The sequence below is a fragment of the Coregonus clupeaformis genome, chromosome 6 (genome assembly GCF_020615455.1).
Source record: "Coregonus clupeaformis isolate EN_2021a chromosome 6, ASM2061545v1, whole genome shotgun sequence".
Lineage (NCBI taxonomy): Eukaryota > Metazoa > Chordata > Actinopteri > Salmoniformes > Salmonidae > Coregonus > Coregonus clupeaformis.
In genome coordinates, this window is record NC_059197.1 from 20284746 (window position 1) to 20346235 (window position 61490).

Sequence of the window (61490 nt, forward strand, 5' to 3'; positions counted from 1 at the left end):
ACTATGAACACTTGAAAAGCCATGTTGACGGGCTGGGAAAACTAAGAGGAAAGACCATAGAAAAGTTTAAAGGACTCTTATGGAAATAGAAAGACACGTGATATTTGTTTTTATGTGATCATGTGAAAGCTTTTTCTTCTTTGTGTAGGTGTCAACATTGGATAGAATAGGTGTTGCCATCTATCGTGGTGGGGTTGGAATAGGGATTGGTGCAATATTATTCATTCATAGCAGGTGGCAGTAGAACACTATCGATGACAGCAAACTGTCACGGTTCTTGAAGAGAGGAAGCCGTGTACCCCGGTCTCTGGTTGTTCAGTGTATCTGTATGCGAATTTCGTAAAACAGCAACCATGGAGGAGACAAAAAATAAAGAGAAAAAGCAGTCCGAAAAGACAGAGGAAAAGGATAAGGAGACTAAGCCCACAGGGAAGGACAAGGATAAAAAAGAAGAGCAAGAACTGGTGAGTTGGGGCACTTTTCTCAACATCTTGAACAAGGGAAGCAGAGCAGCGTTTTTGCCTGAGTCACTCACTGCCTGTTTGAACAGGCCGAAAGCGTTGTCATTAAAAATAATAACGAACTGTTTGAGTCCTCTTTAATGAAAAGTATGACATGGCTGGCTGAGTACAAAGTGCCAACAATTACGATTATTGTGTCCGACTGAAAGCGAGCTATAAAACACGTATAAACCTAGCCAACGTTAGCATACCTAATGTTAACGTTAGCTTGCTAGCCTAGGGTGTAGTAGTAGTAGTAGTAGTAGCTGGCTGTGCTAGCCGGTGCTAGCTAACGTTAACTAACAATTGCTAATATAATATACCATTTAGCAGACGCTTTTATCCAAAGCGACATACAGTCATGCGTACATACATTTTTATTTGTGTATGGGTGGTCCCGGGGATGGAACCCACTACCTTGGCGTTACAAGCGCCGTGCACTACCAGCTGAGCTACAGAGGACCACACGCCACAAATGACACGCCAGAAAGTATCTACCGATATTTAAACTAAAAGTTAGCTAAGTAGCTAGCTAGCCAAGTGACAATAATGTAACGTTAACTAGCTAAAGAACGTTAGTGTTGCATTGTAAACAACCATAATCCAAATAGCTATCTCAGTTCGCTGATGTTGTTGCAGTGCCTTACAAAAGTATTCACCCCCCCTTGGCGTTTTTCCTATTTTGTTGCATTACAACCTGTAATTTAAATGGATTTTTATTTGGATTTCATGTAATGGACATACACAAAATAGTCCAAATTGGTGAGGTGAAATGAGAAAAATTAACTTGTTTCAAAAAAATAAAAAACGGGAAAAGTGGTGCATGCATATGTATTCACCCCCTTTGCTATGAAGCCCCTAAATAAGATCTGGTGCAACCAATTACCTTCACAAGTCACATAATTGGTTAGATAGCACACAGGTGGACTTTAAGTGTCACATGATCTGTCACATGATCTCAGTATATATACACCTGTTCTGAAAGGCCCCAGTCTGCAACACCACCAAGCAAGCACCACCATGAAGACCAAGGAGCTCTCCAAACAGGTCAGGGACAAAGTTGTGGAGAAGTACAGATCAGGGTTGGGTTATAAAAAAATATCAGAAACTTTGAACATCCCACGGAGCACCATTAAATCCATTATTAAAAAATTGAAAGAATATGGCACCACAACAAACCTGCCAAGAGAGGGCTGCCCACCAAAACTCACGGACCAGGCAAGGAAAACATTAATCAGAGGCAACAAAGAGACCAAAGATTTTTTTATTTTATTTAACCTTTATTTAACCAGGTAAGCCAGTTGAGAACAAGTTCTCATTTACAACTGCAACCTGGCCAAGATAAAGCAAAGCAGTGCGATTAAAAACAACAACACAGAGTTACATATGGGGTAAACAAAACAAAGTCAAAAATACAACAGAAAATATATATACAGTGTGTGCGAATGTATTAAGTTATGGAGATAAGGCAATAAATAGGCCATAGTGCAAAATAGTTACAATTTCGTATTAACACTGAAAGGATAGATGTGCGAAAGATGATGTGCAAATAGAGATACTGGGGTGCAAATTAGCAAAATAAATAACAATATGGGGATGAGGTAGTTGGGTGGGCTAATTTCAGAATGGCCGTCTACAGGTGCAGTGATCGGTAAGTTGATCTGACAACTGATGCTTAGATAAGATAACCCTGAAGGAGCTGCAAAGCTCCACAGAAGAGTGGCCAGAAAAAAGTTTGGTGTTAGCCAAAAGGCATGTGGGAGACTCCCCAAACATATGGAAGAAGGTACTCTGGTCAGATGAGACTAAAATTGAGCTTTTTGGCCATCAAGGAAAACACTATGTCTGGCGCAAACCCAACACCTCTCATCACCCCGAGAACACCATCCCCACAGTGAAGCATGGTGGTGGCAGCATCATGCTGTGGGGATGTTTTTCATCGGCAGGGACTGGGAAACTGGTCAGAATTGAAGGAATGATGGATGGCGCTAAATACAGGGAAATTCTTGAGGGAAACCTGTTTCAGTGTTCCAGAGATTTGAGACTGGGACGGAGGTTCACCTTCCAGCAGGACAATGACCCTAAGCATACTGCTAAAGCAACACTCGAGTGGTTTAAGGGGAAACATTTAAATGTCTTGGAATGGCCTAGTCAAAGCCCAGACCTCAATCCAATTGAGAATCTGTGGTATGACTTAAAGATTGCTGTACACCAGCGGAACCCATCCAACTTGAAGGAACTGGAGCAGTTTTGCCTTGAAGAATGGCCAAAAATCCCAGTGGCTAGATGTGCCAAGCTTATAGAGACATACCCTAAGAGACTTGCAGCTGTAATTGCTGCAAAAGGTGGCTCTACAAAGTATTTACTTTGGGGGGGGTGAATAGTTATGCACGCTCAAGTTTTCTGTTTTTTGTCTTATTTCTTGTTTGTTTCACCCCAAAAAATATTTTGCATCTTCAAAGTGGTAGGCATGTTGTGTAAATCAAATGATACAAACCCCCAAAAAATCAATTTTAATTCCAGGTTGTAAGGCAACAAAATAGGAAAAATGCCAAGGGGGGTGAATACTTTCGCAAGCCACTGTAGCTAACGGTTAGCTACAGTACTGTAACGTTAGCTAGCTAGTGACTTTGCAACTGCAACAACCTGCCTGTCGTTATCAGATTTTCTTGAGACAGCGTAGCTTGTTAGATTTGAAATTATCTTTGATTGCGAGGTGGCTATAGTTATTACGTGTTATTTGTTTAGTTAGCTAGCTATTTACATAGAGAGGTTTGTATGGCTTATTAGCGAGTACATTGACATTAGCCAATTTTAAGCACCATAACAATGGAGGCAAGGTTACAGACATAGTTATCAGGGTAACCCTACCATCAGTCGACAATGGTATAGGACCGGTGTATGACAAAATGCTCCAATATCTAGCAGTTAGCAAATTGCAGATCCTTTTATTGCATTAGTTCCCTGTTGGAAGACCTGTTATTTTTTACTGTTTACTGTGCAGGGTTCGGTTATTCAATTGCCCATATTGAATCTGTCATACTGTAATGTCAGTTCCTCTCTTCTCTCTCCAGTCTGATGAGGACAAACAGCTGCAAGAAGAACTGGAGATGATGGTGGAGAGACTTGGTGTGAGTACCACAAGAACTGCTAAACCTCTGCTAAAGTCTGGTTTGCTTTAGACACTCTGGGACTATAGCTTTTTACATTCTTATTTATTTTACTGTACATAAGGCGTTAGTATAGAGAGTCAGTAATTTACATGCGCTGCATTAAGTCTTTGGTAGCTATGCATATAAAACAACATTCTTTTTACTTATGCAATGTATATCCCCCTGCCCCTTTTCTCTCTCTCACCCACCCACAGGAGACGGACACGTCTCTGTACCGGCCTGCTCTAGAGGAGCTGCGCAGGCAGATCCGCTCCTCCACCACCTCCATGACCTCTGTGCCCAAGCCCCTGAAGTTCCTGCGGCCACATTATGGCAAGCTCAAAGAGATCTACGAGGGCATGGCGCCTGGCGAGAACAAGGTGGGAACACCGATGGCTATGTCCTTGCTAAATGGCTAACCGTGACAGTGGGGAAAACAAGAGGGAGGGATGGCTCCACTACTTTATCGCTTCCTTTCCCTGTCTGCTTTTACTTTATAACCACAGTGCAAAAGTCTGGATGGATTTCTTTTACAATGTTACTGGAGATACAGACAAGAAAACAAGGATAGATACCTAGTAAATTGGACATCGCAATTCTGGATGGAACTAGGGATTCATGTTCAGAAGGACCCATCATAACTGTGTCATTATGGAAACGTCTAACTACTGTCTGTTTTGTTTTTGCAGAGTTTCTGTGCAGATGTGGTGTCGGTCTTGGCCATGACAATGAGTGGGGAGCGGGAGTGTCTGAAGTACCGTCTGCTGGGCTCCCAGGAGGAGCTGGCGTCCTGGGGACATGAATATGTCAGGTAGGATACGTGAGGCCATTCCAAACGGCTAACAACACTCAAGGGTGAATCCTACCTTCTACTTAAGTAGAATTTCACTTAGTCATGCATTGATACCAATGGAAGACTAAGTACAAATTTGACTTAGAATTCGCCTCCATACCTTGCAGGAGTAGGCAGTTTGTGTGGTCTGACCTAGGCCTGTGACAATACCAGTATTGAGAGATTTTTTTCCATGGCAAAAATTAAAACATGAAGAAGACCAACTCTTTGGTCCTTTAAAAACCTGCTGTATGTAAATTATTGTGTGCTATAGCTTGGAAAATAAATAAATGTGACTCTGGATGTTTGTTTCCAACATTTGGTCAGTTTTCCTAAAGAAGTTCAATATTTCCTTTCCGCGATACTGGTATTGTTCCGGCCCTAGTCTTCTGACCCAAACTCTGTGTGTGTGTATAGGCACCTGGCGGGCGAGGTGGCCAAGGAGTGGCAGGAGGTTGAGGAGAGTGATAAGACGCAGCAGGAGACTCTGCTGAAGCTGGTGAAAGAGATTGTGCCCTACAACATGGCCCACAACGCTGAGCACGAGGCCTGTGACCTGCTGATGGAGATCGAGAGGCTGGAGATGCTGGAGCTCTACATAGATGATAATGCATACGCCAAGGTCTGCCTCTACCTCACCAGGTGAGTGGACAACACACACCTTACCACGTGAGGGGCAAACATATGTACCTTCACACAGACATGTTCAAACACCTGTACCACAGTTTGCCTCTGCCTCAACATACCTGTAGTGTGCCAACATCAGCCTGAAGAGACAAAAGGAAGTTCCTCTCATCAGTAATCCTAAACCCCTCTCTTCTCTCTCTCCTCTCTCTCCATGCCAGCTGTGTGAGCTATGTCCCTGAGCCAGAGAACTCTGCCCTGTTGAAGTGTTCCCTGAACATCTTCAGGAAGTTTAACCGTTACCCAGAGGCCCTGAGGCTGGCCCTGATGCTCAACGATGTGGAATTGGTGGAGAACATCTTCACCTCCTGCAAAGACATGTAAGGACTGACACAACACACTCACTGCACTCTCTCTCACACTTATCTCACAGCAACACTTTTGCAACAAGCGCTACCTACAGGTAACTGCCAAAATAAAGGAAACACTTGAGTAAATGAGGGAAACAAAGTATACTGAACAAAAATATAAATGCAATGATTTTACTGAGTTACAGTTCGTATAAGGAAATCAGTGAATTGAAATAAATTCATTAGGCCCTAATCTATGGATTTCACATGACTGGGCAGGGGAGCAGCCATGGGTGGGCCTGGGAGGGCATAGGCCCACCCACTGGGGAGCCAGGCCCAGCCAAATAATGAGTTTTTCCCCACAAAAGGGCTTTATTACAGACAAAAATACTCCTCAGTTTCATCAGCTGTCCGCGTGGCTGGTCTCAGACAATCCCGCAGGTGAAGAAGCCGGATGTGGAGAATACTGCCATATTCTCTAAAACAATGTTGGAGGTGGCTTATGGTAGAGAAATGAACACAAAATGATCTGGCAACAACTCTGGTGGACATTCCTGCAGTGAGCATGCTCCCTCAACTTGAGACACCTGTGGCATTGTTTTGTGTGACAAAACTGCACATTTTAGTGGCCTTTTATTGTCTCCAGCACAAGGTGCACCTGTGTAATGATCATGCTGTTTAATCAGCTTCTTGATATGCCACACTGGTCAGGTGGATGGATTGTCTTGACAACGGAGAAATGCTCACTAACAGGGAAGTAAACAAATTTGTGCACAACATTTTTGAGAAAATCTTTTTGTGCAAATGGAAAATCTTTTATTTCAGCTCATGAAACATGGGACCAACACTTTACATGTTGTGTTTATATTTTTGTTCAGTATATATTGAAAGCAGGTGCTTCCGCACAGGTGTGGTTCCTATGTTAATTAAGCAATTAAAACATCTCATCATGCTTAGGGTTTCCCATTATTTTGACGAACATGGCTAGAAGAGATCTCAGTGACTTTGAAAGAGGTATCTCAAAGGAGCATAGGGGGTTTAAAGGGGTGTGTGTCTCAGTCCCCAGATCTCAATCAATTGAACACTTATGGGAGATTCTGGAGCGGCGCCTGAGACTGCGTTTTCCACCACCATCAACAAAACACACCCTCCAGTAGAGTTCCAGACACTTGTCGAATCTCTGCCAAGGCGCATTGAAGCTGTTCTGGCTGCTAGTGGTGGCCCAACGCCCTATTAAGACACTATGTTGGTGTTTCCTTTATTTTGGTAGTTCCCTGTACAACCTATATTGGTAAACAGTATTTTCTTTCTAATCATTATTCACATTTTCAACTGACAGTCATTGGGAATGCAATCAGCAGTGTTTTCCATAGTTAATGACGTGCATGAAGAGCTTACCGTTTAGTGGGTGTTTTCCTGTAGCGTGATCCAGAAGGAGATGGCCTTCATGCTGGGCCGACACGGCATGTTCCTGGAGCTCAACGAGGACGTGGAGGACTACGAGGACCTGACGGAAATCATGTCCAACGTCCAGCTCAACAGCAACTTCCTGGCCTTGGCCCGAGAGGTGAGGAGAGAGGGTTTAGAGGAGAGAAAGAGGGAAGATGGGTAGACTACTAGAGAGAGGGGAGGGGGTTGGAAGAGTGAGACTGTTCAGAGCAGGACTGAGGAGTGGGTCACTGTTGAAGTCAGCGGATGGAGTGTGACTGTCTGACAGTGGGGGCTGAGTGTATGTTAGAGAAGAGAAGGTGTTTAGAGTAGGGCCAAGGAGAGATGAATATGACGTTTAGAGATGAGTCAGGACCGCGCTCCATTTGATATTGTGGAGAGGGGGAAATGGAGGAGGCTTGAAGAAGCTACTAAGAGAAGAGTGGGGTAGGGGTCAGGGGTCAGGGTGGGAGAATAATGGTGCAGAGAGTGAGAGAAGAGATGAGGCTGGAGGATAGTGAATAAACCAATTAGTGAAAGACATTAAGCCTGTTAGTGGCTATGACTCAGCACCAGGCAGCCAGTAACACACGGTTCCCTTTCTTTACAGTTGGACATCATGGAACCCAAAGTCCCAGATGACATCTACAAAACCCACCTGGAGAACAACCGTGAGTTCTCCTTCACTACAACAGCACACTGATTGTCCTGGTTGTTATATCACACTCCTCTTTCCTCATCCTCCCTCTCATCATGCCATTGTCTGTCTGTCAGGGTTTGGAGGAAGTGGTTCCCAGGTGGACTCTGCTCGTATGAACCTGGCCTCCTCGTTTGTCAACGGCTTCGTCAACGCAGGGTTCGGACAGGACAAGCTGCTCACAGACGATGGCAACAAATGGCTGTACAAGAACAAAGACCATGGTGAGAGAACCCCCCCACACACACAGCCTCACATCCCTGTCTTCAAATGGGGCTCATGGTTCACATTTGGGGGATTTGACTGAAAATTGGTTCATGTTTAGTGGTTCGACAGTGATCACCTTCATTGCTAATCCTTAATGGCAAGCACAGTAACAAAAATAACATATTGCTGTTGTGTAAATGTTGATGCTAATTCTGTGTTTCTCTCCAGGTATGCTGAGTGCTGCAGCCTCTCTGGGGATGATCCTGCTGTGGGATGTGGACGGTGGTTTGACACAGATAGACAAATACCTCTACTCCTCAGAGGACTACATTAAGGTCAGCACACACCCTGCATTAAAACCTCCTCACCACAACCTTCACAGCATCCAGAAAAGCCCTAAACATCCTATTAATGTAGATATGTCTCCCACACTCTCTCTTCCCTCCTCTCTCTCTCTCCCTGTAGTCGGGGGCCCTCCTGGCTTGTGGCATAGTGAACTCTGGGGTGAGGAACGAGTGTGACCCGGCCCTGGCCCTGCTGTCAGACTACGTCCTCCACAACAGCAACGTCATGCGGATAGGAGCCATCTTCGGGTAAGGAGAGAAGTAAATGGATGTTCTGTCCCAAATCAACCCCTAGCCCCAACTGCCTGACACCTCTTACACATTAAAGATTTTTATTGAGGTCTGTTTAGTCCATTCTTAGCACAGTGTAATCTCTGCCTGTGAAAAGTACTTGTTTAGGTGGGGTTTGTGCCTGACCTTTCCTCTCTATCCCCAGCCTGGGCCTAGCGTATGCTGGCTCGAACCGTGAGGACGTCCTCTCTCTGCTGCTGCCCGTCATGGTAGACTCTAAGTCCAGCATGGAGGTACTGTGTGTGTAGTTCCACAGTTTGTCTGGGTTTAAGTCAAGTACACATCCACACTCATTAAACCCAGCTCACTGTCCCATGTTACGTGTCTTGTCACACACACTCAGGTGGCAGGTGTGACGGCGCTGGCGTGCGGTATGATCGCGGTGGGCTCGTGTAACGGTGACGTCACCTCCACCATCGTCCAGACCATCATGGAGAAGAGTGAGCTGGAGCTGAAAGACACATATGCCCGCTGGTTGCCGCTGGGCCTGGGCCTCAACCACCTGGGTAAAGGGGAGGCCATTGAGACGACCCTGGCAGCGCTGCAGGTGGTGCCTGAGCCCTTCCGCAGCTTTGCCAACACACTGGTGGACGTCTGTGCCTACGCAGGTCACTCATCATAGCTCCAGCTTTAGCATTTTGTCTCCAATTGTCTTCTTTTTTATTTGCATATTTATTTATACAGGTGATCTCATTTGAGATTTACAAGAGGTGGCTTTCCTATATTTATCTCTGTTTCTCTCAATGCCAGGTTCTGGTAACGTACTGAAGGTGCAGCAGCTGCTCCACATCTGCAGTGAGCACTATGAAGCCAAGGAGAAGGAGGAGGAAAAAGACAAGAAGGACAAGAAGGACAAAGACAAGAAGGAGAGTGCAGCCGACATGGGCTCCCACCAGGTATGCCAGGCTTCTGTTAATCAAGGGGTGTCAGGTAGCCTAGCGTTTTAAGAGCGTTGGGCCAGTAACCGAAAGGTCGCTGGTTTGAATCTCCGAGCCGACTAGGTGAAAAATATGTCGGTACCCTTGAGCAAGGCACTTAACCCTAATTGCTCCTGTAATTCGCTCTGGTTAAGAGCGTCTGCTAAATGACTAAAAATGTAAAATACAATCTGAGTGGTTTGAATGAAGATTTGATATTGAACTAATCTGCTGTCTGCTTCCCCCTCCCAGGGTGTGGCTGTCCTGGGTATTGCACTCATTGCCATGGGAGAAGAGATTGGCTCAGAGATGGCATTACGGACGTTTGGACACCTGGTCAGTATAACCTCTGACCTGTTCACACCATTTGGCTTCAACACATTTTCAGGACATGTTAGGGGTTGATTTAGCCCCTGTCTCTTTCACTCGATCCGACCATCCCACGTCGAACTGTTTTTCTCTTTATCTCTCCATTGTCTTGCCTTCCTCCTCTCCACCTCACTCACTCTCCTAGTTGCGGTATGGAGAGCCTACTCTGAGGCGTGCGGTGCCTCTAGCCTTGGCCCTGATCTCTGTGTCGAATCCTCGCCTCAACATCCTGGACACACTCAGCAAGTTCTCCCACGATGCTGACCCAGAGGTCTCACACAACTCCATCTTTGCCATGGGCATGGTGGGCAGCGGTGAGTGGGCCCTGGCATTACTGGCCAATGGGCTCTATTGTGTGCCTACTGTCTGGAACCCAATCAGTCAGTGGCTTCATTATTATATTGAGATGTTCAAAGTTATTTCGATTTGATTCACTAAGTTATCACAATGTTCCCCTGTAATTATTCCTTGTCCATGAAAAAGTATCAACTCACTGACTCATGGCTCCAACCCTCTGTCCGCAGGAACAAACAATGCCCGCCTGGCTGCCATGCTGAGGCAGCTGGCTCAGTACCATGCCAAAGACCCCAACAACCTCTTTATGGTCCGATTGGCACAGGTGGGTAGCAAAAAGAGGTGCCACTTTGGCACTCTAAGCTGTGTGTTTGAGAGAGAGGGAGAGTATGTGTCTCTGTCTCCTAACCCTTGCTCTGTGCCATGTCCACAGGGTCTGACTCACCTGGGTAAAGGGACATTGACGCTGTGTCCGTACCACAGTGACAGGCAGCTGATGAGTCAGGTGGCCGTGGCAGGACTACTCACTGTCCTCGTCTCCTTCCTTGACGTCAAGAACAGTGAGTCCCTCTCCTTTTCCTCATTACTCCACTCTTCACCACTCATTTTATTTGCCTCTCCCTCCCCTCCCTTTTTCCACATCCTTGTGTTTAGGGTTGGGGGTGAAGTCCATTTCTTTTGAGTAATTTGAGGAAGTGAACTGAATTTCAATGTACGGATGGAAAATTCCACATAAACAATTAGCAATTGTTCAACTCCTGAATGGCATTGGCCCTTACCCAGCTAGTTCCACTGTCTTTCTTTTAGGGTAGTAAGTCTTCTAAATGCCTTGACCTGGGTCTGAGTATTTGGCTGTTTGTGTTGACATCGCCCCATGCTGTTTCCTGTGTGTGCTGCAGTAATCCTGGGGAAGTCTCACTACGTTCTCTATGGCCTGGTGGCTGCCATGCAGCCCCGTATGCTGGTCACCTTCGACGAGGAGCTGAGGCCGCTGCCCGTGTCCGTCAGGGTGGGACAGGTAAGGACTGCTGCTCCCACTATGCTCTTAATAAGAGCCTGGAGGATTAGCTTCATATTCAAAATACAATGCTAGTTGAGGATGTAGCCTAGATGGTGTGACGAAGGCCAAAACGTCAGCACGATATGACGTGATGCTTTGCAAGTGAAATGTGCTGGAGATTTTCATTTTAACTATGGTTGAACATCTCCATTGCGAAGTAACGTCTAGATGTGCAAACGTTTTTCACTCAAGATTAGGATGAAATGCTATAAGATGATGGCAGAGTGGACTCGACCTCATGGTTCATGTATGTAATTGGTCCGTAGGCGGTGGACGTGGTTGGCCAGGCCGGTAAGCCCAAAGCCATCACAGGTTTCCAGACCCACACCACGCCGGTGCTCCTGGCCCACGGAGAGAGGGCAGAGTTGGCCACAGAGGAGTATCTCCCCGTCACCCCCATCCTGGAGGGCTTCGTCATCCTCCGCAAGAACCCCAACTACGATGCCTAGATTTCCCTCTATTGTCCTCCCCTGGTCCTCACCCTACTCTCCTTACCAGTCTCTCATTGGTAGCATGGATAGCCCTCCCTGGCTCTTTTAGACCTCACTACTTTATTCCATGTCTGAAAAGAGCCAGGAAGCCCTCTTTTTCTTGTCAACAGCTTCTCTCCATCTGTGAAAATATATGGTTGTGTTCTGGGTGGTCAAACTGACTGGAGCAGGGAGTGGAAACTGGGACCTCATTCACACTGTTTAGATTGGTTTCCTCTTTGTTCTGATCTAGGATCAGTTCCACATAAATGTATTAAACCATCTCTTTTTAGGCTCCACAAATATTTAACTGATCTAGGGTCAGCCATCAGGAGCGAACTTTGTTCAGCCTCTCCCGGTTTCTAGTTCAGCCTCCAAGTCTGCTTTTACACAGGCAGCCCAATTCTGATCTTTTTTTCCACTAATTGGTCTTTTGACCAATCACATCAGATCTTTTTCAGAGCTGATCTGATTGGTCAAAAGACCAATTAGTGAAAAAAGATCAGAATTGGACTGATGAACAACATAAGCTCAGTCCGCATCAATACTACAACTAGTTTCTCTTTCCCACCCATGACAACCTCCTTTTGTAATTAGAGCATGGAAAATGTGTCCTTCATCATCCAGTTTTTTCTTTTGTTTTGTAGGTTTTGTTACAGTACTGTAAAAGGTTAAAATAATAAAAGTTTCAGATCCACTTGGTGAAATTGTCTATCACCGGGTCTGTTCTTTGTCATGAGGGACACGTTTCTGAAAGATTAGTCATTTTTTATGAAGCTTCATAACAGCCTGCAGATCTGGATGGCTAATGATGAAACTGAGCAGTGGAGAGGAGGAACTGAGGTGACACTGGTCATGAACCCTCACTGCAGCAAAGGTCTGCATACTTGCTTAACGTTGAAGACAATGGATACATCTATGTATTTTATTGAACATTTGAAATACACATGTAATGAAAGAAAATGCATATTGAACACCGATACATTTTACATATCTTGATAAACCTTTCAGACTGCACACTGACATCACAGTCAAGACTTTGGCCACGCCCATGCAAGAAAAAACAACCATCTAGCCGACTAGTGATGAATTTGTTTTATTGTGTGTGTATGAATAAGTTTCATATTAAACGAATAATGTCCTGCACATTAGTTTGTGGTTCAGCAGTTAATCGTTTCAACTAAAACGTGTAGGTAAAATCACACCGGCGTCCCTGTCACATGACTGATTAAACCGGAATTTGGCTACCGCCTACCTACTGGCTTCCGGGACCGTCCATTCCGTCCGACTGCGGACTGAAGGAGTGAAAGGGAAAAGTTAAGGTTTCCAACTATATTCTTTGCTAATTCAGAACTGTGTGAGCAACCAAGTGACAATCCACATTCATCCGCGCTTTTAAATGGACTTTAAGCCCAGTATCTCGAGCTGTCGCTTCTTTCCCAGACTGATTTTTCCTAAGCTAGCCCGACCAACCCCCACCCCAAAAAGGGATAGGACACCCCCTTCCTAGGTGGTAAACGTTATCTTACGAAAGAAAATTGACGAAGGCAGACGATTTAGACAGAAGGAACCAGAACATTTTCATCCCTTTATTAGCTAGCTATTACCCTTCAACTTTTAGCACATTTCTGGTAAGCAATCTTCTATATGCAGCTAGCGGCCGTTAGCCGGCTAGTTAGCTGTCTTGACATTTTGGTATTGATTTGAAGTAGCTAGCTAACGTCCGTTGAATTTGTTAGTTTAGCTAGTTAACGTTATGAAAAACTGTCCTATAATTTTATTGGTTTGTGGGTGAATGATTGCTTATTTTCAGTAACAAATGTTATGCCATATCTGTTATTTTATTCTTGAGGAATGGACATTGAACCCAATCGTTCCTGGTAATGTTATATTTGAAGTACCGGTAGTTGGCTGGTGCTGGTTAAGGATGCATCATTTTGTCGCCTTCCCAGTCTGTACGGCTGTGTTGTAGCTAGCGAACACTATTTATGTGGTGTTTTCTAGACAACTGGGAACTCGGGGAAAAACGAGGTCAAATCATGACGCCAATGCTCTTCAGGTCTGAAAGTCTGAGCTCTGGAAAGTTTCCTACTTGGAATTCCGATTTAGATGACCGTTCAAAACGGGTTTTACCAAGTTCCCAGTTGTCTTGAACGCACTGAAGTCGGAGATTTCCGAGTTCCCAGTTGCGGCATATGGCCCACATATTTAACTGTGGCGTTTGTAATTTGACAGAGGGATGTGTTATAGTGGGATCTGTTTTTATTTTTTTATTTTTGTCATTTAGCAGACGCTCTTGTCCAGAGTGACTTACATGAGCAATTAGGGTTAAGTGCCTTGCTCAAGGGCACATAGACAGATGTTTCACCTAGTCAGCTCGGGGATTAGAACCTTTCGGTTACTGGCACAATGCTCTTAACCACTAAGCTACCTGCCGCCCCAGTTAACTGAGAATACATATTTCTTATGCATGAACAGTGTGGGAGGATTCACCTTAGCAAGTAAGTTTATCCTTGGATCCCATGCGTCATGTTCAGAGGATGACACAGCATGACGAGGATGCTACCCTGCGGTTGAAATGGCACTGATGCTGATCAGTTTCCGGCTAGTAGTTGCCACAGAGACGTTAGTTTCTATATTTTCATTCTTAATCTTTTCGGTATTTGGGAGACCGCTTGCTAGCTGAGTTGAGCGTTCATCAGCTACTTGCTTGGTAGCCTGCATAATCATATGCAGTTTAGGGTTTGATATAAGCGTTGGCAAACAAACAAAGCTGAAAACAGGCAAATTAGAAAATCTAAACCCGATAAGAGAGTAGAGGAGAAGCCGGCTGCTGCTTGTGCACTGTGCCACACTTACTGCGCGCGCTAAAGCGGGAGAACCAACCACGTGGTAACTCTAAAGTGGTTTTGGGGAAAAGCTGGTTGCCACTAGCTAGTTAACACAGCCACAAAGTCAGAATTGTCTATATCGTAAACATGTATGGATTTCGTTGTTGCTTTTAGTCATAATTTAAGTGTAGTCATAAGGTTAACAGTGTGGTTAGGGTAAATTGTAGAAATAGGCGGGGTAATGACTTTATGGCTGTCGTAACTAGTGACGACCGAAAAAGCTGTTTGAGCAACATGGCGCCGCACAGTGTAGCCATCCTACACGCCTTATCGTCTCACGTTATCGGAACTTGGCAGAACTGAGGGTTTGAAAGTTATCCACTATCCGCAGCCTGCATGCCTGTAGGTAGCAATATTACTGTGTGCATTGTGACAGTCGTCAGGTCTGCTTTTTTGTTGTCTCGTGAATGTGAAGCTATGTATGTTGTGCGTGAATGAAAACTGACCGGTGTGTGGCTTGTAATGCTAAGAGGCTAATGTAGTGTAGGAAATAATACAAATGTCTGGTTTGACTGCTCAGTTATTCGTTGTTGGCAGGGATGTCTGACAAGTTGCCTTTCTGTTGTAGTAACATCTGCATTAGAGAAGTGATTACCGATATACTGCGTTCACCGACACGTGAACCTCGGCTCAAAATGGATGCCGCTTCAGAGCCAGCTCGTGAACCTTGAGGAGGCAGGCGAGCCATGATCCCATATTTAACCCATTATTAGTCCTTTCTCTGAATATCTTTGGTTCTCATATTGAATTACAATCATTGTAAATAATAACAATAATAGTAGTGGAATTGTGATGACGATGATAATCACTAACCAATAACTGCTGTAGCCTGCCAAGTGTACCACCATTGTCATTGACTACAACGGGAGTGCACACCTGTCTGGTCCTGGATGAAAAGGTTTAGGAAGCCCTGGTGTAGAGAATGAGATCACTCAACTGCGATGTTCTGAATGTTGTTGATCATCCAAATCTAATGTACAGAGGACACTGTTTATCATTAACTTCTGCCCAACATATGTAAAGTTGTTCTTTATCACATTTCAATTTGAAATGCTCTCTGGGATGGGATCTGGCTGATGAGTAGTGATTGGAATGAGGTCATTGTAGCAAGAATTTTAGGACAAGACACACCACAATAATATAGAGCCAATTGGCCCCCAATGTCCCCCGTAAGGCTTGTTATTTCATTTACATTTTAGTCATTTAGCAGACGCTCTTATCCAGAGTGACTTACAGTTAGTGAGTGCATACATTTTATTTTATTTTACACTGGCCCCCCGTGGGAATCGTTCTACCAACTGAGCTACATCCCTGCCGGCCATTCCCTCCCCTACCCTGGACGACGCTGGGCCGATTGTGCTCCGCCCCATGGGTCTCCCGGTCGCGGCCGGCTACGACAGAGCCTGGATTCGAACCAGGATTTCTAGTGGCACAGCTAGCACTGCGATGTAGTGCCTTAGACCGCTGCGCCACTCTGGAGAGATGTATATATATTTTAAGCTATGGGTTACATAGAAAAATGATACTCATGTAGTCTTGACAGGAGTCTTGTTTCCTTCCATTACACCACAGACATGCATTTCTTTGTATGGCACTGCCATCGGCCCATTGACCTGGCTGTTACTGTTCAACTCTGAAACTTCTGTTGCTATGAGTTACCCTGCTTTAAAGGTCGTGCCAGCTAGTGTGTTTGTGCATGTCCATACAGGCAGTCCAGTGCATTTAATGCCGACTATCATGTAGGCTAAATTATATGTGAACAATGTCTGAGAATCAGAGGCTGGCAATTAAATCGTTAAACACGTCAATGCCACTGTTTAGTAATTGCCTGCAGCGCTCTTGGGGGTTGAGACTGCATAACAAAACATTTTGTAAACTTCCCATGATGCTACCATTCACACAGATGCACACCTAGAATTATCCGCTAGTGCATACTTACACACGCACACAAACACTTTTTCAGCCTTGTTAAGGCCACAGTTTTGGCCTTAGGCCTCTGTGCTCCCACCCTCACTAGGTCATATTGGGGTTATGCATCGGTTTCCGTTGCGCTGGTGGTTGAACATGAACGAACCCACACACACATTCATCCTGCTCTCTCTGCTGCCTGCCCTTGGCTGGGTTTCACATATCCCCCCTCCCTCCAACCCCTGGTCCCTTGGGCTACCCTGCCTAGTCAGTTCCTCACTGCGGGAGTAGGATACATACTGAGTTGGTGTAGTATGCACCTCCGGAATAGGAGGTGAATGCGCTATATGGTCATCGCTGTTCACTCATCAGGGAACTCAACTGTAGCCTTCATGAATGCCAAGTGCTCCCCCATCATCCCTTTCTGAGGGAACAGTTTTAGGTCTCTGCTATAGGGTGTGTCCCAGGGTCCCCTTTGGAAAACAGTCTTTCATTAGCTGTCTTGCTGTCAGTTTGAGTATGTCAGGGTGAGCACAGGGAGACCCTCTAAAGGGCTCTACACAAACATAGCCGAGGTAGGTCTGTTTGCATCACTCTATGTAGTTCTACGTACATTTGTGCAGCTGAATTTCTGGAACTTCAGGTCAACTGACCTCCGTCAGCTCCGTTTGCATAGACTGTGGAGAGCCCTTTATAGCCCCAGAGTGTCAACTCAATCTCACTCTCAGTTTCTGACCTTAATCAACCAGCACCTCCTTTTTAGAGACGTTGCCATTTTCCTTCCAACTCCCCCACCGTTCTGAGCTCTGAGGGTGTGGTAGCATCAGTGGAAAATGTCTATTTCAACGTTTCTCTTAAGTTTTCTATTCCACCTGTCCATTTTCCCCCTGTAGCTCAGTTGGTAAAGCATGGCGCTTGCAACACCAGGGTTGTGGGTTCGTTTCCCACGGGGGGCCAGTATGAAAAATGTATGCACTCACTCTGGATAAGAGCGTCTGCTAAATGACTAAAATGTAAATGTTTATGTCTAGTGTGCTTTTCTCCTCTGCCTTAGAGTCAGTGTTTGTGTTTTGGCTTCTTTCACCTGACAGAAGTGGTATTTCACTTCTTAGAAAAACACTGACTCAGCATGACTCTGGGCTTTTCCCCACTGCTCTTTGTGTGGCAGGACAGTCTGTTTACTGTTACTTTAAGAGTGAACGGCCAATAGGTGAAACCCAACATATTCTATCAGGACAATAGTAGGGATGGACGGGAAAACATTTAGTTACATATCGCAATATTATTTTGGACAATATTATATTGATACTTTGACTCTACATATCGATTTGTGTAAAAAAAAATAAAAAAAGAAGCTAGATAGCTTTAACTATCAATCAGGGTGTTTTCTGCATAGAAAAGTATTGGAGGGCCGCCTATGTCCAAACAGTAAAAAAAAAAAAAAAAAAAAGAAGCTATCGCCAAAATAAAAGCTTGACCGTCAGGGAGAATCTAAAAGTCAAAAAATGATGCATTCAGGAGTATTTTTGTCATGGCGCGGGGCCTCCATTGATTTTGTTATGTTAGTCACTCAGATGGCATAAGCCATGGCAAAATGTGTAGAATTGCAGGACATTTGCTTAAAAAAAAAAAAAACTACGTTTTGTCACTGCGGCCAAATGGGGGCCTTTAATTTTCAATCAGCGACTGCTCCATTGGCCACAGCTTCACCCCACCCACCACCTAAGCACCATTTTTTATCAAGAAAAAAACCAGTCTAACCCTAGTCGGCTGTACCTGTGCCAAAACTACAGTATTTTTCATCCTATAGCTTGTTCTCCATCTTTTTAAATAGTAAGCCAACATCTTTTCAACACTTTTTTTTTTTTTTCCATTACTGATCAAAACTAATTTTCTCTTGCTCTCGTCTGCAGCAGACATATTGTGAGCAATAGGTATGTTTGGAACATCAGCTCGCAATAAAATCGCAGTATCGAATCGCAATAGCCTACATATAGATAATAGTGAAGACATCAAAACTATGAAATAACACATGGAATCATGTAGTAACCAAAAAAGTGTTAAACAAATCAAAATATATTTTATATTTGAGATTCTTCAAAGTAGCCACCCTTTGCCTTGATGACAGCTTTGCACACTTGGCATTCTCTCAACCAGCTTCATGAGGTAGTCACCTGGAATTCATTTCAATTAACAGGTGTACCTTGTGGAATTTCTTTCCTTAATGCGTTTGAGCCAATCAGTTGTGTTGTGACAAGGTAGGGGTGGTATACAGAAGATAGCCCTATTTGGTAAAATACCAAGTCCATAATATGGCAAGAACAGCTCAAATAAGCTAAGAGAAACGACAGTCCATACGGAACATTTCAAGAACTTTGAAAGTTTCAAGTGCAGTCGCTAAAACCATCAAGCGCTATGATGAAACTGGCTCTCATGAGGACCGCAATAGGAAAGGAAGACCCAGAGTTACCTCTGCTGCAGAGGATAAGTTCATTATAGTTCACTGCACTTCAGATTGCAGCCCAAATAAATGCTTCACAGAGTTCAAGTAACAGACACATCTCAACATCAACTGTTCAGGGGAGACTGCGTGAATCAGGCCTTCATGGTTGAATTGCTGCAAAGAAACCACTACTAAAGGACACTAATAAGACGAAGAGACTTGCTTGGGCCAAGAAACACGAGCAATGGACTGTGTCTTTGTGACGCAGAGTAGGTGAACGGATGATCTCCGTGTGTGTGGTTCCCACCGTGAAGCATGGAGGTGTGGGGGTGCTTTGCTGGTGACAGTCTTTATTTAGAATTCAAGGCACACTTAACCAGCATGGCTACCACAGCATCCTGCAGCAATACGCCATCCCATCTGGTTTGCGCTTAGTGGGACTATCATTTGTTTTTCAACAGGACAATGACCCAACACACCTCCAGGCTGTGTAAGGGCTATTTGACCAAAAAGGATAGTGATGGAGTGCTGCATCAGATGACCTGGCCTCCACAATCCCCCGACCTCAACCCAATTGAGATGGTTTGGATGAGTCAGACGGCAGAGTGAAGGAAAAGCAGCCAACAAGTGCTAAGCATATGTGGGAACTCCTTCAAGACGGTTGGAAAAGCATTCCAGGTGAAGCTGGTTGAGAGAATGCCAAGAGTGTGCAAAGCTGTCAAGGCAAAGGGTGGCTATTTTGAAGAATCTAAAACATATTTTGATTGGTTTAACACTTTTTTGGTTACTACATGATTCTATATGTTATTTCATAGTTTTGATGTCTTCACTATTATTCTACAATGTAGAAGATAGTCAAAATAAAGAAAAACCCTTGAATGAGTATGTGAGTCCAAACTTTTGACTGTTGCTGTATAATCGCAATATCGTATCGGCACCTAAATATTGTGAGGTCCTGGCAATTCCCAGCCCTAGACAATATGCCTGTCTCCTGGGGAATAGGATTGTGTCCCCTGTGTACCAAACCATTGTCTCTGTCATCTCAGTTATGAGTCCAATCTTACCTTTTTCTTTCTCTCTCTTTCTGACAGGTTGATCAGAGGACAGACGACCACCACGTTGGCACACCACAGAGCCTTGCTCCCGTTCCTGGGACTAAACACAGTTCAAAGTGTGAGTGCTGATCAACAAAGCCTAAACACATTCTCTAGTCCATCGCTGATTCTCTCTTCACCTCCTCCACCCTGTTCTTCCTCCTCTCAGATTTCTGTACAGGTCCGAGTGCGCCCATGCAGAACCACATGAAATGAATAAAGCACCACAGCCTATAACAGGATCCCCCTCTGTCCCCCACCCAGCGTCCTCCCCCGGACTCCAACTAGTAAGGGGAATCTACTGTCTGTTTTGATTGGAGCTTCAATCTTCTCTCATGGTTTGTCCAATCAGTAACCATATTGTTGATCAGTCTCTCCCCTCATTTCCTCTCCCTTTCACAGCCCACTTTCCCTCCTGGACAGCCCCCATCTGTTGTCTTTGCCACCCCACCTCCACAAATGAACCCAGCGCCACAGCCCCGACAGGTACTCCCTCCGTCACCCCACAGCTTCAACTCTGACGTTACTTATTATTTCAACTGTCAGATGTTTGTCCCTAGTGAAGTATCTTAATCCATTGGTAGGAATATAGATCCTGCTACATGTCAACTCTCACTCTTTCCTACAAATAAGCTCTCCTGTTGATTCCATCTCATACTGTTTTAGCGCTCAGTGGGTGTACGTTCCACACTCCAACCTGTCAACGTTACTGCTGGAAGGAAAAATAATTCTGTCAGATCTCAGATGAGACCTGTATTGTGTTCTGAATCCTCTTGTTGATCCCAGCGCCATGCCTGCCTATCTGTGTGTGTGTGTCTATGGAGGAAGGTTGTATCCGCTGCTCTCCAGCTGGTGTCCTATGTGGGTTTAACCTCTGAACTGTCTTGCCCTCCTTTTCTAGTTGTGCCCCGTGCTTTACACCAACAGGTACTAACAGCCTAACCAGGGATTTGGGTATGCTCGGTTGGAATTATGGGCAGTGTAGAGTTCTCTCTTCACTTGCACTTCCTGTCTTACTAAACTGTTTCTGACCACTGAATGTTGTAAAACCTACAGTCATGTTTATTACGGGAGGCTAAGAGATTGAATCTGCTGTAGAATCCTATTCAGAAAGTATTCTGGGATGTCTTGACTCTGAGATCCGCCTTCATTGGGAACTTGTCATGTTCACACACACACACACCAGGGTTTCCGTTAGCTGGTAATGGCAGGCTTTTGTCCGATTTTATAAAAATAAAAAATAGTAGAAAAGCTGATAAATGAAATTGGCTCTGGTCAGTTGTCCAGGAGTAGAATGTAAAAATAAAAACAACGCGAGAATCATTGCTACATATTGCTTTTTAGCCTATTGATTGATGTAAATACTGTACCAGTCAATGGGAAATACATTTGACTGGTCATGCTTATCGTCTACAGGTTATTTTCCATAATTTAGTGGAATTCAGTTACAGTTCATTTAAGGAAATCGGTCAATTAAAATTCATTACGCCCTAATCTATGGATTTCACATGACTGGTGAGCATTTGCCTACTGAAGTCTGTTACGATGCCGAACTGCAGTCAGGCCAAGACCCTGGTGAGGACGACGAGCAGGCAGATGGAGTTTCCCTGAGACGTTTTCTGACCGTATGTGCAGAAATTCTTCGGTTGTGCAAACCCACAGTTTCACCAGCTGTCCGGGTGGCTGGTCTCAGACGATCCCGCAGGTGAAGAAGCCGGATGTGGAAGTCCTGGGCTGGCGTGGTTACACATGGTCTGCGGTTGTGAGGCTGGTTGGGCGTACTGCCAAATTCTCTAAAACGATGTTCCTGCAGTCAGCATGCCAATATAACGCTGCCTCAACTTGAGACATCTGTGGCATTGTGTGTGACACAACTGCACATTTTGAGTGGCCTTTTATTGTCCCCAGCACAAGGTACACCTGTGTAATGATCGTGCTGTTTAATCAGCTTCTTGATATGCCACACCTGTTAGGTGGATGGATTATCTTGGCAAAGGAGAAATGCTCACTAACAGGGATGTAAACACATTTATGCCCCAAATTTAAGAGAAATAAGCTTTTTGTGCATATGGAAAATGGCTGAGATCTTTTATTCCAGCTAATGAAACATGGGACCAACACTTTACATGTTTTATATTTTTGTTCAGTATATTATGAGGCATGTCTTACCTTACTTCAAAGTAGGCTATTAGATCTCCTCTTTCTAACTGATATTTTCATCTGTCACATGAAACTGCTTGCATGTGTGGTCCTCTGTAGCTCAGCTGGTAGAGCACGGCGCTTGTAACGCCAAGGTAGTGGGTTCGATCCCCGGGACCACCCATACACAAAAATGTATGCACGCATGACTGTAAGTCGCTTTGGATAAAAGCATCTGCTAAATGGCATATTATATTATTATGTGTAGTGCCCTGTTTTCTGACTAACTGCATTATGGAACGAACCGTGTAGACTACTGCCTTGTGCTCATTGCTGCTATTATAATGTGATGAAATAATAGTTTATCAACATTTTATGCGAAACGTTCTGATCTGTTGCATCAGACCCATTTTAATTTAATTTTTCTCCCCAATTTCGTGATGTGCAATTGGTAGTTAGTCTAGTCCCATCGCTGCAACTCCCCTACGGACTCGGGAGAGGCGACGGTCGAGAGCCATGCGTCCTCCGAAACACGACCCTGCTAAGCCGCACTGCTTCTTGACACACTGCTCGCTTAACCCGGAAGCCAGCCACACCAATGTCGGAGGAAACACAGAACAACTGGCGACCGTGTCAGCGTGCATGCGCTCGGCCCGCCACAGGAGTTGCTAGAGCGCGATGGGTCAAGGACATCCCCTAACCCGGACAACGCTGGGCCAATTGTGCGCCGCCTCATGGGTCTCCTGGTCGCGGCCGGCTGCGACACAGTTCAGGATCGAACCCAGGTCTGTAGTGACGCCTCAAGCACTGCGATGCAGTGCCTTAGACCGCTGCGCCACTCGGGAGGCCCCGACCCATTTCTTTCTAAAAAAATTAAATAAATATGATGTGTCCTGCTGGTTGTATGAATTTGGGATCTATCGTCCCACAACTCCCAGAGTCTGTCTGGAACAGGCTATTTATTTCGCTACAAGCTGACCAATAGAATTGGTAGCCTGAACGTTTCTACTATAGCAGATTGACATAGGCAAGTAATTTAGCTGTTCGTTACTCATCTTGTTGGCTGAGGAGAAGTTAATGTGGACAGTTGTTCTAACATGTTCAAAGTGCACATCAGAATTTGGTAAGAAGGACCGCACATTGTTGCATGTTCTGTTAACATGAGTTACCGTAATCTAAATGTGATTTTTCATTCTAAGCAATGTGGATGGACGCCCTAATTCTAAAATGTCCGGTAAATTAAAATGTTGCTGGCGCCACATTTTCCTAACGGAAACCCTGACACGCCACTCACACAGACTCTGTGCTCCGCATTAGCTTTGCGCATGGACAGTCACTCACACACCTGCATTTTTAATGGACTAGGGATGTGTTCTGCATTTATGCATGCTGCTTGTTAATTCACTGCTGGGGTGGTGGGGGTAGGTTCTCTGCTTTCTGTCAATTTAACTGACTGCCGCTCTCGCCCCTCTTGCTTCCTTGTGTGTGTGTGTGTGTGTTCATGTGGTGTCTGTGTGATGTGCTGCTGAAGGGAGGATTCAGGTCACTGCAGGTAACACTTAGACTCCTGGAAAAATAGGTCTGTCTGAAGTTGTTCCTGCCTGTGGTCCTGGCGTCATTCTTTTGGCTTCAGTTTTGCTTAAAGAGACTCATCTGAATGTAAATTAAGCAACACAGAACATTCTAGTATTATTCGGTTTTTAGCGGTTTGGATTCTGCCTTTATGAACAGGCTGTTAGTGTCAGAACATACTGTGTAAATTGTTTTGGTAATAACTGCCATAAGTAATGTCAAAGGGAAATATAATAGCCCTTTCAAAGTTGGGTTGAATTTTATTGTTGAACGTTCTTTACAAAAGAGGAGACTTATGGACATGTGACACTTCCATGACATTCCTCCTCTCCTCCGCTCCCCTCTCTCCAGCCATACTACAGCCGGCCCAGCAATGCCCCCCTGGTGCCCCCGAACAGCACGCCGAGGACCGTGGCACCCACACACGTCTACCAGCCAGGCCAACAGATGATGATAATCCCCTCACAGCAGATCCCCTTCCCCAACCAACAAGGCCCCGCCTACTTCATACCCGGACAGGTTAACACACACCCGCCCCTTCCTACAGGGTGCTCCATCTTTACTAGGGGCCACTTTCTCATTCTCTTTACTCAGAAATTCACTACACCTTTTGGGGCTGTTCTATTGGTTCCTTTGTGCCATGCAAGCTCAATCAAGCATAGCTATGGTATTTGGAAATGAAGGAAATGCTATTTCTGGTCTGGTAGCAACTAACAAGGCAGTCCCCCTCCCCGTCTGTGAGGGAGGTCCCACATGGAGTGGTCTGCCTCCCCCCGGTGACCCCCTGGCTCAGGGACAGATTCTGCTGAGTCTGGCCTCCGCTTTATGGGGCTCTATGGAGCCAGTGCTGGGACAAAAGCCCCTTTCCCCTCCCCCTGGCCATGGCCAGGCGATCAGCTGACCCTCCAGTCTCTTCCTGATTGTGCAGCGCTTAAAAACACCAAAGAGAGAGAGCGGGATGGGTGTTACTGTGTGTTCGAGGGTGGTTGAGAGGTGTAAGTTAGATATTAAGAGAGGTAGGCCTGCCACAGCTTGTTGGCCATCAAAACCACACTAAAGTGTGTGTGTGGGACAAAGAAAGGTAGAGGTGTGTGTGTGTGTTGAATTAGTTAAATCAAGTACTAGTTGGCAGGCTGTCTTAGCAACCTTTCCATCTTTTGTAGTTTAACATTTATTTTTTAGTAGAGCTTTAGCTTGCCTTGAATACTCTGGGCTTGGGGAACATTCTACAATGTACGTTTAGATGATCTTATATCTAAACCATTCTGACATGTCTCTCCCTCAGTACCGGTCAACGTACGTGGCCACCCCTCAGCAGTACCCGGTCCCGCCGGGCACCCCAGGCTTCTACCCAGGCACCAGCCCAGCTGAATATGGTACGTATGGTAAGAGGCTCTGTTTGGGGCCTCGCCTGCCGATACCCTCCTTTACCCAACACCACAGGCCTCAGCCTAACACCGCTCTCTCCTGGACACACTGAAAACAGGGATGTCAATTCCTGAGATTAATTTAAATGTATTTTCAACAGAATTTCAATTGACTGAATTCAAGAGAAATTTAATTCAACACTGACACACAGGTCAAATTCCAAACTGTTACTTAATTCCCAACAGTGGTCTATTCCAAATTCCGTAACTTCCCTGTTCATTTGTCCAGGAACGAAGGCCTTTGGGCTGGTGATGCAGAGTTTGACTGCCCTCTAGTGGTATGTGTTCGCCAATACAGGGACTATAGAAAGCTCACTTGTTGTCCTGAAAACAAACTTGGTGACCCTGCTCACAAGCCTGTGAGCTATGTAGTGGCTTAATCTGTACAGTTCAACAGTGACCAGCCATGGTCAGAGCAGTCCATTTATGGAGTCTACTTTAGAAAATGTTATCCAAGTCTTGACATGTATTGCTCCAACATGGTTAACAAGATGGTTGATTTGTAAATAAGGTTTTGAGTGGGGGGTGAGTTGTGTGTGTGTGAATATATCTGTGCATATCATTATGTTTCTGTGTAAGAGAGGTTGTGTGTGTGTACTTTTTTATAGATCTGGTCAGAAGTTGTTTATAGGCTGCAGGCTATAAATCTTTCTTCCCTCTGAGCTAGATAATTTGGAAGTGTGAGCACATTTTTTTGATTTTTTCCCTCTAGATGCCAGTCTAATAGAATTTACTAGCTGGAGGGTGAAGTAGGGTCACACACACATACAAACGCACATTCAAGGCCCATATTTGCATGCTCATGTGCACACAATCCCATAGTCACGTGCTCTCTCAATGCCTCACAAAGCTACGGACGCTCATGCTCTCACATACTGTACTCGACGTGGCACACACACACACTGTCTCACACACTTAAGACACTGACATGCTTTCTCGTTGACTCTTTGTCTGGGCTTCTGGAGCCATGGACAGACAGACAAACGTGCACAGAGCCTCTGCCTGTATGTGTGTGTGTGTTTTTTAGACCGCAGTGCTAAGTTGAGTTGGGGGCAGGAATGTATTTGGGTCTGCTCCAGTGTGCTTCAGGCTTCTGGCTGAGACCAAGACCAGGAGGAAGGGAAGTGAATGTGTCCTCAGGCCCAGCTCAACCAACTGCTGCTGCTTCCAGTTTGGCAGGAGCTACTGGTCTTGGGGCTGATGCTCTGGAGGTGTGTAACACTCCCATACCTCCCCCTCAGCTTCCATTTTGCCCCCTAGCTAGCTCTTTCTCCCATTCACTGTTTTAAAACACCTGAAAGGACTGGATATGTGTAAGCAGTATGGTGATGGCTCCGCCGGCCTAGCTCTTCAATAGGCAAAGTGACGCATACGCTTTACTGTTTTCACCTACACAGTCCTACACAGATTTTCACAGTGGAGGAAGTGGGAACTAGAAGGCTAGATAGAAGTACCTATTAGCTGGTGAGGGATTGAAGTTGAAAAGGGCCTATGTAGTTCAGTGGTGAATATTCCAGAAATGCCTCTTCATTTCATCCCCTCAAACCCACACCCTAGATTTGACATGCCTAGTATGTGGCACCAGTCTATGATTTAATTTGGTGGTGTTGTGACTAGGGCTGTTACGGTGACCGTATTACCGGCAGCCACGAGTCATGACCGCAGTCAAATTCCACGTGATCGTTGAGTCACGGTAACTAGGCTACTCCAAAACTGCGCACTGATGGTCATTAGTAGCCTACCAAACTTGGCCGTGTACTCAGTGCTCTATTTAAGCAACAAGGCCCGAGAGGGTGTGGTATATGGCAATATACCACAGCTAAGGGCTGTTCTCAGTCACGATGCAACGCGTGGTACCTGGATACAACTGTATATGGCCAATATACTACAGCTGTATCCAGGTACCACGCGTTGCATTGTGACTGAGAACAGCCCTTAGCTGTGGTATATTGCCATATACAGTTGAAGTCGGAAGTTTACATACACCTTAGCCAAATACATTTAAACTCAGTTTTTCACAATTCCTGACATTTAATCCTAGTAAAAATTCCCTGTCTTAGGTCATTTAAGATCACCACTTTATTTTAAGAATGTGAAATGTCAGAATAATAGTAGAGTGATTTATTTCAGCTTTTATTTCTTTCATCACATTCCCAGTGGGTCAGAAGTTTACATACACTCAATTAGTATTTGGTAGCATTGCCTTTAAATTGTTTAACTTGGGTTAAACGTTTCGGGTAGCCTTCCACAAGCTTCCCACAATAAGTTGGGTGAATTTTGGCCTATTCCTCCTGACAGAGCTGGTGTAACTGAGTCAGGTTTGTAGGCCTCCTTGCTCGCTCACGCTTTTTCAGTTCTGCCCACACATTTTCTATAGGATTGAGGTCAGGGCTTTGTGATGGCCACTCCAATACCTTGTCTTTGTTGTCCTTAAGCCATTTTGCCACAACTTTGGAAGTATGCTTGGGGTCATTGTCCATTTGGAAGACCCATTTGCGACCAAGCTTTAACTTCCTGACTGATGTCTTGAGATGTTGCTTCAATATATCCACATAATTTTCCTTCCTCATGATGCCATCTATTTTGTGAAGTGCACCAGTCCCCCCCTGCAGCAAAGCACCCCCACAGCATGATGCTGCCACCCCCGTGCTTCACGGATGGGATGGTGTTCTTCGACTTGCAAGCGTTCCCCTTTTTCCTCCAAACATAACGATGGTCATTATGACCAAACAGTTCTATTTTTGTTTCATCAGACCAGAGGACATCTCTCCAAAAAGTACGATCTTTGTCCCCATGTGCAGTTGCAAACCGTAGTCTGGCTTTTTTTTATGGCAGTTTAGGAGCAGTGGCTTCTTCCTTGCTGAGCGGCATTTCAGGTTATGTCGATATAGGACTCGTTTTACTGTGGATATAGATACTTTTGTACCTGTTTCCTCCAGCATTTTCACAAGGTCCTTTGCTGTTGTTCTGGGATTGATTTGCACTTTTCGCACCAAGGTACGTTCATCTCTAGGAGACAGAACGCGTCTCCTTCCTGAGCGGTATGACGGCTGCATGGTCCCATGGTGTTTATACTTGTGTACTATTGTTTGTACAGATGAACGTGGTACCTTCAGGCATTTGAAAATTGCTCCCAAGGATGAACCAGACTTGTGGAGGTCTACAATTTTTTTTCTGAGGTCTTGGCTGATTTATTTTGATTTTCCCATGATGTCAAGCAAAGAGGCACTGTGTTTGAAGGTAGGCCTTGAAATACATCCACAGGTACACCTCCAATTGACTCAAAGGATGTCAATTAGCCTATCAGAAGCTTCTAAAGCCATTACATCATTTTCTGGAATTTTCCAAGCTGTTTAAAGGCACAGTCAACTTAGTGTATGTAAACTTCTGACCCACTGGAATTGTGATACAGTGAATTATAAGTGAAATAATCTGTCTGTAAACAATAGTTTGAAAAATTACTTGCGTCATGCACAAAGTAGATGTCCTAACCGACTTGCCAAAACTATAGTTTTAACAAGATATTTGTGGAGTGGTTGAAAAACACGTTTTAATTACTCCAACCTAAGTGTATGTAAACTTCCGACTTCAACTGTACCACAAACCCCCGAGGTGCCTTACTGCTATTATAAACTGGTTACCAACGTAATTAGAGCAGTACAAATAAATGTTTTGTCATAACCGTGGTATACGGTCTTATATACCACGGCTGTAAGCCAATCAGCATTCATGGCTCGAACCACCCAGTTTATAATGTCCCTCTAATATAATAATAATAATATGCCATTTAGCAGATGCTTTTATCCAAAGCGACTTACAGTCATGTGTGCATACATTTCTACGTATGGGTGGTCCCGGGGATCGAACCCACTACCCTGGCGTTACAAGCGCCATGCTCTACCAATTGAGCTACAGAGGACCACACTAATCTATCTGACATCAATGCAATCAAATCAAACACTTCCTGAGAGCCCTGGCATTCAGAGTTTGAGCGGAATAGGATCACATGTTGCGCAGCGTGAGCCAGCTCCTCATAGCTGGCATGAAAATGAACCGTGGGAGAAGCTTCCTCCATTCGCTATTCAAGTGCGTATAGATGACATATATTTTTTTCCCCCTGCCTCTGTTCTGACCGGTGCATGATAATGGCCCATTCTAAATCAACTAATTTCACACATATTATTTTGTATATGTAAAGACAAGATTAAATTGATAATAGTCTGATGGGTGAGAATATTATCACTTGTGAATGATGCCCAGCGTGTGCAGTCTAAAAGGGCAAGAAACAGCTCATGACTTTCCCAAATCATAGTCCCATGCATCGGAGCCTAGCCCATAGGCCTATATGTTTTGATACGGTTTGCATCACAGCTAAAGTGGCCAAATAATTCCAAACGTAGCCTATAGGCCTAGGACCCCTGGAACAGGGTTGGAGAGCACATAGCCTACAGAGCCTAGTGAAACGTGTTCTTATAAGCCCAGTCATTGCACAATCGCGTGTGAAAACTGAGTCTTGACTGGCCACTATTTAAAAGAGGATCCCAGGTTTCTCGTGCTGTTATATTTATTGCTCAATTCTTAAAATTAAGCACATTAATCCGCTTTACAACCGGTGTAGCTTACCTGGCATATTAAAAACGTAACCGCGGGAAACGCTTCCTCCATTTGCTGTTCGAGTGCAGGCTACGAATGACATATTTTATTTTAGTGGGCCATTCTCAATAAAAAATTATTCCACCCATATTAGGTGCTATATGTAAAGACCACAGACCAAGTTGTAACTCTGCAGTGGGGCTACTGAGACTTGCTTCACTCTGATTTAGGTACTGTCATCACTGTAGGAAATGTGGGTATTGTCTATTATTGACCCTCTTGGAGTTGTTCTTTTAGGAAGTCGTATGGTTGTTGCATCTTTATCAGACTCGTCATAAGGTTGTCATGGGGTGTGTCACTCTTTATTCTAGAAGTCACATGTCATATGGTCAGTCTGGCACATGATCCTCCTGTTCACTGGTCGGTCATGTGACAATGAGACGAGAACTTGGCTTCAGCACCGCACACACACACTCTTAACAATCTAGCCCTGATGAGACCGCAACATGTTTTCTTTTTTTTCTTTAACTAGACTTGAGTCGGGAGACATGTTTTTGGGGGGGACACAGCTGCGTTCTGATTGCATCTTTCAGTGTGAAATAAGATGAGTGTTTGTTTGGGCCCTCTGTTGGTGAACTAGTAGGTTAACTCTGGTGTCAATACAGCTCTCTGGAGCATGGTTTGGTTCTGACCTGTTTTTTCACAGCAAAGCTGTAGTGTTGACGGGAGTAAGAATCAACCAGGTACCACGGTGGAAAACTGGCATAAGCAGCACAATCTGTAGAGCCATAGAATACCTGCGATAGGCCTCCGATCCATTAGGTGGCACTGGCAACACCACTGAGCTCATGGCCAGGTGAAAAACAGTTCCCCCTACCCTCCCAGGCTTTGTGGTGATGGAATACGGGTGGGAGGGGGGTATTTTTAGCCCAGAGTGATTTACTAACCCCCTAGCTGGAAATCCAGATCAGTGCCATTTTTAAACGAGGTCTCTCTCACACATGCATGCATACAGCACTAGTCAAAAGTTTGGACACCTACTCATTCAAGGTTTTTTCTTTATTTGTAAAATGTTCTACATTGTAGAATAATAGTGAAGACATCAAAACTATGAAATGACACATATGGAATCATGTGTTGACTGTGCCTTTAAACAGCTTGGAAAAGTCCAGAAAATGATGTCATGGCTTTAGAAGCTTCTGATAGGCTAATTGACATAATTTGAGTCAATTGGAGGTGTACCTGTGGATGTATTTCAAGGCCTACCTTCAAACGCAGTGCCTCTTTGCTTGACATCATGGGAAAATCAAAATAAATCAGCCAAGACCTATAGGTTCATCCTTGGGAGCAATTTCCAAATGCCTGAAGGTACCACGTTCATCTGTATAAACAATACTACGCAAGTATAAACACCATGGGACCACGCAGCCGTCATACCGCTCAGGAAGGAGACACGTTCTGTCTCCTAGAGATGAACGTACTTTGGTGTCAAAGTGCAAATCAATCCCAGAACAACAGCAAAGGACCCTTTGAAGATGCTGGAGGAAACGGGTACAAAAGTATCTATCCACAGTAAAACGAGTCCTATATCGACATAACCCGAAAGGCCGCTCTGCAAGGAAAAAGCCACTGCTCCAAAACCGCCATAAAAAAGCCAGACTACGGTTTGCAACTGCACATGGGGACAAAGATCGTACTTTTTTGAGAAATGTCCTCTGGTCTGATGAAACAAAAATAGAACTGTTTGGCCATAATGACCATCATTATGTTTGGAGGAAAAAGGGGAACGCTTGCAAGCCAAAGAACACCATCCCAACCGTGAAGCACGGGGGTGCCAGCATCATGCTGTGGGGGTGCTTTGCTGCAGGAGAGACTGGTGCACTTCACAAAATAGATGGCATCATGAGGAAGGAAAATTATGTGGATATATTGAAGCAACATCTCAAGACATCCGTCAGGAAGTTAAAGCTTGGTCGCAAATGGGTCTTCCAAATGGACAATGAAGCTTGTGGAAGGCTACCCGAAACGTTTTACCCAAGTTAAACAATTTCAAGGCTATGCTACCAAATACTAATTGAGTGTATGTAAACTTCTGACCCACTGGGAATGTGATGAAAGAAATAATAGCTGAAATTAATCATTCTCTCTACAATTATTCTGACATTTCACATTCTTAAAATAAAGTGGTTATCCTAACTGACCTAAGACAGGGAATTTTTACTAGGATTAAATGTCAGGAATTGTGAAACTGAGTTTAAATGTATTTGACTAAGGTGTATGTAAACTTCTGACTTCAACTGTACATACACATTGCTGACATGGGCTACTTGTGGATACACTTTGTGAGAGAAATAGGGAAGGATGGACCGAGAGCCGGCAAGTGAATGAGGGAGTAGAGTAGTAAAAAGTATTTGAGCAGTTTTGAGGGCATAACCCAGCTGTAGACGGAGAGGAGGAGGACTTCAGAGAAAGGGTTAAGACGATACCCTCTTCTCCCCCGTGTTCTCCTCTCTCACACTCTCAGGACGCCGTTGAGATGGGGAACCGTGCCTCTAGGATGAGCTCCCAACAGTCTGAGGGTAACTATATGCTGCTGTCTGGTTAGTCTCCCTTTAACCCCACTCTCTCCACCCCCCCATCCTCTCCCTCCCTTTTGTCGTGACTCATATCTCAAGCTCTGTTTTACTGGGATGGGACACTCCAAGAAAGTTCCCTTTGCTCTCTCTTTTCGTGCATGGTCCACCCCTCCCTCCCTCCGTCTCAGTGCTCGGTGTAGGTTTTGACTATATTTAGTCAGTGCTTTTCCTTGTCAGCAATGCACACTCATTAATGGGAGTTAGACTGAAATGTGTGCTGAGAGCTACTCACAGGCAGAGAGGCCAATTCTGGGAGTTATTTTCAGTGAGAGAGGGAGAGTAGAGGGGATGTGTCTTTTGTGTGTAAGTGAGTTTCGGAGAGCGGGAGGAGACTGGTTCAAACTATCTGAGGCCCTTGGAAGGCCAGGTCTGTTAAGACTAATGAACTATGGAGGAGTCATGTATTTCTGAAGATGGAGTCTTTGAATTTGGGATCTCTGTGTGAATGTGGAAAAGACGGGTGATTGGAGAATGGTGATTGGTGCTCTGGGTTTAGAGTGGGGATGGATTGGTAGTGGGCAGGCAACTCGAAGAGGGAGTGCTGTGTCATGGTCCTATGGCTTACCTTAGTGGCTTCTGGTCCAGGAAGAACCCTTAGCCCATATTCTCTTGGCGCTTAACATAGATCTGAAGATGCCTAGGGGCTAGGATTTGTCTGTAGACTTAGCCCCTGTGTCTGGAACACTAGAGGAGTGATCTGAGCACAATGTCATTATAACGGAGGAAACCGTTAAGCCTATTTCCTGAAGTAGCCTAGTCCGTGATCCTTTGTGTTCAGTCAGGATGAAGACTAGAGACATAAAAGATGATCTAGGTTTGTTTACTTGTAAGGAGCTCCAGCTATTTATTAGGCGTCTCTGTCAATACATTTACTGTAGAGAACGACCGATATGGATTTGTTGTGGTGCCGATACTGATTTTTGTGGGCCAAGGAGGCTGATGGTCGATATTTTAGGCTGATAATCTATATCATAACATTTGAAAATGTTGATGACATTTTCCATAGATTAATGCTAAATTTTTATCAAACAATAAATGTGACTTAGATTGGTGAAAACTAACTACAGAACATAATGTTAATAATTTTATTTTAATGGTACATTTATTGATAAACTGGGTAAAGTAAGATGTTATAGGCCTGCTCAAAATACAGGTGAATGCATATTTAGTAGGAGTGTGTGCATGCATTGAGTTATTGAGCTTGTTTTGGTTGGATGGTGGAGTGTATGGTGCTACAAATTACAATCGGTTTGCATTCCATTTGGGACTTGGTGCCATCAGAAAGTATTCATACTCATTGATTTATTCCACATTTAGTTGTGTTAAAGCTTGAATTCAAAATGGGTGTTTCTCACCCATCTACACACAATACACCATAATGACAAAGTGAAAACATGTTTATAGAAATTTGGGCACATTTATTGAAAATGAAATACAGAAATATCTAATTTATAAGTATTCACACCCCTGAGTCAATACTTTATAGAAGCACCTTTAGCAGCAATTACAGCCGTGAGTCTTAATGGAGAAGTCTCGACAAGCTTTCCACACCTGGATTGTGCAACATTTGCACATTTTATTATTTTTTAGAATTCTTCAAGCGCTGTCAAATTGGCTGTTGATCATTGCTAGACAACCATTTTCAGGTCTTACCATAGATTTGTCAAAACTGTAACTCAGACACTCGGGAATATTCACTGTGTTCTTGGTAAGTAACTCCAGTGTAGATTTGGCCTTGTGTTTTTAGGTTATTGTCCTGCTGAAAGTTGAATTAATCTCCCAGTGTCTGGTGGAAAGCAGACTAAACCAGGTTTTCCTCTAGGATTTTGCCTGTGCTTAGCTCCATTCCATTTCCTCTTTATTCTGAAAAACGGCCCAATCCTTAACGATTACAAGCATACCCATAACATGATGCAGCCACCACTATGCTTGAAGATATGGAAAGTGGTACTACGTAATGTGTTATATTGGATTTGCCCCAAACATAAAAAGTTAATTGCTTTGCCACATTTTGTGCAGTATTACTTTAGTGCCTTGTTGCAAACAGGATGCATGTTTTAGATTTTTTCCCCCTTCTGTACAGGCTTCCTTCTTTCCACTCTGTCCATTAGGTTAGTATTATGGAGTAACTACTATGTTGTTGATCCATCCTCAGTTTTCTCCTATGTCAGCCATTAAACTCTGTAACTGTTTTAAAGTCACCAACGGCCTCATGGTGAAATCCCTGAGCGGTTTCCTTCCTCTCCAGCAACTGAGTTAGGATGGAGGCCTGTATCTTTGTAGTGACTGGGAGTATTGATACACCATCCAAAGTGTAATTAATAACTTCACCATGCTCAAAGGGAGTTCAATGTAATTTTTTTTTAAATTATTTATTTTACCCATCTACCAATAGGTGCCCTTTGTGGTTCAATCTGTTTGAAATCCACTGCTCGACTGAGGGACCGTACACATAATTGTATGATAATTGGGCTCCCGAGTGGCGCAGTGGTCTAAGGCACTACATCTCAGTGCTTGAGGTGTCACTACAGACCCCCTGGTTCGATTCCAGGCTGTATCACAACCGGCCGTGATTGGGAGTCCCAAAGGGCGGCGCACAATTGGCACAGCGTCGTCCGGGTTTGGCCGGTGAAGGCCGTCATTGTAAATAAGAATTTGTTCTTAACTGACTTGCCTAGTTAAATAAAGGTAAAATAAATACAAATAAATGTGAGGTAGTCATTCAAAAATCATGTTAAACACTATTGCACATGGAATTAGTCCATGCTTGAATGGAGGAAAACCCGGTTACCGAGATTTACCCGCCGAAAACCACTCCCTTCTTCCGGAATAAATAACTGCGAGAAACCGGTTAATTAATATGTATTTATATGAACAGCATGGTGTGAAATGGAACAGTTAAATTATATGCGATGTCTAAATCTGGCTTCTCTATGTCCTCTGCATGATGAATCAACGCTCAGGGTGGGGACAGACAGCCCATCTCAGTATGGAGCAGCATGTGTAGCCCTATAATCTCATGGTAACTTTTATTCTTGTGACAGGTAGGCCTACATTTGCTGCAGCATAGCCTATGCTACAGTACTATAAAAACTGAATGTGTGTCTAATTTACCATCTCCATCTGGCTTTGTAAAGATTTTTCTTAATTTTTATTGCAGCTGCAGAGTTTTAAAACAGCCTATCACTCGAATATCGTTGCTTTAAATTAGTGCACGCGCGAGCACTCTCTTTCTCGCTCTCCATCAACTCCATTCCAATTGCATCCAAAATAGATAATCCTGTTGTAGATTGAGATGGATAAAAAAGAAATGTCCTCTCACTGTCAACTGCGTTTATTTTCAGCGAACTTAACATGTGTAAATATTTGTATGAACATAACAAGATTCACAACTGAGACATAAACTGAACAAGTTCCACAGACATGACTAACAGAAATTGAATAATGTGTCCCTGAAATCAAAAGTAACAGTCAGTGTCTGGTGTGGCCACCAGCTGCATTAAGTACTGCAGTGCATCTCCTCCTTATGGACTGCACCAGATTTGCCAGTTCTTGCTGTGAGATGTTACCCCACTCTTCCACCAAAGCACCTGCAAGTTCCTGGACATTTCTGGGGGGAATGGCCCTAGCCCTCACCCTCCGATCCAACAGGTCCCAGACGTGCTCAATGGGATTGAGATCCGGGCTCTTCGCTGGCCATGGCAGAACACTGACATTCCTGTCTTGCAGGAAATCACGCACAGAACGAGCAGTATGGCTGGTGGCATTGTCATGCTGGAGGGTCATGTCAGGATGAGCCTGCAGGAAGGGTACCACATGAGGGAGGAGGATGTCTTCCCTGTAACGCACAGCGTTGAGATTGCCTGCAATGACAACAAGCTCAGTCCGATGATGCTGTGACACACCGCCCCAGACCATGATGGACCCTCCACCTCCAAATCGATCCCGCTCCAGAGTACAGGCCTTGGTGTAACGCTCATTCCTTCGTCGATAAACGCAAATCCGACCATCACCCCTGGTGAGACAACACCGCGACTCGTCAGTGAAGAGCACTTTTTGCCAGTCCTGTCTGGTCCAGCGACAGTGGGTTTGTGCCCATAGACGACGTTGTTGCCGGTAATGTCTGGTGAGGACCTGCCTTACAACAGGCCTACAAGCCCTCAGTCCAGCCTCTCTCAGCCTATTGCGGACAATCTGAGCACTGATGGAGGGATTGTGCGTTCCTGGTGTAACTCGGGCAGTTGTTGCCATCCTGTACCTGTCCCGCAGGTGTGATGATCGGATGTACCGATGCTGTGCAGGTGTTGTTACACGTGGTCTGCCACTGCGAGGACGATCAGCTGTCCGTCCTGTCTCCCTGTAGCCCTGTCTTAGGCGTCTCACAGTACGGACATTGCAATTTATTGCCCTGGCACATCTGCAGTCCTCATGCCTCCTTGCAGCATGCCTAAGGCACGTTCACGCAGATGAGCAGGGACCCTGGGCATCTTTCTTTTGGTGTTTTTCAGAGTCACTAGAAAGGCCTCTTTTAGTGTCCTAAGTTTTCATAACTGTGACATTAATTGCCTACCGTCTGTAAGCTGTTAGTGTCTTAACGACAGTTCCACAGGTGCATGTTCATTCACTGTTTATGGTTCATTGAATTTTTTTGGTGTGTATGTGTGTATATTTGTGTGTAGACAGCCAGCCAGCCGAAAATATTGACTTTTTCCTAATTTTGTTACGTTACAGCCTTATTCAAAAAAAAAAAAAAAAAAAAACGAATCAATCTACTCCCAATACCTCAGAAAAAAACAGAAATACCTTATTTACGTAAGTATTCAGACCCTTTGCTATGAGACTTGAAATTGAGCTCAGGTGCATCCTGTTTCCATTCATCATCCTTGAGATGTTTCTACAACTTTATTGGAGTCCACCTGTGGTCAATTAAATTGATTGGACATGATTTGGAAAGGCACACTCCTGTCTATATAAGGTCCCATAGTTGACCATGTCAGAGCAAAACCCAAGCCATGAGATGGAAGGAATTGTCCGTAGAGCTCCGAGACAGGATTGTGTCGAGGCACAGATCTGGGGAAGGGTTCCAAAACATTTCTGCAGCATTGAAGGTCCCCAAGAACACAGTGGCATTCATCATTCTTAAATGGAAGAAGTTTAGAACCACAAAGACTCTTCCTAGAGCTGTCCGCCCGGCTAAACTGAGCAATCGGGGGAGAAGGGCCTTAGTCAGGGAGGTGACCAAGAACCTGATGGTCACTCTGATGGAGCTCCAGAATTCCTCTGTGGAGATGGGAGAACCTTCCAGAAGGACAACCATCTCTGTAGCACTCCACCAATCAGGCCTTTATGGTAGTGGCAAGACGGAAGCCACTCCTCAGTTAAAAGGCACATGACTGCCCGCTTGGAGTTTGCCGAAAGGCACCTAAAGACTCTTAGACCATGAGAAACAAGATTCTCTGGTCTGATGAAACCAAGATGGAACTCTTTGGCCTGAATGCCAAGCGTCACGTCTGGAGGAAACCAGGCACCATATCTACGGTGAAGCATGGTGGTTGCAGGGAGTGGGAGACTAGTCAGGATCGAGGGAAAGATGAACGAAAGGTTCACCTTCCAACAGGACAACAACCCAGCCACAGCCATGACAACGCAGGAGTGGCTTCGGGACAAGTCTCTGAATGTTCTTGAGTGGCCCAGCCAGAGCCCAGACTTGAACCCGATCTAACATCTCTGGAGAGACCTGAAATTTGCTGTGCAGCGACGCTCCCGATCTAACCTGACAGAGCTTGAGAGGATCTGCAGAGAAGAATGGGAGAAACTCCCCAAATACAGGTGTGCCAAGCTTGTAGTGTCATACCCAAGAACACTCAAGGCTGTAATCGCTGCCAAAGGTGCTTCCACAAAGTACTGAGTAAAGGGTCTGAATACTTATGTAAATATATTTCAGTTTTTTTATACATTTGCAAAACATTCTAAACCTGTTTTTGCTTTGTCATTATGGGGTGTGTAGATTGATGAGGGAAATAAATATATAATCCATTTTTAGAATAAGGCTGTAACGTGGAAAAGGTTGTGGGGTCTGAATACTTTCCGAATGCGCTGTGTATATAGATGTCCTAGCCTACCTCTTTCAGGTAATACATTCAATGCAGTATTAGCCTTATTTTTAGCTAATTAATGATGGATTATGCATAATAAGCGTCTAACTTATAGCCTCTGTCTTTTGCACAATACACAAGCACCTGTGCTCCTCTGGCCTCTCCTTAAAAAAATGCTCCTTGGCTCTTGGAGGAAAAGCTAGACTAGAATAGCTTGCTGATCATATTATTTTTTTGCATTTCTTATAGCAATAGAGTATTCCAAGAGGGACGCAAGCTCTTTTTGCTTTCAGGCTCAGGTAGCATCAGGTTTGAATTTTCATGCTGATCAAAGCTCTAATCAAATCCAAACTTTTTGTACGCTTTTGAATGACACTTCAGGTTTTGGCGGGAAATACCGGGTTACCCGGGAGAAAAGTGATTTTATTCTCGGGATGGAACATTTGTAAAATACCGGGAAAATATTCGACCTATAGTCCATGGGACTTATTATGTGACTTGTTAAGCAAATGTTTTAGGCTTGCCATAACAAAGGGGTTGAATACTTATTGACTCAAGACATTTCAGATTTTCATTATTTATTCATTAGTAAACATTTTGACAACTTTAATTCCACATTAGGGGCTATTGTGTGTAGGCCAGTGAGAATTTTTTTAATGTAATCAATTTTAAATTAAGGCTGTAACACAAAAAAATGTGGTGTGAATACTTTCTGAAGGCCCTGTTGTGGGGAAAAAGTCATTCTGATTGGCTGGGCCTGGCTCCCAAGTGGGTGGGCCTATGCCCTTCCAGGCCCAGCCATTGCTGCGCCCCTCCCCAGTCATGTGAAATCTATAGATTAGGGCCTAATGAATTTATTATAATTGACTGATTTCCTTATATGAACTGTATCTCAGAAAAGTCTTTGAAATTGTTGCGTTTTTAATATTTTTGTTCAGTATACTTGCATACTAATTAAAGTTTGTGGGACGTCTCTCTTTGTCTTGTCCACAGCAGGGGCATACTTCCAGGCCCAACAGCAGTACACATCCTCCGTCATCATGAACCCTCCCCCCCAGCAGCAGCAACTACCTCCACAGCAACAGATCCATCCCAAAAGGGAGCGCAAACAGGTATAGGTAAACTCATCGTCCCATCTCTACTGTTATAAACCACCTCTCTCTCTCTCACTATCACTCTCACTCACTCACTCATTCACTCACTCTTTCACACACTCACTCACTCACACACACACCAGTCAAAAACTGGACACCTACTCATATTTCTATATTTTTACAATTTTCTTTACATTGTAGAATAATAGTGAATACATCTAAACTATGAAATGACACATGGAATCATGTAGTAACCAAAAAAGTGTTAAACAAATCAAAATATATTTTAGATTCTTCAAAGTAGCCACCCTTTGCCTTGATGACGGCTCTTGGCATTCTCTCAACCAGCTTCACCTGGAATGCTTTTCCAACAGTCTTGAAGGAGTTCCCACATATGCTGAGCACTTGTTGGCTGCTTTTCCTTCACTCTGCGGTCCAACTCATCCCAAACCATCTCAATTGGGTTGAGGTCGGGGGATTGTGGAGGCCAGGTCATCTGATGAAGCACTCTCACTCTCATTCTTGGTAAAATAGCCCTTACACAGCCTGGAGGTGTGTTGGGTCATTGTCCTGTTGGGGGAAAAAAATTATAGTCCCACTAAGCGTAAACCAGATGGGATGGCGTATCGCTGCAGAATGCTGTGGTAGCCATGCTGGTTAAGTATGTCTTGAATTCTAAATAAATCACTGACTGTGTCAACAGCAAAGCACCATCACACCTCCTCCATGCTTCACGGTGGGAACCACACATGCGGAGATCATCCGTTCACCTACTCTGCGTCTCACAAAGACACGGCGGTTGGAACCAAGGATCTGAAATTTGGACTCATCAGACCAAAGGACAGATTTCCACCAGTCTAATGTCCATTGCTTGTGTTTCTTGGCCCAAGCAAGTCTATTCTGCTAATTGGTGTCCTTTAGTAGTGGTTTCTTTTCGGCAATTCGACCATGAAGGCCTGATTCACGCAGTCTCCTCTGAACAGTTGATGTTGAGATGTGTCTGTTACTTGAATTCTGTGAAGCATTTATTTGGGCTGCAATTTCTGAGGCTGGTAACTCTAATGACCTTATCCTCTGCAGCAGAGGTAACTCTGGGTCTTCCATTCCTGTGGCGGTCCTCATGAGATCCAGTTTCATCATAGCCCTTGATGGTTTTTGGGACTGCATTTGAAGAAACTTTAAAAGTTCTTAATTTTACGCATTGACTGACCTTCATGTCTTAAAGTAATGATGGACAATTGTTTCTCTTTGCTTATTTGAGCTGTTCTTGCCATAATATGGACTTGGTCTTTTACCAAATAGGGCTACCTTCTGTATACCACCCCTACCTTGTCACAACACAACTGATTGGCTCAGACTCATAAAGAAGGAAAGAAATTCCACAAATTAGCTTTTAACAAGGCACACCTGTTAATTGAAATGCATTCCAGGTGACTACCTCATGAAGCTGGTTGAGAGAATGCCAAGATTGTGCAAAGCTGTAAATCAATCAATCAATCAAATTGTATTTATAAAGCCCTTTCTACATCAGCAGATGTCAAAGTGCTATACAGAAACCCAGCCTAAAACCCCAAACAGCAAGCAATGCAAATGTAGAAGCACGGTGGCTAGGAAAAACTCACTAGAAAAGCAGAAACCTAAGAAGAAACCTAGAGAAAAACCAGGCTCTGAGGGGTGGCCAGTCCCCTTCTGGCTGTGCCAGGTGGAGATTATAAGGCCAGGTCATGGTTCCAAAGCCACAGGCAGAAGAGTGGAAACTGGAGCTGGAGCAGGAGCACGACCAGGTGGACTGGGGACAGCAAGGAGTCATCAGGCCAGGTAGTCCTGAGGCATGGTCCTAGGGCTCAGGTCCTCCGGGATGGGAGGATAAAGGGTGGCTACTTTGAAGAATCTAAAATATATTTTGATTTGTTTAACACTTTTTTTTGGTGTCTACATGATTCCATATGTGTTATTTCATAGTTTTGATGTCTTCACCATTATTCTACAATGTAAAGAAATTGTAAAAAATAAAGAAACTCTTGAATGAGTAGGTGTGTCCAAACCTTTGACTGGTTGTGTGTGTGTGTGTGTGTGTGTGTGTGTGTGTGTGTGTACACACACACACACAAACTCAAACTCATCACCCCACCTCTACAATACTTTTTTTTTTTTTTTACTGCTTTCATATTGTTTCGTGGTTTTATTGAGCAGATAGGACAGTGGAGAAAAGACAGGAGAGATAGGAGGAGCACAAGGTCAGTGAGTTGGATTGGAAACCATGCCCACTCTGGTACCCAGTGCGTTGGATTGGAACCCATGCCCACTCTGGAATGCCGGGGTCAGTGGCACTAACTGCTGGACCACAGGCCAGCCCACATTAGACCTCTACTTAGGTAGACAATCTGGTATCCTCATCTCAGAATGGACAGGTATCAGAACTGGAAACATTCACCAAGAGACGTTAGGGGCCTGACGTTATAAGGTCAATCTTTCCCCTCATCCAGAGCAGGGTTTAAATACTTAAGTGATTCTCGTGTTTTAAAAGAAGGGAAGGACTGTGCTAATAAAGCATGTGAATATTTTTTTTAAATCAAGTATAGTTTCAGTCAGTAATGTGTGTCCAACACGGATGCCTTTTCCACATCATCTACTGATAAGGTGCACAGTGTAGTTTTGGTCTACAGCTACTGCGTCTTCCTGTCTGTCTGGCCGGCCTACACTCTAAAGGTGGTTGTGACATGACATGTTGCCATGGTAATGAGAGGACTTGGGCTTGTGTGATACACACTGCTGTGGGTAGTGTTGCAATCTGTCTAGGGAGGATTGTAGATGGGCCTGCTCATGATTTACGTTCAGTCAGTGATTTGAAATGGAACTCTTGACCTTCACTTGATGAACTGTAACACTAAACTGCTGTGTGACTCAAACATGTTCTTTAGGACTGGTGTGCCTCTCTTCTCCGGCTGTTGGTCCTGGTGGCCTCGGCTGGTCTGGATTAATCTGGTCTGTCTATTAGTGGTGGGGGGGGAAATGATAGTTACATATCGTAATATTATTTTGGACTATATTATATTGATACTTTTCCTCAAAGTATCTATTTGTAAAATAGGTGTGTGTACCTGTGCCAAAACTCCGGTATTTTTCATCCTATAGTTTGTTCGTCATCTTATTTTTAAATAGTGAGCCAAAGTGTTTTCAGCTCAAGTTTCCGTGAGTGATTTAAAAAAACATTTGGAACACCTTAATATTGAGTTGCAACCCCTTTTGCCCTCAGAACAGCCTCAATTTGTCAGGGCATGTCGAAAGCGTTCCACAGGGATGCTGACTCCAATGCTTCCCACAGCTGTGTCAAGTTTGATTGGATGTCCTTTGGGTGGTGGGCCATTCTTGATACACGCGTGAAACTGTTGAGCGTGAAAAAACCCAGCAGCATTGCAGTTCTTGACACACTCAAACCGGTGCCCCTGGCAACTACTACCATACCCCGTTCAAAGACACTTAAATATTTGTCTTGCCCATTCACCCTCTGAATGGCACACATACACAATCCATGTCTCGATGCTGGAAAATCCTTCTTTAACTAAATGCATGCGCTTCAACCAAACGCTGCTTGCACCCGACTAGAATCATTACTCTCGGTGGGTCTGACCTAGAGTATGTGGACAACTACAAATCAAATCTAATTTTATTGGCCACATGCGCCGAATACAACAGGTGCAGACATTACAGTGAAATGCTTACTTACAGCCCTTAACCAACAGTGCATTTATTTTTTTAATTAAAAAAAGTAGAATAAAACAACAAAAGTGTTGAAAAAAAGAGCAGAAGTCAAATTAAATAACAGTAAGGAGGCTATATATACAGGGGGGTACCGGTGCAGAGTCAATGTGCGGGTGCACCGGCTAGTTGAGGTAGTTGAAGTGTATAAATACCTAGGTGTTTGGTTAGACTCCTTCCAGACTCACATTAAGCATCTCCAAACAAAAGTTAGATCTAGAATCGGCTTCCTATTTCGCAACAAAGCCTCCTTCACTCATGCTGCCAAACATGCCCTCGTAAAACTGACTATCCTACCGATCCTTGACTTCGGCGATGTCATTTACAAAATAGCTTCCAACACCCTACTCAGCAAATTGGATGTAGTCTATCGCAGTGCCATCCGTTTTGTCACCAAAGCCCCATATACTACCCACCATTGTGACCTGTACGCTCTTGTTGGCTGGCCCTCACTACATATTCGTCGCCAAACCCACTGGCTCCAGGTCATCTATAAATCACTTCTAGGCAAATCCCCGCCTTATCTTAGCTCATTGGTCACCAGAGCAACACCCACCGTAGTCTGCGCTCCAGTTGGTATATCTCACTGGTCATCCCCAAAGCCAACACCTCCTTTGGCCGCCATTCCTTCCAGTTCTCTGCTGCCAATGACTGGAACGAACTGCAAAAATCTCTGAAGCTGGAGACTCTTATCTCCCTCACTATCTTTAAGCATCAGTTGTCATAGCAGCTTACCGATCACTGCACCTGTACACAGCCATTCTGAAATTAGCCCACCCAACTACCTCATCCCCATATTGTTATTTATTTTGCTAATTTGCACCCCAGTATCTCTATTTGCACATCTTTTGCACATCTATCATTCCAGTGTTAGTGCAAAATGGTTACAATTTTGTATTATGGCGTATTTATTGCCTTACCTCCATAACTTACTACATTCGCACACACTGTATATATATTTTCTGTTGTATTTTTGACTTTATGTTTTGTTTACCCCATATGTAACTCTGTTGTTTTTATCGCACTGCTTTGCTTTCTTGGCCAGGTCGCAGTTGTAAATGAGAACTTGTTCTCAACTGGCTTACCTGGTTAAATAAAGGTTACATAAAAAAAAAAAAACCTGTCTCCTACCCTTCATCTACACTGATTGAAATGGATTTAACAGGTGACATCAATAAGGGATCATAGCTTTCACCTGGTCACTCTATCATGGAATGAGCAGGTGTTCCTAATGTTTTGTACACTCAGTGAGCAATATGTTTGAAACTTCAAATCGCAATGAAATCGCAGTATCGAATCGCAATACATAAAGAATCGTGAGAATTGCGATGCGTATTGTATCAGCACCTAAGTATGGTCATAATATTGTATCGTGAGGTCCCTGGCAATTCCCAGTCCTACTGTCTATGGTGGACTTGGCTGGTCTGGTTTTTTAGCACCATAATGGCAGACCGCTGATCAAGTTTTCCTCTTGTCCTCTACTGCGCTCTATGGTGGATTAAGCTGATTTGTCCCTGTGCTGAGGTGACTAAAGTGGACCTGGCTGATCTAGGTTAGACTGCTATATAGTAGACTACTCTGATCTAGTCTGCAGTGCATCTGTTCTACGGTGTGCTAGGCTTATGTCATTGAGTATCTGTGTTCAGTATGGTGGACTAGTCTGATCTAGTCTCCAGTGTATGTGTGCTCTGTATGGTGGACTAGTCTGATCTAGTCTCCAGTATATCTGTGCTCTGTATGGTACGGTGGGCCTGGCTGCTTTATCACTGTCTGTGGGAGCATGCAGCTGGCTGTGGTTGCTGGGGCGGACTTTGGCCGGCCAAGCTGCCCCGTCCCACGCTGTTCAAGGTCCTTCAGAGAGGCTCCCTGAGCTCCCAGTCCCACTAGGAGGATGGTGGACGAGGGAGGAAGATCTGCAGCAGCACACCCCACAGTGAGTCATGCTTCAGCCAGTCTGTGTCTGAGTCACGCTGTGTCTTTCTATATGGTTTCAAAAATGTCTGCTGGTATTCAGGCAGAAGAGTCTGAAGTGTAAAGCTGTTTTTCAGTAGAGCTAAGCAGACTGTTTAGTTGTAGCTGTCTTGTAACAAAATAATAGTATATATTTTTTATTTTGTTAACTACTGCCTTCAAGAAGTGCATTGGCCAGTTTTTTTTTCCTCCACTGCTTTCTCCATAAAAATGTTTTAGCTGCACTCGCTCTGGTCTCTGGGTAGAGGGGGGGGGGATTTTAAAGGACATGTCAGCACATAGCTGAGCTCCACGTGGCTGCCAGGCTCCTCCCCTTCTGAGCCGGAAGCACAATGGCTGACTTCTCTCCTCCCCTTCTCTCTCTCTCTCTCCTCCCCTTCTCTCCTCCCCTTCTCTCTCTCTCTCCTCCCCTTCTCTCTATCTTGCTGTCTCTGCTGCTGCTTCTGTGGCATACCCCCCTCTCCCCTCTTCCGTCCACTGCCCCTCCCTCTCTCCCCCAGGAAGAGGCTGAAATGTGAGTGTGTGCACAGAATGACAGAAGAGGAGCCAAGTTTTTTTATTTGTTTTTATTTTTATTTATTTTTGCACTAGCCGGAGCTTATTTGACAAAGTTCTGTAGAGTTTTTTTTTCTTCCACTCCTTTTTTCTGGAATCTCACTCCCCCTCTCTTTGGCCCCCTTTTGACTGACTGACTAGTTCGGTGCTCTGTGGGCGGGGGCGCTTGCATTCCAGTGCTGCAGCTCCACAAGGCCAGTCGCTCTGGCTTCTCTCTCGCTCTCGCTCTCTCTCTCACCCTCCCGCTCTCTCCCTCTGTACGTGTGTGAGAGAGCTGTGAACGAGGCTCTGCCCTGCTGTCTCTGCCCTGCTGTCTCTGCCTTGCTGGCTCTGCTCTGCTCAGTGAGTTGTTGAGGGAGTAGGCTACGTGCGTGTTCCCAGCCACGGTTGCAAAAGCAGCCTGCTTGCTGGGAGAGGCCTGCAGGCCGACAACTCAACTCCGGGCCCAGGATGAGAGAGGCCTTCTAGGGGCTCTGGAGCCTGTCCGTGTGCCAGGTAAACGACTCTACCAGTGGGGGAATGTGCTGGCTCACGCCTGTTGCTGACAACTTTTACAGTGTGTACGTGCATGTGAAGGAGAGAGCGAGAGGAGAGTTTGTGATAGAAAACATGTTGCTCAGTGGAAGGGCACGCCTTGTAAGTGAGTAATCATCTGTTTTTCAGTAGTTCAAAGGAGTATTGTACGATGTGCTTTTCAATAACATAAAATCTGGCGGATTTTCTAGGTGTAGTTTGAGTGATCATATGGAGAGAGCAAAGGAAATGTCTGTCTTGCACTGGAATTTGTTTGGTAACTTGGCTGAAGTTGAGTTTGTCCGTAGTCAAATTTTGTTGGAAGAATTCACAAAAACAAGGCAGCAATCTGTGTAGAAATGGGTTTCTCAGGCTGCATAGCTTTGTGGGGCTGGTGTTTCTTGTGTCAGTATGTGAGAAATGTAGCTCTGCTGATTGAGAAGACGCTGCTAGGCCACAGCCCTACAGTACAACACAGAAGACTTGGCACAGTTGGAAACAGGGCCTTGCATCATAGAAAGCAGTTAGTTGTAGCAGCTCTTCTCCAGCTTCTTCCTCCCACTAAACTCACCCCTCTCTCCTTTACTCTGGCTATTTCTCACTCTTTTTTGCTCTCCTATAGAAAGGGAATGAAGCAAGAGCAAGTAACACGTTTTTCTCGATGGCTCTCCTGCATTCTCTCTCTTTTTCTATATTCTTCTTCTTGTATCCCTCACTGTTGTCTTGTGTCCTCTCTATAGATCATAATACGAGACCCTAACCAGGGTGGTAAAGACATCACTGAGGAGATTATGTCAGGGGGCACCCGCAGTGGTGCCACCCCCACACCCCCACAGGTGAGCGACGACTCTTCAGAGGTGAGCTACCATACTCTCGTCACCAACTATCATCCCTTTACACACCTTTACCTACCATACAGTCATGTCTCTGAATGGGCAGACATTTTGTTTTCATATTGGACATTGTATCTAACCTTCATAAGGTTGTGTCCACTCTAGTTATCTAATGTCTGTGTGTTGTGGTGTTCTGTCCCTCCTTTAGTCATCTATATCTGGATCAGAGGGCCCAGCCGTTGCCCAGGCCAACGGTGAGAACGTGACACCTGGCGTCGTCAGACCAGGTGAGTTGGCCGAGGGGTCAGGTAATCTTGAAGGATGTAGCTGGCCATACCCATCCAGTATATAGAAGTCATTTTTCGTGAATTTGACTAAATCGCATAGACCGGCAAAATGCTCCTTTTGGAAAGGACCCATGCATTTTGGCCATTTAATGACGGATTGATAATAAGTGGGTAATTATCAAAATATGATCAACAGATATGAGGGTAAATTTTAACATTAGTATGGTACTATGGGCCACTTGAGTCTTTTAAATTCACCCTAGAAAGGTAATGGTTAAGCAGGCCCTCTCATGGTTTTTCCTCGTCATCGCCTTTCCTCCTCAGATGACCGAGGGAAACCTGCAGCCACTCTCATCACTGGCCCCCCAGCCCCGTCTAAAACCCCTGAACTGGTCAAGACTGCCCCTGCCCCTACAGAGGTCAAACCCCCAGACACGGACAGTAACTCCCCTTCCTTACCCCAGGACCTACCCACCCCCCCACCCTCAACTAGTCCCGTTGCAGACGTGATGGACGCACCAGCCCCGGCCGCTGCTCCATCCCCATCTGCCCCTGAAGTGCCCGCTTACCCTGCGCCCCTGCCTGAACCCCGCCCCACTCCTGCAGCCGAGGAGCAGCCCTCAGCCGCCAAGGAGGCTCGGGAGGAGGAGAAGGAGATTAAAGAGGAGGTGGCGAAGGCTAGGGAGGAGGTGACTACATCATCCAAACCTGAGCCTTCCCTTGCTCCAGTGACCACCCCAAGCAGCAGCACTAACAGTGTGTCTGCCACCCAGCCTCCCCGAGCCGAGGAGGAGGAGCCATCAGCCCTGTCCATCACCTTGCCCTCCCCCCAGGCAGCAAAACCCCCGCTGGAGTCTCCCATCGCCCAGCCAGAGGAGCTCAGGCTGCCCAACGGCCTGCCTCTCCCCAGCCCACAGGACCCTGAGAAGGTGTCTGCAGAGTCGTCGGAGTGTGACGTCAGCCCCATCGCTGAGCCTGAGGTGGCCCACTTACAGAGGGAGGCACCCGTGCCTAAACCCATGCCTGTTGCCGTGACGGCATCGCCTGTTGCCGTGACGCCAACGCCCGTTGCCGTGACGCCAACGCCCGCCCCCGTTGCCGTGACGCCAACGCCCGTTGCCGTGACGCCAATGCCCGCCCCCGTTGCCGTGACGCCAATGCCCGCCCCCGTTGCCGTGACGCCAATGCCCGCCCCCGTTGCCGTGACACCAATGCCCGCCCCTGTTGCCGTCCAGGTGACTGTTGCCCCCGTGGTCCTAGCTGAGACTGCTACTACTACAGAGGTAACCCCTCCCCGTGTGGAAGACCAGATGGACTCTCCACCACCACAGAGCAACACCCCAGCCGGGGAGAGTTCTATGCAAGGTCAGTATCAGTCTGACAGACTCACACTTTTTCTCTCTGTCTTTGAAACAGTCTCCCTCTATCTCTGTCTTTTTCTCTATCTAGATTCATCTGTTTGTCATTCAACCACATCGTTTTTTTCAATTCCTAACCCTACCCCTTGGCACTTCGTGAAGATAAAACATTGGCTAGGAGGATCTGCCCCTTGAGGCGTTGCAGTCCGACTGTGTGTCGGGCCTGTGTCATGAGGGGCAGAGAGTGACAGGGTTATGTCTACGCCGAGGACCCAGAACAGCGGGTACTTGGAGTGATCATAGCTCCAACAGAAAGCCATAAAAATAAAATGTTGGATAGGTGGCAATGTGGTAACCGCTCCACTTGATTTCTGACAGGCTAGGTGGAGTGTGGGTGCTAGGGTTGGATTAGGGATTGAGTGTCAATCCATGGTGGTTTAGTCTGACTGTGTTGGTGGTGTTCTGCTTGTAGCTGCTGTTTCTGTGCCGAAGAAAAAGAGGAAGATGAAGGATCTGAACAAGAAGGAGGCTGTTGGAGACCTCCTGGATGCCTTTAAGGAGGTCCGTTCACACAAACTACCCACGCAATCTCATATCAAAGCTTTAAAAATGGCTGTTCACAGCCCAAAATATAAAAATGTTTTTACAGACTACTCTTTCCTCAATCCCTCCTCTTTTCTCTCTCCCCCTCTCTCTCTCTCTCTCTCTCTCTCCCTCTCCAGGAGCAGGTAGTGCAGAGCCCGCCTGAGCCAGAGCAGGCCACACCCACTTCTGCCGCTGACGCTGAGGAGCCCCGCCCAGCCGCCACCCCTGCAGTCGAAGAGGTGGATGAGACGTGGGAGGAGAAGGAAGACAAACTGGATGCAGAGAACATTGAACCCAAGCCCGGGGATCTGAAGTACCAGTACAGAGAGGGTGGGTTCTGAACCTTGGCCATAAGAGGCCCTGTAACATTTCTATACTTACTTAGAAACGTAATCCTCTTAACGTTATCCTCTACACCTTATCTCACAAGGTCTGCCTTTACTGTCAGTCAAGAGAGGATGCAAAGTTTAACTTTATTGGAAATGCTTTGTCAGAGCACGAGTCCTAAAGTCCCATTTGACGTCAATGTATGATTTTTTTTTTTAAGGTAAACATTAGTGAAACTGAGCGATACTCAGGTCGGATGCCAGACTATATACCCTAACTCTACCAATCTAAACCCTGAACTACCGAGTGGCGCAGTGCTAGCTGTGCCACTAGAGATCCTGGTTCGAATCCAGGCTCTGTCGTTGCCGGCCGCGACCGGGAGACCCATGGGGGGGGCGCACAGTTGGCCCAGCATCGTCCAGGGTAGGGGAGGGAATGGCCGGCAGGGATGTAGCTCAGTTGGTAGAGTTTGCAACGCCAGGGTTGTGCGTTCGATTCCCACGGGGGGCCAGTATGAAAAATAAATAAAATAATAATGTATGCACTCACTAACTGTAAGTCGCTCTGGATAAGAGCATCTGCTAAATGACTAAAATGTAATAATGTGATTCCTCTATAATTCCTTGTTCCTCCAGAACTATGTAGGCCTATAGACCCAGAGGAGAAGAAGAGGTATGACAGGGACTTCCTGCTGGGCTTCCAGTTCATCAGTGCCGCCATGTCCAAGCCTGAGGGCCTGCCTCAGATCAGTGATGTCGTGCTGGACAAGGTACAGTACAACACACTGTCCCCTGCTGGACTGGAGGAACCACTGCACACTCCATTCGAGAATTGTATAGATTGTTTTCTTCAGATGGACCACATTATTCACCAGTTATTTGTTTTGTTGTCTTTCTTTGTCCGACATTCTTTCTCTCTATTCCTGGTACTACTTCTCGCTCTCCAGGCGAATAAGGCCCCTCTCCGCCAGTTGGACCCCGGCCGTTTGCCGGGGATGAACATGGGCACTGACTTCACGCCCTCGTTTGCCAACCTGGGCAGGCCTGGAATGGGAGGGGGAGGAGGAGGAGGAGGTGGTGGAGGAGGAGGAGGAGGTGGCCACAGAGGAGGACCAGTGAGTTACCATGGGAAACTGTCAATCTTCTCAAAGACTACACTCTGATTCTGAAAGTCTGATTATATTAAAACAATGTTGACTGAATTTCTTTCCTTTTCCCCTCCCTCCACTCCTCCAGCCCTCTGGTATGGGTGGTGGAGGACCACGTCGCTCCCAGCAGGGCCAGCGTAAGGAACCCAGGAGGATCATCAACATCTCTTCGTCTCTGACGGACGACGTGAAGCTCAATAAGGCTGAGAAGGCCTGGAAGCCCGCCGTCAAGAAGGCTACCAGTGGGCAAGCTGCTCCTGAGGAGGAGAGCGACGACCCAGAACAGGCCAAGACCCAGGAGCTGTTCAAGAGGGTCCGTAGTATCCTGAACAAGCTGACCCCTCAGATGTTCCAACAGCTGATGAAGCAGGTCACAGAGCTGACCATCGATACGGAGGAGAGGCTGAAGGGAGTGATAGATCTGATCTTTGAGAAGGCCATCTCTGAACCCAACTTCTCCGTGGCCTACGCCAACATGTGCCGCTGCCTTATGGGGGTGAGTGACTATGAAGGGTGTATGCGTGTTCAGCTAGTGTGCTGGGCTTGGTCCGGTGATGACCTCCGTTCTGTGCCACGTGTCTAGGCCACTGACTGGAGTGGTTCTACTACACTCATCACGTTCCCTCTTATGCTTTATGTGACGTCTGCAAAGCTCTCCAACCGTGGCCTAAATGTTTGTTTTTGTCTTTTCCTCTCGTCAGCTCAAAGTCCCCACTACAGACAAGCCGGGAGTCACTGTGAATTTCCGCAAGCTGCTTCTGAACCGCTGTCAGAAGGAGTTTGAGAAGGACAAGGACGATGATGTCATCTTTGAGGAGAAGCAGAAAGAGCTGGACGCTGCAGCCACGGTACGAGCTGGGCTCTGTGACCAATTCAAATGTCTCTCTCACACTTTGAATTGGTTTTGGTTTCAGTAGGAGTTAGCTGACCATCTGTGTGCTATACCTCCCTCCCCCTGCTTCCTCTCCCTCTGTTACATCACTACCTGTCTGAAGGAGGAGAAGGATCGACTGAAGGCGGAGCTGGAGGAGGCCAAAGACAAGGCACGGCGGAGGTCGCTAGGCAACATCAAGTTCATCGGTGAGCTGTTCAAGCTGAAGATGCTGACGGAGGCCATCATGCACGACTGCATCGTCAAGCTGCTGAAGAACCACGATGAGGAGTCGCTAGAGTGCCTCTGTAGACTCTTGTCCACTATAGGGAAGGACCTGGACTTTGAGAAGGCAAAGGTAACCCTGAACCTGTGTCTCCCACACACACACACACACACACACACACACATCCTTTAGAACACTTACACCAAATGATTTATAAGGAACTTAGATTTACACACCAACACACACACACTAACCTGGCTGTCTCTCTTTCTGTAGCCTCGTATGGACCAGTACTTTGCCCAGATGGACAAGATCATCAAGGAGAAGAAGACATCGTCCAGAATCCGCTTCATGCTGCAGGACGTACTGGACCTCAGGAGGGTAATGCCTCCTAACGCACACATACACACCAGTGTCTGGGGAATGCTTCAGCCCCCTCACCTAAACCTTTTGGTCATCTCTATCTAATCTGACTGACCCTTGTCCTCTGGTTGGTATGTATCCAAGCCTATCTGTAAAGACTATGGGTCAAACTACCATAGACAGAATGGTCTCCCCTAACCCAACATTACCTCTGAACTTATCCCTGATCCCAAATCACCTCTGACCTCTAGTCTCACTTCCTTTACAAGCCCCCTCTATGCATGCATGTAGTGTATCATAGTGGGTGTGTTGTTTTACAGCCCCATAGACGCCCACACTAGTCTGTAGCCCTGGCCCGTGTTGGTTCTGAAGTGGGCTAAGAGAGAGAGAAACTCAGCTCTTTAATACAGGGAGGCTCCCCAGCTGGGCCCCTCTGTGCCATAGGCTGAGACAGGAGTCAGTCTGCACACCGCAGCCAATAACATCTCTCCAAGCTACTGTAAACCCTCCCTCCTCTCAATGTCATTCACCATCTAGATTTTTACCACCCTTCTAAACGGATGTGTCCATTGATGTTCACATAAACTACTTAACCATTCCTGTTAGTTTTGGGCAGTATCCAGATTGTACCTTCATACCGACCTTGTGCCGTACAGGGATATTCGGTAATACCTGCACTGAACACGAGCGCTATTTTCAATCCCAAGGTTAGCAACGCTAACAAGTACAAGTCAAATCTAACAAACTCATGCAAACAATTTATAAAGTCTGACACACATTGCAGGAAAGACATCTGACTCATAAAGTTATATATGTCACTCAAAAATGCAACACCCATTGCTGCACACGCAAAACTAATATTAGACGGCAAGGAAGGGATTCTCTGCTGTTACCAAGAGGAGCTTGATTGCAAGAAGCTAACAATTTAGCTAGAAGAACTTGGTACATATTTAGCAAACCAAATGCACAACTGCAGAGCATTTAGCACATTTTAGACAGTTAACTTAATAGTTGTAAGATATCTAGTTGTGAATTCCATACTGTAACTAGATCACCTTCAGTTACTCCCAAGACTACCTGGAAGCTTCATAATGAGATAATGACATCTGCATTATCTCCTGAATTGCACAAGTTGACTGCAGACATTAACTTAAAAAGTAGCTACAAATATTCAAATAATATAGTTTCAGCGGTATTGACAGTATTGAAAAACTGTCCCGTGGGTATTTCCAAATACCCTGGTATATACGCTATACATCCCAAGCCTAATGCCTATGACCCATTCACTAAGCTTTCAGTGGTTCACAAACTCACATTTCTTTCTTTGTTTGAAAACTACTAGTTACTAAGGACATACAGGTATGTTTACTTAGGATATGTAGCTTGGGCCTCTATCTAAGGTCTAGATGTGCATTTATTTGTACAGTGCTGTTAGCTGTGTGTGTGTCTGAGGTTTCCCATAATGCAGTTTACTGGAAAATATAAATGCTGGACTGTTCCACTTTAACTAGTTTAGTCTCCAGTGACCTTTCTGGGAAAATGTCTGCAGAGCCTCTTTGTGTTTGTTTGACTGTGACTTGCAGTGCTGTGGTGTTGTACTGGATCCAGTCTCCCCACTGTCTGATCCCTGTACAACATAGGTCATGTAGGTCTACATGTTCAGACAGGGTTCCAACACGTGCACCACATTATATGATCTCTATGGTTCCACCCCAAGTAAGTGTGTTACCAAAGCAGCAGTCGGGATGTTTCATAAGAGCTGATCAGCTGCACTCAGTCGGCACACTGGCCCCTGCCGTTTACTAGGAAAACACTAGTTTCAGTTTCCTTGGTCTGGAAAAGCTGACAGCGGGGTCAAGGTAGGGCAAGGCATCTCGCTCTCTCTCGCTATGTAGCCTAGTTGTCAAGTGACCCATTTATCTCTTAATTTATTGACTAAGGGACTTATGCCTCGAAGAGATATGGAGTGTTAAGAGTACGCCACACTTTCCCATCTAACTCCAATCCTCAGTTAAACTATATTACTGTACTCACTCCCTCCCAGAACACGTGGGTCCCCAGGAGAGGAGAGCAGGGCCCCAAGACCATAGACCAGATCCACAAGGAGGCTGAGCTGGAGGAGCACAGGGAGGTTCTCAAGGTGCAGCAACAACTCCTCAACCAGAACACCCGAGGAGGAAGTGGAGGACGTGGTGGAGGAGGAGGAGGAGGAGGAGGAGGAGGAGGAAGAGATCAGGGGAACCGCGGGGGCCAACACCCCCAGGCGGGCCAGAGGAGTCAGCCTCAGGATGAGGGCTGGAACACAGTTCCCATCTCCACCAAGAGCAGACCCATCGACACCAGCCGACTCAGCAAGATCACTAAGGTCAGTGATACATCATACTGTGGATTCTCAGCCACGTATCGTAGACCCCATACTCAGTTTGGACTGAAACACTCCAACCCCCTCCACTTGCAGTCTAGCAACCACCTCCTTAACCTTCAACCCCATTATAAAGTTCTATCAGCCCTACCATTCCCAACTCTTCTAATCTGTTGGACTGAAAACCCTAAACCCACTCACTCTGTAGTCTAGCACACACCACTTAACCTTTAACCTCCATTTAGAGTTATGACCATACCAATCCTGACTCCTCCAAACTTCTTATTTATGTAACTTGAAACCTCAGACCTTTCTCAGATCTCAAGATGACATCAACAATTCTGCTAGTCTTCTTTCCTCAACAGTAATGTTTCTAACCTCTCCTTCTCTCTGCAGCCTGGGGCTTTGGACTTCAACAACCAGCTGCTGGCGCCCCAGCTCGGGGGCAAGGGCATGTGGGGCAGCTGGGGTAAGGGTAGCAGTGGAGGCACCACCGGAGCCAAACCCGCTGGGGAAGCCAGTAAGTCCTTTTACCAGTACACCCACCACTGTGAAATATCTACTCTTAGACTCCTTAAACACAAAGTGTGTGTGTATGTGTGTAGCCCCAGAGTCAGGAGGCCGCCCAGCCACCAGCACCCTCAACAGGTTCTCAGCCCTGCAGCCACAGCAGCCCTCACAGGACTCGGACAGAAGACTTCCTCAGAGGTCAGCAGCACTGGGACGTTACAACAGACTACATCTGTCCTTTACATATCTCTTTCTGTCTGTGAGGTTTTCTCTTTGTGTCAGATAGTCACTGGTTTAAATATGGAACATCACTGTTACCACTCTTTGTATCAACCCCCCCCCCCCGTACACAAACAGGAACAGCTCGAGCCGGGACCGTGGCAGCGACAGATTTGAGCGTCATGACCGTGGCAGCAACGACCGCTTCGACCGGCGGGACGACCGGGACAGGAACCGGCCCCCGGTCAGCAAGCGGAGCTTTAGCAGGGAGACAGAGGAGCACAGCAGAGAGAGGGAGCACCGTGGCCCTGCTGATCCCGTACGCCGCGTAGCCAGCATGACCGACGACAGGGACCGGGGCAGCAGAGACCGAGCTAGGAGCAAAGAGAATGGTACGAAACACAGCATACATTCTGTCAGGCTTACAGTACTGCTGGCAGGAGTGACCAGGGCTTTAAAGGGACGGGGAAAGGCAGAGAGTTGGTGCTATGTTATCCAAATCAGGAATAGTTTATGGGGAATTTGTAGTGTTTTAAAAGGCAAGGATTTCTCAGGCAGACATTTTGAGTAACTTCTGTATGTGACATTCTCTCTCTGTTTGGGCCACAGTGAAGAGGGAAGCTGCTCCAACCCCCCCTCCTCCCCAGACCAAACCTGCCTTGAGTGAAGAAGAGCTGGAGAAGAAGTCCACAGCTATCATAGAGGAGTACCTACACATCAATGACATGAAGGTACATCACATTTATACCCATGCAGATCATTGGCCTACATATCAACCACACACAGATATGCAACAGTTGAATGATGCATACTGTAGCTAGTTGGCCACATGGTGCTAATTTGAAAATGGCTTTCCATGTAAATGATATACAACAAACTGTTTTTAACCAGTTTTTATTACTGAAACACAGCCCTACTTTAGAGGAGTAAAAGAAACCTTTTGAATCCTGTTTGTTTCCCCTCCGGCGCTGTAGGAGGCGCTGCAGTGTGTAGTGGAGATGAACAGCACCCCGCTGCTCTTTGTGTTTGTACGGAGCGGTCTGGAGTCCACTCTGGAGCGCAGCCCCATCGCCAGAGAACGCATGGGCCTGCTGCTGCACCAGCTGTACAAGGCAGGCACCCTGCCCACAGAGCAGTACTACAGAGGGTCAGTCACCTCATTTTTCTGCCTGTGGAACAGCACTACACACAAATGAGTTGTGAAACATTGAATATGTGAAAAGGGTGGTTGGTAGTGGACCACTAGTATATTTACCTTTTTTTTATTTTATAGATCAAGTCTATCTGATAAATCTGAGTGATTTTGATTTGGAGTGTGTGTGTTATGTTTGTGTGTGTCTCAACAGGCTTCAGGAGATACTGGAGGTGGCAGAGGACATGGCTATAGACATCCCACATATCTGGCTCTACCTGGCTGAGCTCATCACCCCTATGCTCCACGAAGGAGGCATCCCCATGGGACAGCTCTTCAAGTCAGTCCCAGGCTTCATTCTAGGCCTCTACTAATAATAACCCTATTCAATCAGTCAGTATCATCTATATTACGATGTGACCTACTGACCTTGTTTTGACCTTTGACCCTGCAGAGAGATATCCAAGCCCCTGGTTCCTCAGGGGACGGCTGGAGTTCTGCTGGTCCAGGTCCTTACCCTACTCTGCAAAGGAATGGTACGTTCTCTCACTACCCAACCTGTAAAGGAGATGTTGCTTTATTACCTTTTGATGTTTGAATCCTATACAAATGTCATGTTTGTGGATCCTAAGTGTTTTAAATGGAACCACCTGTATCCGTCTACCTCAGAGCCATAAAAAGGCAGGCGCCATGTGGAGGGAGGCGGGGCTTAGCTGGAAAGACTTTCTGCCTGAGGACGAGGATGTCAACAAGTTTGTGACAGAAAAGGTAAGCGGTCAGAGGTCATGACCCTGTAGGGATTGAAAGGAGATACACCATTTAGTATTGACCTTAAACTGCGCTGAGAGACAAATATGAAATAATAGTCAATTATTCAAGGTAGACTCAGCGAAATGACGTTGGCACGAGCAGCACCGCTGATATTGAGATGCAAGACTTCGCTCTCACACAATCTGTGCTTGTGCATTGGTTTGCTTTACGGTCTTACAGCCAGGGGACCAAAACAGCTGGGAAGTTGACCTCACGCTTTAACACTCTTAGTTGTTGCGAAAAATTGACCCGCTATGCTGTTTATTTTCTGCATCTACGTCATACCTTTTAGATCAATCGATCAAATTTAAATCAAATGTGATAGTCTTACTTGCATCAACAGTTTTCCCATGGTGCTTTAAGGGCTTTCCAGACAGGAAGCGGCAGCAGAGTTGCCCATTTATTTTCAATGGCACTAGGCGGGCAACGTTATTCTAGGCGGAGCGATCTGCGGTGCTCGTACACGTGAAAGCCGCTCAGCCGAGGTGGAGAAATAGGAATCTGCTCTATTTTGGCGACCTTTGCTCTGCCCCATCGCTTCCTGTCTGGAAAGCCCTCTACAGTAATGATGGGATGTTTCACTCTCTTGCTGTGTGTACCCTCTGAATGCAGAATGTGGAGTTCACCCTGGGAGGAGGAGGTGATGAGACGGAGAAGAGCAGTAAGAAGGAGCTGAGCTCAGAGGAGCTGAACAAACAGCTGGACAGGCTCATACAGGACAAGGCTGACAACCAGAGGATCTACGATTGGGTCGAGGTATGATGTGTGTGTCCACTCACCCAATTAATATTTTGATTTGCTTTTGGTTCCTTCTGCAGTAGTTTTACCAATAGACTCCGTTATATATGTCCCTGTTGTATATCTCACTGCTCAACCCCACTGATATGTGTTGATTTACTGTGCCCTCCCTCTTTAGGCTAACCTGGACGAGACACAGATATCCTCCAACGTGTTTGTCAGAGCAGTCATGACATCCATCTGCCAGTCGGCCATCATCTGTGAGTTACCCTACCTTTATTGCTACCACCTCTCAATCCAACACTGTATCAGGACAACCCTCCACTCAAATACCCTTTTCACACTACATAGCAGCACTGTACCAATGCATAGTTGCTGGAACCGTGCTGGAAAGGACAATTGTGAAAGAATATATCCGAGCCAGCTTATTATGGTTCAGATCACTCCAAACGCATCATCATGATGACGTGTCCGTGGACACTTTGCTTCTTGAAAGTCCAATATATTCAAAACATGACTGCTGACATGCAAAACATTTTGGGACTGTATCAATAGTGGACTAATTTAAAAAATACCAAAATATAGTTTGACCTCTGCCCCCAGGTGAAAACCCTTCCAAGTTGGATGCGAAGGTGATCACCCAGAGGGCCAAGCTGCTCCACAAGTACCTGAAGGATGAGCAGAAGGAGCTGCAGGCCCTCTACGCCCTGCAGGCCCTCATGGTGGAGATGGAGCAACCTGCCAGTGAGTGAGATACACAATGACTTCAGTCACTCTCCTCTGTTTCCCTATGTGTCAAGTCTCTTTGGCAGTTTTTTTACATGAAGACTCTCAGATTTGTCCTGTGTTTGTCTCCCAATGTTAGCCTTTTTCTTCCTTTTTTTCCATAGGGGTAATTTGACCGAGGGGTGTGGTTGACCAATTTGGAACCTAGAGTAGTTATTTGTGTGTACATTGTATATTGAAATCCTGTCTCGCTCCCCTTCCATTGTGTTGACATCCTGTCTTCCTCCTTTCTTGTAGACCTGCTGCGGATGTTCTTTGACACGCTGTACGACGAGGACGTGATCAAAGAGGAGGCCTTCTACAAGTGGGAGTCAAGCAAGGACCCAGCTGAGATGCAGGGCAAGGGTGTGGCCCTGAAGTCCGTCACTGCCTTCTTCACCTGGCTCCGTGAGGCCGAGGACGAGGAGTCTGACAACAACAGCTAGGACCTGCTCACCAGCGCCCCCTGGACTGGAGGAGGAAAGAGAACATGCTGTCTAATGATTTAGAATCTGCAAAATCCTTCTGCGAAAATTTAAAAAAAAAAAAGACTGGGGAAAGAATCAGCTGGGAGATTCTACTACAGATCCAAACATGCAATCGTTTTTCTTTTATTTTTTTGTTTATTTTGCGCTGCCAATTGTTTTTGAACTAAAGTGAAATATATTGAGAAACAAATTGCAAGAGAATGATAAGCGTTACAACAAGCTGTAGGGGTGGCTGTTTCCTTTCCTTCAGTGTTTTGAGGTTTTAAAGGCGTCATGTTGCCATAGCAACACTATTCATGATGTTTAGCAAAACAACAAAAGAAAATCCCCAACAGACAACGAACTAATAAAGGCTGCTCATATATATATATTTTTGATTACATCATATATTGTGTTGAATGAGACATGATGGCCATGTCGAATGTGTGATTCTATATGACTGTCAGCGATTAGCACTTTCTTTTCGAGTGTAGGATGATTGGAGTGTTTCTTTTTTTTATATAAAGAAAAGTGGTCATGCTGGAGCTCACTGTCTTTGGACATTTCATGCTGGAGCTCACTGTCTTTGGACATTTCAGTCGTAAGTCTTTGTGAGACTCCTGTGGACTTCATGACTATGGACTCTGGAATTCCTGGGATTGGTGGAGAGGGACTGGGGAGGGGGGGCGATGGACAATGACCTTTTTCTGCTGGGGGTCACAATGCTTCCTTATGGCCATGCCTGCCAAACCCCATTAGTCCTGTTACTTTTCTCTTAGACTTAAAAAAAACTGTGGGGCTGGAAAGGGAGAACGGGCTTGCAAGGATATGGATCTTTTAAAAAAAGAGAAAATCATAAAACTTGAAAGGTGTGTGTGTATATAGAAATCAACTTTAAGTATCCTTTTAGTGGAAATGTATTTCAGGAGAGTTCTGTAATATATACAGTGGGGAGAACAAGTATTTGATACACTGCCGATTTTGCAGGTTTTCCTACTTACAAAGCATGTAGAGGTCTGTAATTTTTATCATAGGTACACTTCAACTGTGAGAGACGGAATCTAAAACAAAAATCTAGAAAATCACATTGTATGATTTTTAAGTAATTAATTTGCATTTTATTGCATGACATGAGTATTTGATACATCAGAAAAGTAGAACTTAATATTTGGTACAGAAACCTTTGTTTGCAATTACAGAGATCATACGTTTCCTGTAGGTCTTGACCAGGTTTGCACACACTGCAGCAGGGACTTTGGCCCACTCCTCTATACAGACCTTCTCCAGATCCTTCAGGTTTCGGGGCTGTCGCTGGGCAATACGGACTTTCAGCTCCCTCCAAAGATTTTCTATTGGGTTCAGGTCTGGAGACTGGCTAGGTCACTCCAGGACCTTGAGATGCTTCTTACGGAGCCACTCCTTAGTTGCCCTGGCTGTGTGTTTCGGGTCGTTGTCATGCTGGAAGACCCAGCCACAAGCCATCTTCAATGCTCTTACTGAGGGAAAGAGGTTGTTGGCCAAGATCTCGCGATACATGGCCCCATCCATCCTCCCCTCAATACGGTGCAGTCGTCCTGTCCCCTTTGCAGAAAAGCATCTCCAAAGAATGATGTTTCCACCATGCTTCACGGTTGGGATGGTGTTCTTGGGGTTGTACTCATCCTTCTTCTTCCTCCAAACACGGCAAGTGGAGTTTAGACCAAAAAGCTCTATTTTTGTCTCATCAGACCACATGACCTTCTCCCATTCCTCCTCTGGATCATCCAGATGGTCATTGGCAAACTTCAGACGGGCCTGGACATGCGCTGGCTTGAGCAGGGGGACCTTGCGTACGCTGCAGGATTTTAATCCATGGCGGCGTAGTGTGTTACTAATGGCTTTCTTTGAGACTGTGGTCCCAGCTCTCTTCAGGTCATTGACCAGGTCCTGCCGTGTAGTTCTGGGCGGATCCCTCACCTTTCTCATGATCATTGATGCCTCACGAGGTGAGATCTTGCATGGAGCCCCAGACCGAGGGTGATTGACCGTCATCTTGAACTTCTTCCATTTTCTAATAATTGCGCCAACAGTTGTTGCCTTCTCAGCAAGCTGCTTGCCTATTGTCCTGTAGCCCATCCCAGCCTTGTGCAGGTCTACAATTGTATCCCTGATGTCCTTACACAGCTCTCTGGTCTTGGTCATTGTGGAGAGGTTGGAGTCTGTTTGATTGAGTGTGTGGACAGGTGTCTTTTATACAGGTAACGAGTTCAAACAGGTGCAGTTAAT

General features: G+C 45.5%; 2 protein-coding genes and 2 non-coding genes across 14 annotated transcripts; all 4 read left to right on the top strand.

Moving 5' to 3' along the window:
• Nucleotides 1-255: 255 nt before the first annotated feature.
• LOC121567717 (26S proteasome non-ATPase regulatory subunit 2) lies at nt 256-12276 on the top strand. Its single transcript, XM_041877947.2, has 20 exons — nt 256-464; nt 3575-3631; nt 3868-4032; nt 4342-4463; nt 4902-5126; nt 5330-5488; nt 6881-7025; nt 7497-7557; nt 7661-7807; nt 8019-8125; nt 8256-8383; nt 8571-8658; nt 8769-9033; nt 9176-9321; nt 9595-9678; nt 9857-10025; nt 10236-10330; nt 10439-10565; nt 10905-11023; nt 11332-12276. Exons 1-20 carry the CDS (start codon nt 354-356, stop codon nt 11512-11514), a joined length of 2703 nt encoding a protein of 900 aa, XP_041733881.1. The 5' UTR covers nt 256-353; the 3' UTR covers nt 11515-12276.
• Nucleotides 12277-12799: 523 nt separating this feature from the next.
• On the top strand, nt 12800-59770 carry LOC121567718 (eukaryotic translation initiation factor 4 gamma 1-like). Of its 11 annotated transcripts, none has more exons than XM_041877949.2 (32): nt 12800-13166; nt 19869-19950; nt 20041-20158; nt 20274-20357; nt 23542-23562; nt 23934-24101; nt 24868-24958; nt 39327-39445; nt 46966-47082; nt 47267-47345; nt 47670-48710; nt 49176-49264; nt 49426-49618; nt 50251-50384; nt 50562-50729; nt 50851-51258; nt 51464-51610; nt 51758-51991; nt 52136-52240; nt 54267-54587; nt 54981-55104; nt 55190-55292; nt 55452-55705; nt 55923-56044; nt 56288-56460; nt 56660-56785; nt 56900-56981; nt 57115-57213; nt 57868-58011; nt 58172-58253; nt 58597-58737; nt 59017-59770. In XM_041877949.2, the coding sequence occupies exons 3-32, from the start codon at nt 20084-20086 to the stop codon at nt 59202-59204; spliced, it is 5232 nt and encodes a 1743-aa protein (XP_041733883.2). In that variant the 5' UTR covers nt 12800-13166; nt 19869-19950; nt 20041-20083; the 3' UTR covers nt 59205-59770. The 11 variants fall into 11 exon arrangements, with proteins under 11 accessions (XP_041733883.2, XP_045074834.1, XP_045074828.1 ...); XM_045218899.1 differs by having other exon boundaries at nt 46966-47061; XM_045218893.1 differs by having other exon boundaries at nt 39330-39445.
• Nucleotides 48887-49016, top strand: LOC121568519. The gene has a single exon (XR_006001267.1). It is a non-coding gene; the product is annotated as a small nucleolar RNA SNORA17 (small nucleolar RNA).
• Nucleotides 51309-51359, top strand: LOC121568520. Its single transcript, XR_006001268.1, has one exon. It is a non-coding gene; the product is annotated as a small nucleolar RNA SNORD66 (small nucleolar RNA).
• Nucleotides 59771-61490: the final 1720 nt, after the last annotated feature.

Coding starts and splice junctions, on each gene's coding strand:
- LOC121567717 (XM_041877947.2), top strand. CDS start 354: ATGGAGGAGACAAAAAATAAAGAGAAAAAGCAGTCCGAAAAGACAGAG. Junction 4,033..4,341: donor TGGCGCCTGGCGAGAACAAG/GTGGGAACACCG, acceptor TTGTTTTTGCAG/AGTTTCTGTGCAGATGTGGT. Junction 8,659..8,768: donor ACTCTAAGTCCAGCATGGAG/GTACTGTGTGTG, acceptor ACACACACTCAG/GTGGCAGGTGTGACGGCGCT.
- LOC121567718 (XM_041877949.2), top strand. CDS start 20,084: ATGAATAAAGCACCACAGCCTATAACAGGATCCCCCTCTGTCCCCCAC. Junction 55,105..55,189: donor CAAACCCGCTGGGGAAGCCA/GTAAGTCCTTTT, acceptor GTATGTGTGTAG/CCCCAGAGTCAGGAGGCCGC. Junction 57,214..57,867: donor ACAAGTTTGTGACAGAAAAG/GTAAGCGGTCAG, acceptor CTCTGAATGCAG/AATGTGGAGTTCACCCTGGG.